Source organism: Lygodium microphyllum, chromosome 2 (assembly GCF_053477565.2).
Source record: "Lygodium microphyllum isolate KBCC chromosome 2, Lygodium_microphyllum_v1.1.10, whole genome shotgun sequence".
Lineage (NCBI taxonomy): Eukaryota > Viridiplantae > Streptophyta > Polypodiopsida > Schizaeales > Lygodiaceae > Lygodium > Lygodium microphyllum.
The window spans coordinates 49,678,632-49,750,720 of NC_141136.1; the positions used below are offsets into that span (position 1 = coordinate 49,678,632).

Sequence of the window (72,089 nt, forward strand, 5' to 3'; positions counted from 1 at the left end):
TTGCATTGCAAGTGTCAACAACTTGACCCAATCACCAACCTCACAAAGTTGCCTTGTTGGATCCCATGAGGTGTTAACTTTGGAGGAGAATTAAGATTGTGTATCACTATGTTGGAGTCAAAAGACATACAAGTATACAAGTATGTGGGAAATGGAAGGAGTCAAAACCTCTTATTTATTTAACAAAACATAAAAGGAATGGTCCTCATGGGAAGTAGAGCCAACAAAAAAGGGGTTAAGAATAGACAAAATGATAGGAAAATAATAATAAAGAGAATTGATATGCTCGTAGTTTAGAGGGGTAAAATACTGCATTAGTTCGGGTTTATTTCAAAAAGTATACGGTGGAAGATCAATAAGCATAAAATAATAGGGGTGGGACACACAAGGTATGAGAGGGGTTATGAGTAAAAGGATTGAGAAACATTGCCTGATTCTAGAGGTAAGGCTGGAAAATTACTGCTTGACAAACAGTAACATAAGAGTGAAAGAATATGAAGGTGTAGTTAACTAATTCAATAAAAAATGTTTTGAACAAACACTCAAACGTTCTGTGCAGAATGATCTTAGAATAATAAGACAGGAATAGCACACTGAACATTTGTAAAGTTTGTATAGTTTCAAGATTCATCCTAACGCATGAAAATTAAGTAGCTCAAAGAAAACTTGTCAAATTAGATCCTTGAGCATTATAATTTGGAGAATTTGTAATCTAATGTAAAACCCGAGATCCTCTACAATGTTATTGGAGGTCGCCTCCTAACTACCATAGTCACTTTGAAGTGTATAATATTAATTGGTACAAACAACCATACATCGATTTGTGTGTGCACGCTTAAAATGGGTGATAAGAAGCTATGTAGGCAAAAGAGAAGAGACCCTAAGTCCCCTGTGTAAGGAGCTTTGATGATAACCTAAAAACTTCCTAGACATGCTGTTTATGAAACAAAAAACAATACCAATTTGTTAGTGGCATTATAGATGTGATATTGACACCCCACACTGTTTATTTATCAAAAAATAATAATAATAATCCGAAGAAGATCTATATGCCTAACAATAATCTCAAGTATCCAAAACAGTGAGAAGATGCTTGTACTCTTCCAATCAATTCCCATTAATTCAGTAATATGAATTCTCTCCGATACTTGTAGAAGATACTTCCACAGTCCAACCAACCAATTTTCATTGATCCAACATACAATGTTAAACGGTCAATTTCTCAAGTTATCATAATCATAAAGTCCGGCTTGGTCCCACACATCTACTAGGAAGTCAACCATCTCCTGCAATATTGCAATAATTGAAATCAGTCATTTACTTAAACAGCTGTAAACTGCTTAATATTATTCCATCAAGAGACAAAAACAGACTGTAAGAGGAATAGGTCGCGGGAAAGGACGACTGGTTGCAAGAAGATCATCATAAGTAGTCGCCCAGCTGCATAAATTTGCACATTCAAAATCCATATTTAGCATCTAGCAAAAAACAAACAGTATTCATAGCATAAGAAACTTCATGTATGACAGCAAACTCGACCTAAGGACTGGATCATGAGCCTCTCGAACCCGTGGCTCTTGTCTATTCCCAACCCACTCCCTCCTTGTCTCTTGCCAAAGTAACAGAGCTGCAATGGGGGGGGAAAACGGCAATAGTTACTTGTTATGCAAATCATATGATCACACTTTGGAAACAGCATGTTGTTAGCAAAGAACACCCACAACCTGAAGTCACAACAGTGACACCCACACAAACACCCAAGCCCATCCTACTTCCCCATCCACAATGAAATTGTCTTTCGTTGTCTCCACCCTCGAAGTTCATTTCCAGTTTAACTTTCCTGGGCTCTAGCAACAATAACACTAACTAAACAAACTACACATTGTAGGACGATCAGAGAGGTTGGCTTAGGTATGAAATGTGAATAAGACAAGAAAGTAAACCATCCCCATGGTTGAACACTAATGAGCACAAAGGAACTTTTGTGATTGAATCAGATATTAAGAGATGCTGCATGGGCTGATTTCAATAGGCCACAAATGCATCAACCCACCAAAGGGTGAGGCACATGGCCCCAAGACATTTGCCAATACAAGTGGCACAGAATACACAGTGAAGTAAAGATGTACAAGATGTCAATAGTTACAGGATTAAATCCATCACTAAGCCCACTACCCCTCTCTGCCTTGAACTAAAGAGCACTACAGAAAAGGCGGCCTCCAAGTGAGCTCACGAGTGGAGAAACATTAACCTATTTCTTTTCCGCTTGATCATGTATTACCTTAGTCTTTAAAATCCCCTTTAAGCTCCACTATTGTGAAACACAAAATATCCAGAAGCCTCTTTCATTACTGCTTGTAGAAGCCATAGGCATATATCTGCAGTTGCAACCACTCTATTTTACATGGATCAACAAGCATTTATGATAACTGGCTGTCCCTGACAAGCACATGTTCAATTCAAATAGTCAAGTTGGGACTCTCCAGTCCCTAGTTCTTAAGCCCTCATATCTATTAGATATACCCAATATACCCCAACCTCATAAGGCGCCGCCAATGATCCATGATGCTCAAAATTGTAAGGCTCCCATTATGAGATGAAGCCATGTGTGAACCCAGTCACTAGTTGGGTCCTACTAGTATATCAAATGAGGTCTATGTGACCAGATGGCAAAAAGATGATCTTTGTGGGTCTAGCCTTTAGGTTAGAGTAGTTAAGCCGGTAGCAACTCAAGGCACACTACATCGAGTTACAGGCTGTGAGAGTTATCAAGGGCCCCTATTTTGGAATCGAAGGGGCACGGAAGTGACCCCCTAGCTAAGGGATCCCAAGGGACCCTAGCAACACCCCCGGCCCACAATAAAGGCAATATTCCCTTGCCAACTAGGGAAAGCTCATAATATGGTAGGCTGGATGTGTTAAATCAGACATGGCAGCTATCAGCTCAACACACAGAATGTAGACAGTAGAGAGAGTGAGTGTAGACACAGCATAACTTGATTAGATTCAAAGTGTGTAAGACAAAGTACAAAAGTACAACCCTTAGACATTAGGGTTGTGTAAGTGCCTTAAGGTGCGTTCACACACAAAAGTGTGCAATGTTTGATAAGTATCCAAGTTGTGTAGCATAAATACATAAATAAGGAGTAATATGATTGGGGGAAAAAAACTATCTTTCAGAGAGTAAAAAGTATACCGCTGCCCTACTGCAGATCACCGACACTCCTATGTGAGCATAGGCATGAGTAAAACCCCACAAACCCCCTGGAGTGAAAAGTGATCAACATAAAGAATCGTCCACCAAAGGAGATCAAATTTAAAGCATTGTGAAATGCTTCAAATTTGTCAAGAGGAAGAGCTTTGGTGAAGATGTCTACCACATTGTTGTTGGTAGGATAGTAGACAAGGCTAATATCCTATGCATGTAGCCTCTCTCAGACAAAGTAATAATGTATCTCTATGTGTTTCATGTATGCATGAAACACTGGGTTCCGTGCCACTACAATGATACTCTGACTGTCAGTAAACAAAGGAGTAGGCTCTGTGACAAATACTTCAAGATCAGCCAACAAACGTCTCAATCATACACATTCAATTGTAGTAGTGAAAGCTGACTTGTATTCAGCTTCACAAGACAATGTGGCAATACTAGATTGTTTCTTGCTAAGCCAAGAAATACAAGAGTAGCCAAGAAAGAAACAATTTCCGCTCGTACAATGACAAGAATCATAATCTCCAGCCCAATCGGAATCATTGTAAGCATGTAATTGCAACAGCCCCTCCTTGGCATAAAGCAATCCAAGAGTCCTAGTGCCTTGCAAGTAATGAAAAACACGATTCACAGCTTGCCAATGTGACATATGTGGGTTGTGCATATATCTGCTCAAGGCTGAAACTGCAAGATGAATATCTAGCCTTGTGTTGCATAATAAATGAGACATCCAACTGTTGGAGCATATGTATGAATGTCAAACATGTTACTATCATCATGCAAAGACAGCTTAAAACCAATCTCCATTGGTGTACTTACTAGCTTGCAAACCGGAAAGCAAAATCTCTCAAGGAGTTTACCAGTATATCTAGACTGTGACAATCCAATGCCTCTAGTATCATGAAAAAATTGAATGCCCAAATAGTAATGCAAAGGCCCCAAATCCAACATTTCAAAAGTTTATTGCAAATTTTCCTTACATGCTGAAATCTGATCAACATGTGTCCCTGTGAGCAAAAGATAATCCACATAAAGACAAATGACCAACAAGGATCCCTAGTCTTTGCATACGTAAACAGTAGACTCTGATGGGTTGTTAATGAACCCTTAGCTGAGTAAGAAGGCATCAATTTTGGCGTTTTGCTCCTTGGCTAGCATTCTCTATCAACGGACTTCATCAACAATGGCACTCCTCCTATTAGTATCAGATCCGTTCCATCTCTTTTTGTAATTTGCCAGATCTGGGTAGTGCCCATTGTAATTTATGTGATGCAAATACTTATTAAAGTGTCAAAGTGTGGTGTGTCTTAGAACTTTAAATATAGTGACGCTAGGCTCTAGAGTTAACTTAATTCAAATTGGTGTGGAAGGTTGGTTGTACCTTGTACTTTCATTGTGTCATTAATTGTTGACCTAATACATTCTCTTCAACTCACACTGTCTACTATCTACTACCTCTCATTTCTCTCTCTTCTCCATAGCCAACTAATTCTCACATTTGGTATCAAAGTCACATACGTGGAGGGACCATCTGGTCACCATCAATAGGTGCCACCTACTCGAGGTCCTTATTGCCACCAACTCGACTCAACCTACTCCGCCAACTCTCATGAATGAGGAGGAGAAGCTGCCCTATCCAACCCCGCCAGTGCAACTAGCTAGTGCAACACCATAGATGCGCCGCTACTAGCCAGGCAACCGTCAATTTTGCCAACCCTATCCACAGTGCCACCCAACACCTACCATTTTCCACTGCCTGCACTACTTCAATAGCAACTTCACCTCAACCGCCCACAACTGCCAAGTGCAACTCCAACTGCCGCCATCTCTACCCATTCTGGCTGCCTGCGCTACCCTTGCAACGCCTCCAACACCGCCTTCTGCCCACTCCAACACCGCCAACATCTTCCCCACAACCACCCAGTGCAATACATGCCATCGGTCTGTCGAGGGTCACCTACACCAATTGCGCCACTCTTAGCCATCTTGTTCAATCAGTCACCACCTTTGACAACTTTGCCTTGCATTCGATAGCTTGTCGCGTGCCTTAACCGCCCGACACCATCCTAAGGAGGAGAAAGGACCCAAAAATGTTGGGCATTTGCTCGATTTGAGGCTCCAATCCACATATCTACACCAAAATCACCAACATTGAGCAATTTCCTCCACATTTTCACAAGAAATTTGAGGCTTTTGTGATTTTTGGCTCAACAAGCATCAAAGGTGCATTAAAGTTGCTGGTTGTTGTGAACTTGCATCCCGAGGCAACATTTCATCGAATTATAAGGCTGTAAGTATAAAATCTATTGCATTTCTTGAAATTACTTAAAAATAAATTTGGGGCTTTTGCGTTTTACGCATCTGAGGCAGAAAACAGGTGTAGGTACAGCGTTCATTTGCTATTTGATACAAGATACAGATTGGAAACAAAATTTGGTGAAATTTTGGGGATTCACAACATTAAATTGCTGAAATTGACTTTTTTGGGGATCGCATTCCAAGATACAGCAGTGTATCGCTATTTTGTGCAAATTTGGCATGCTTTTCGATGCATTTAAGGCAGATTTTTCTTTGAGACAATTTTTTTTAGTTTTGTGATTGCATAATCTATCCCATGTTGGGATTTTGTTGCTCATGTGAGTACATTTTGCACTTCAGTATGAAAGTGTTTGGTTGCAGATTTTGTGTATTTTATTGCAGCAATGACTCAACAAGGTCATAGTGATCATGCCAACATTTAGGCTGTCCTTACGCAAGAGAACAAATTGGATGGCACCAATTACTCCTTCTGGAGTTTCATGGTGCACAATCTGCTGGTTGCTAAGGGTATTTGGGATTTTGTGACCCGTGATTCAGCTAGGCCAAGAGGGTTTGCTCCTCAAACACCTCAAAGAGGGGCTAGAGGACAGCAACATTTCCCTACTACTGCCCACATTACTCCTACAAGAGAACAAAGAAAATGAGACTCCAAAAATACACAGGCCTTGTCCTTGATTGCTCTATCAGTCAAGAGAGCAATAATACCTTCTCTCTCAAACAATCAAAGTGCTATTGCAGTAGCACAAAATCATGTGTTTCATGCTCACACGAAACACATTGAGATTCACTACCATTATGTTAGAGAGAGATCTTATGCAAGAGAGATCAATTTGATGTATGTTCCCACATAGGAAAATGTTATATATAGATATTTTCACCAAGGCTTTACCACATGAGAAGTTTGCGGCTTTCCACAAGTCCTTGAACTTATTACCCTTTGGTGATCGATGATCCTTGTACTTCATCACATCGACACTATAGGGGGGTGTTAGAATTTGCCAATTCTAAGCAGTGCCCAATATTTATGTGGGTGTGGACGCTTATTAAAGTGGCAGTGTGGTGTGTCTTAGGACTTTAAATGTGTTAACACTAAGCCTTCCAGTTAAGTTCATTGAACTCCGGTTAGGGTGTGGAAGGTTGACTAGGTCAACCTTAAACCTTAGTTGTACTTTATACATTCATTGTGTCGTTAACTCTTGACCTAATACACTCTCTTCAGCTCACACTATCGACCGTCTGTTGTCTCTCATTTCTCTCTCCTCCATAGCCAATTGATTCTTACACCTTTGGCCTTCCCCCACATCCAAGACCTAAGAGGGGATGTTAACAAACGTGTGACTTGTACGATCATCTCTTGCTTGTGAGCCTCAATCTGAGGCAAGAATGTTAGGAGCTCTCATATCATGATTGTCTATTATTTTGTGTGTTTTAGACACTTTAGATGGAGGGTACATCAATGCATTATGTTTTGGGCACTAGGACCACTTTGATCGATTGGGCAAGCTGACCTCAACATCCACATTTTGGGCCTGGCCATTTATGTACCAGCTATGGCCTCATTTTGCCTATTTATAGGTAGCCTACCTCCTCAATCATTCATCCATCTAATTAGCTAGTCCTCCACATTATTCTCTCATCCCCTACTAGCATTCGACATCAATACTGACGCTCTGTGCTGTGTCTTCAGACAGACTGTTGCAACCTTGTATCTTTCAGCCATCACTCAGCTTCTTCCTTTTTTCTCTTGTATTTTATTCAGTCTCCTTCTCTATTCACTCTACGTTTGCTTTCTTTTCGGTTGTGCACTCTCACAGGTGCAGCAAAACTCTTCCTAGAATATATATATCAGCACCGTGGATTACCTAATCTTACATGTGATTAAGACCCACAGTTTATGTTCAGCTTTTGTAAAAACCTTTTCAAACTCTTGGAAGTGCAAGTCAATCTCTCTTCCACCAATCACCCACAAAGTGATGGATAAACAAGAAGGGTAAATCAAGTACTAGAGAAGTATCTTCAATGCATAGTCAACTATTATTAGGATGATTGGATGGACCTATTATTTCTTCCCAAGTTTACCTATAATAATTCCTCCTACGTCTCCACTAGATACCTCTCATTCTTTGCCACCTATGGTCAACACCTAAGAATGGATGACCATCTAAATCACTAGGTGACGAATCCCGCTGGTACAGATGTAGATCAACAATTGTCTACCGTCCACAAGGAATTGCATACCCACATTAAAGACACTCCAAAAGAAATCTTATGTAACAATCTCAAAATGACAAATGGCCACCCAAGCACAAGAAACTCCCACTTAAGATTAGCAAATAGAATTACAGTTCAACATTGGTCTAGCAATGTGACAGTAAACATGTTGGCATTTTAAGAGTGGTAACTCACCATGATTTACAAACACTGTTCCATTTGCATTATTGGTAGCTACTCTACTTTCTTGATTATGGCCAGCGCCACTTAACGGCGAAGCACTTGGCTGAGATGACCTGGAGTTTGCCGCATTATTTTCCATCTCATCAGAGCTACTAGCCCACCAGTCCCTGTGTGAATTACTATGACCCTGTAACTCCCTTCTTGAGCTGTATTTTCTTGATGACCTTTCTATTACGACTTCAGTTGAACTTTTTGAACAGCCTCCAAGACAACCACTGTTCTGTTAAAAGCCCAATAAATGAGCATTGACTCAATTTAAGAAGGAAAAGAACTAACTTATTGCATGGACAATCATTAGGAAAGTAAAACCCAGTGTTTGAAGCAAAAGCATATAAGAACTAGTGACAGGTTCAGGGAAAAACCCACCCCATGCATGCAAGTCGATCAATGACCAAACTAAGAAACCCAAAAATGGCACATATGAAGCCACTTTCGGGCCCTGAATCTTCTTGACCTATTGACGCTATTTTGCAGCAGTTTCTTTGTCAAATAGCCTTCAGTTCACATGCCCACATCACAAGCATAGACTTTATCATTCCAGTATTTGCAGACACTCTGATAAACCAAATTCCAAAAGAAGCTCCGAAAAAGGCTGAAACATAAAAAATCATCAAGGATTAGTACTGTTGGTCATAATATACAAGTTATGCAGTCACAAATTATGTAACAAGAACCCAATTGAAGACAGAAATGCTTCAATAACAAAAAGAAAAATGGAATGCGAATACACCACATGTAAAACATGCTACTAATTGTTATTGTCAGCATATTTACCTACAATTCCAGAATTGATGAAGCAAGACACTGGTGTGTGATTCAAATGCTTCCATAACAAAATCAAGATGAAATCTGAGACTGATACCACATGTAAAGCATGCCACTAATTGTTATATTAAGAACCTGCAACTCCGGAATCAATGAAGCAAGATGCACATGGGCGAAATGCTTCCATGACAAAATATCAAGATGAAATATTGAGACTGAGACCTATATATCACATTTACCTGCAAATTCATAATTGATGTAGCAAGACACATGCACCACACACATGCACACACACAAATAGGGAAAAAGGAGTAACAAGAAACAGCCTTCACAACCTGATGTATTTAGCAGAACTACAATCACCAAAATAGAGGAACAGCCTTGACTGATGTATTTAGCAGAATTCCAATCACCAAAAGTCAAAACATTCTACACTCCCTAGCTCCCATGTTCACTACAGCATACTATTCTCCTTTCATCCTTTGCATTATTTAACCCTTTTCTCACACCCAATTCACAGTTATTGAAGCATGCTGCCTACCTTGTCACCCTTTCATTGGCATTTTCCATTAATGCAGACAAACTAATCGAAAACTTGCTGTAGCCTGATCCGCATGTGCATTCTGGACTGCAAATGATCACAGTAGCCACTGTGCCTTGATGCAAGATAGGTCAAGGAGGCAGCATTTATCACTGCAGCAGCAACAAAAAGGTTCAAGGCAGTGTCAAGCATTGTCAAGAGTAAGCAGACTGCTACAGACGCTGTGTCTGCAGTAGGATCAGCAGCATTGAAGCAGCAGGATGTTCACCGAGCGGCAAATGAGGTCACCTAAACAACAAACTTCAGTGCTTATCTCCTGGTCTGAATGGCAAATGCACTGACAACAGGGATGATGCTGAGCATGAAGGCAGGGGAACTGAAACCTAAGCCATACTAGCGACGAAAAATGACAATGATGGGATGAAAGTGGTCTGACCCTTGGTCCCTTTTAATGGACACCATGGGGCAATTGATCCGACTCATGTTGAATTTAATCTAAAGATATGCTGCCATGAGCTCCCAAATCACAAAAAACAATGTTGTCCAAAGGGGAATGCAAAATAGGGCATGTTGAACTAAAAATGCATTTGCTCGACTTAAACAGCCCCAAAACACGCTTAACTAATGAAGAAACCTTATTATTTTAAAAAGAAACGCAATCCTACAGAGTTATTGTGTCCCAAATTCCAAACCCTAAATCGGGTGCCCCAAACTTTAGTAGGCATGTAGCCCACCACTCTCCCTCAATCTCATTTTTGCATGTTTCAAGAGCCGTATCTCTACTACCCCGCTCACAGAGGACATCATGAATCATGTCAAAGCTTCCCATTTTTGTTTGCTACCATCTTGCGCCTGATTCCAACCTTCATCTCCACCTGTGCGCTATCGCTTGCAGCCTAGAGCTGTCGCTTGCATCCTAGAGTTGTCATTTGCATCTTGGAGCTATGGCATGCATCCTAAACTTGTTGCCTAGTGTCTGAAGCTTGTGTTTGTTGCTGACGTCATCATCTAAGCTATCACCATAAGCCAAACACTATCACCATCATCTTGTTCTCACGTTTGCTGATTTCTCTCTTCTCCAACAGTCGCCTACACTTTCTACACAGTCATCGTCTATTTCCTTCACCTATTGCCCATTTTTCTCCCTCCTCAAGTACCCGCGTTTTTTGTCTTTCTCTCTCCTCACTACTTGTCAGCATCAAATCCAACCTCTCTGGCTGCATTTGTTGGTGTTTGGCCCATGGACACTTCCTTGCTGCATTTTGGGATCCGTTTCAAAGTAGGACACACTCTACAGCTCATAACCTCTGTTGATCCCAGAGGTACAAGGGTTCAATATTCACTACATAGTATGTTTGCTGCATGAGCACTGTATATTCAGTAGTCATTCACTTCATTATTCATTATGTTCACTATCTCTAAGTTACCCTAACCCTAACTATATTCTATGTTATCAATTTATGCTTTGTTGTATAATTAGTTTTGTGATTTCTCCGTTTAAAGCATTTCATCACATGGTATCAAAGCTAGGTACTCTCTGAAACCTTGGCCTTTGATTGAAAAGCTCATCCACAAAAGTAAGAACGATAGAAGGGTCAAATGACTTCGAACGCATTCATATCACCACTCCAATCTACACAGCCAAACATAGACAGAAACGATCAAAATTCGGGCCTCCCAACTTGCTACTACTCGATCTAACATGGGTAGAGAACCATCCGACTACCATGGAGTCCATTGACCATATCAGATTTCCGTTGCTGTGTATGATCTCATCCTTATGCACAAGGCTCAACAAGAGGTTGAAGGTAAGCCTAGTTATCTCCTTTAGATTTGGTGCAAGTTCTTCGGAATCTCCACTACGGACTAGCCATCACCAAAGTGGAACCTGGCTTGGATTACACTCCACTTCCACAGTACTTTTCTCCAATACTAGGTACGAACCCTATTACATTAGATTCTATGCCAACCGATTCTGTATTTTCTGTTGGATCAAGAGATACTTGTCAAGAAGGGACCCTTCAAAATAACCTATGGTTTCTGAGTAATGAGAAAGACAGGTATTTCTTTATGAACTCCAAACTAAGTAAGAAGCTAAAAGAAGAACTCGTAAGTATTCCTTCCTTCCCTTTTCCTTCAAATGATTTTATTTCTCATGGTCAATTTTAAGATGCATCTTTATCTAATTTATTTAATAGACAAAAGGAACCAACCATGTTTCCCGCAACAACATCTATCACTAATCCATTTGGGCTCCCACCCATCCCTCCCTCATCTTCTATTGCACATCTCTTTCCGCTTCAATTAAAATTTAAGTGTACCACATTTACCACCACACACCACACCGAGGGGTTCTGCACACTTAGGCAAAACCTTTAGGATCCCTACATATCCGTTTCCGGGTGGTGTATCTATGACAAAGACTCCACCTTCCATACACACTTTTGGGTTACCCCTTTGGGAAAGCATCCTAAACATACTCGAATGTGGATCGTTTTGTACCACAGTTTGCCTCTATGGCATTACCTAGACGACCATCCAATCATTATGTTGTGCCCCAGCCAACATTTAGACAAGGCTATCGTGTCTCAGTATCTCCACCTCCACCTTCACCTACGATACCATATGAAACTATGACAATTTCGATACCTTCGCATCAATCGGCACTCATTGAACATCAGCAGCCTATTTCTACCTATCCACCATTACCCCCTCCTCCTCCTTATCCACCATCACTACTACCATCTTATCCTCCACACTAGGCCACCTATCCATCTTCACATACACCTCACAGTTCTAGCTCCTCATCCACCAAGCATACTTTTAATGACTATACTCGTTTCAACAAGTCAAACTATCAGAGTGAAGCAATGCGAAAGCGAATGACTGTGACAAAGAGTGAACGGAGAGAGAAGAGAAAGAGAGAGAAAGAGACAGTCAAAATCAAAAAATATGCGGTGAAGTGTTGTATAAGGATGCAGAATTATACACGAGTGCAAAGAGAATATCTACATATGTCTCTGCCTTGAGGACCTCGATCTTCGTCAGCCCCGAGTGTTGTCTCCGTCACCAACACACTGAAATCTGTCAAAATACAAGTGTGAAAATCTGCTGGAAACTCAGCCTTAAAAAGGTTGAAAAGAATGCTTGAGAAAATGCCCGAAATAGGCAGGTCGGCTGCATTTAATGCAGCTGAGTGCAGTCGGACAGTCCGACTGCTGCCACATGGCAAAACTGCCACGCGGCACTGCTAACGTAGCAGGGAAATGACTCTTAACACCCCCTCTCAAATCCTGGACAAGGCAACAAATGTAGGAATATGGAATGTTGATGAAGTAAAGCCTAGGGAAGTGCCTTCGTAAACAAATCTGCAAGATTGTCTTCAGTCTTACAGTACTCTACATCAATGGTCGCATCCAAAAGCTTCTCCTTGATGAAGTGATATTAGATCTCTATGTGCTTCTTTCGGGCATGGAATACGTGATTCCGTGCCAAGGCAATGCAACTCTCATTGTTGCACTACAAGCTAGTAGGACGAGTCAAAGGGTAGCCACGCTCCTCCAACAACCGCCAAAGCCACATAGCCTCACATGTAGTAGAAGACACAACCCGATACTCTACCTCAGTTGAAGATAGGGCTACTGTGGGCTGCTTCTTGCTACTCCAAGAGATAGCACCAACACCCAAGGTAAAACAATAACCTGTAGTAGACCACTGTTGATCCACATCGCCAACTCAATCTAAATCACTCCAACCTGCAAAGAACAAGATCAGAAGCACCTGTACTTGCTGGATAATGAATCCCTAAGTCAGAGGTCCCCCTCAGATACCGTAGTATCCTCTGAGCAGCCTGCCAATGTACCTGCTGAGGTGCACTCATGAACCCAGCCAAGAGACCTACAGCAAAACATAGATCAACTCGTGTGTTGAGAAGCCAAATCAATGAACCAATCAGCTGACGGTAGCGAGTAGCATCTACCAGAGGAGCATCTACGTGTGAAGTGGCCTTCCAGTTAGGATCCATAGGAGTAGAAATGGACCGACAATCCTCCATCTCAAAAGTCACCAAGAGCTCCAGTACATATCTCTACTAAGAGATGAAAATCCCCCTCTGAGACTGATAAATCTCATGGCCCAAAAAGAAATGGAGAAGTCCTAAATCCATCGCTCGAACTTCTACTGTAGGGCTGCCTTCGTCTCTTCAACCTTCTCGCTATGAGCACTTGCAATAATCACGTCATCAACATACAAAACAAACAACACAGGACCTCCCTCGGAAGTGTGCACATAAAGCTGTGGATTGGCCCTAGAATGCCGATATCCCAACTTGGCCTGGAGAAATGAGTCAATCTTCTCGTTCCAAGCACGCAGAGCCTATTTTAGGCCATACAAGGCCTTCTTTAACCTATGAACCTGCCCATCTGAGAAACAAAACCACGAGGCTGCTCTACATAGATCTCCTCCTTCAAATCACTATTCAAGAAGGCCAACTTGACATCCAATTGAAAAACAAGCCATCTCCTATGACCAGCCAAGGCAAGAAGAGCATGAATAGTCGCCATACAAGTTGTAGGGGCAAAAGTATCATGGAAGTCAACACCTGGGCGCTGGCCAAAACCTTTATCAACAAGGTGATGTTGGAAAATGGCAGCGAGCTATGGAGAGAGGAGAGACAATGAAAGTAAGACAGTGAGCTGAAGCAAAAAAAGTAGAGTGTACTTGCTAGAATGAAAGATAGAGTGAAAGTACAGCTTATGTTTAGGTCAAGGGTTGACCTAAATAGCCTTCCATCAACTTATGTTTAGGTCAATGGTTGACCTAACCAGCCTTCCACCAACTAACTAGAGTTAGGTTTATTTTACTCTAGAGCCTAGAGTCACTACTTTAAGTTTCTAAGACACTAGGTGTACACACCTTACATTGACACTTTAATAAGCGTCCACACCACACAAATTACATTGGGCGTTGCCCATAGAATCGGCAAATTCTAACACCCCCTTGCAGTGCCAATGTGATGAAGTACAAGGATGATCAATTCCTGCATAGCATCTCTCTTTGACATAATGGTAATGCACCTCTGTGTTTCGTGCGAGCATGAAACATAGGATTTCATGCTACTGCAATAGCACTCTGACTATCCAAAAGAATGGGTGCAACACCCTCCAATGGTAAATGTAGATCAGCCAACAATCTGCGCAACCATACACATTCCACTGTTGCTGTGAAGGCTGCCCTGTACTCAGCCTCACAAGATGAGGTAGCCATTGTAGGTTGTTTCTAGCTTAGCCATGAAATGCATGAATGGCCTAGAAAGAAACAGTGTAATGAATGTGACTGAGTACCTTGCAAATATCTGAAGATCCACTTAACAGCTTGCCAATGTATGGTCCGTGGGCTATGCATATACCTGCTCACCTGAGATACTGCATACTGAATGTTAGGGCATGTGTTGCAAAGATAAATAAGACAGCCAACAACCTGGCTGTAAATTGCAACATCAGACATCTCTTCACCATCATGCATAGACAGCTTTAAGCCTGGCTCCATAGGAGTGCACATAGGTTTGCAATCTTGCATACTAAACCTATGTAACAACTTATCCACATATAGTGACTGTGGCATGATGATACCATGCTGATTTTGGGTGAATTGAATCCCCAAATAATAGTGTAGGCAGCCCAAATCTGACATAGCAAATGCATGTTTGAATTCAGCCTTAAAATCTGCAATTTTTTCTTCTGTAGATCCAGTGAGCAGCATGTCATCTACATAAAGAATGATCATCAACAAGTCCCCCCCCCCCCCCTCATTCTTAGTGTATAGAGTGGGAGCAGTTGGACTATTTTTTAACCCTTTGCTAACCAAATAAGCATCAATTTTGGAGTACCATGCACGAGGAGCCTATTGAGACCATAAAGAGCTTTATGCAGCTTGCATACCATGTGCTCTTTCCCTTTAACCACAAACCCTGGAGGTTGTGGCACATAAACATCCTCATGCAAATCCCCATTCAAGAATGTTGTCTTAATGTCCAACTGATGTACTTTCCAGCCATAATTTGCAGCCATAGCAATCGCACATCTCACCGTACTCATACGAGATGTAGGAGCAAAAGTTTCTTCATAATCTATGCCCTTCTTTTATGCATAGCCCTTTGCTACCAACCGTGCTTTGTACCTGTCAATTGTACCATCAGCCTTGCCAGGTGGTAAATCCACAAGATCCCATGTAGAGTTAGTGGCAATAGAGTCTAACTCATCCTGCATGGCCTACATCCAATGTACATATTGCTCAAATTCGTCCAAGGAAGTAGGCTCATCATCGTCCAATAGTGAGCTCGTAAATACATGCTCATCACAATCATCTACTTCCGTAGAATCAATCAAATGTGCCCCCCCTGCATCATTTGCTACATTTCTGGCAGCCTTTCTAGTGCGTTGAGGTATAGGAGCATCCATTTCACTCTCCTGGAGAGTCTGTAGCAACCATCTTGGGACTGTTTTGGCTGCATTTACAGCAGCCCTTTCATGCTGTACTACTTCTTCCACTGCATGTGGCAAACCATCATTGATACCCTGCTATTCGGGAGCATATGGTGCCCAATGTCATGGGTTGCTGGCATTTGAAACTGATCATGTGAAAATGCAGCATTTTCAGCAAATAGGACATCCCTACTGACAAAGACTTTCTTCGTGCGTGGGTCATATCAGCGATAGCCCTTGCTCTCCGAATTGTAGCCAATAAATATGCATTTTACAACCTTGTCATCAAGCTTCCCACGAAGCTCTTTCGGAATATGTGCATAGGCTATGCAATCAAACACCCGAAAGTAGTCTACTTTGGGTTTCTTGCCATGCCAAGCTTCGAACAGTGTGATCGTCTTCAGTGCCTTAGTGGGTGCATGATTCAACACATGCTTTGCACACTGAACGCCTTCTAGCCAAAATTTATAAGGTAGCCCCTTGCTTTTTAGCATACAATGAGTCATAAGAGTCTCATTCTTCCTTTCAGCAACACCACTTTGCTGAGGAGTCATTTTAACATTGGTTCGATGCGTAATGCCATGATAAAGCAAATGTCTCAAAAGCACGGACATGTACTCCCCCCCTCTATTTGTGCAAAGTGTCTGCACTTTTAAGTCAGTTTCAGCTTCAAGCTTTGCAACAAGATGTTTGAAATGCATGAACACATCGGATTTTGCCTTCAGCCCATACACCCATGTATACCGAGAGTAGTCATCAATAAATGTAACAAAGTACTGATGACCTCCAAGTGCAGGTGTCCTCATGGGACCACAAACATCAAAGTGAATAAGCTACATTTTACGTACAACACGCACTGCACCATCCTTTTTGAAGGCAAACCTATGCATCTTGCCCAAAATACATCCCTCACATGCATGAGGAGGTGGAGTCTCCAGTGGAGGCAATGTATCTACCATATGACACCTCTGAAGGGTCATCAAACTCCCAAAGCTCACGTGTCCATAGCAGGCATGTCATAGCTCCACATTTTGCATAGCGGGCGAAAGAGTAGTGACTGCTAAAGCATCATGAGACTATCTGTCATATGTATCCAACAAAAATAGACCCTTATGCAAGGTGCCGGACAGCCTAAGTGCATAATCCATCTCTCTATCTCTAACAATGCATTTGTCATCTTCAAAGATGACCTGAAAGCCATGCTTATTAAAAGCAGAAATAGACAATAAGTTCTTTGTAATGCCAAGTACAAAGAAGACATCTAGAAGCATGAAATCACAACCATCTGCAGCAATAATAGTGACTGTCCCAATGCCACATACATCATAATTGTTGTTGTTCGCACATGTAACACGCTTCCCAGCAGGGGTTGAATGCAAAGAGACAAACAAACACTTCCTGAAAGTGATGTGCTTTGATGCCCCACTGTCAAAATACCATGTTTGCTGCCTTTCAGCAACATTAATTGTTGAATCAGCCATTGAAGAATCATAACTACATGTGAGAAATGTATAGTCCTCCTCTACAAAGTTGACTGAAGTATCATCTTCAATAGATTTGTTGGCTGATGTTTCTTGGACAAGCCAAACCAGAGTTCTTTTTCTTCTCTTTGGCCAATCTCTTTCTGCATTCATCGATATAGTGACCGGGCTTCTTGCAATAATGGCATTTTCCCTTCTTTTTAGTCTTTTCTGTGTCTTGGACAACCTTATTTGATGGCTGTCCAGCATCACCCTTTTGCTGATTTTTTACATTTTGCTTGACTTTTCCTTTGCCTTTGAACTTGGAAAGCATAGCCACATCACCTGAACGCAATGCCACATTCTTCCAAGTCTGTTCCTCTTGCAGCAAGAGACCTTCCAATTGACAACCAATTCGAAGAAATTTCTCAATTTCTTGGACATTCCCACCAAAAATTTGGGGCTTTTGCCCGATTGGAGGCCCTTTGTGCAAATTGTTTCCAAACTCATAGACATTGTGCAATTGCTTCCACATTGGCTCAAGAAAATTTGGGGCTGTTCAGTTTTTTGGATTCAGCACACATCAGAGGCAGATTGGCTCAAGAAAATTTGGGGCTGTTCAGTTTTTTGGATTCAACACGCATCACGAGGCAGATTTCAGTTGCTGTTCTTTGTTGACATGCTTCCTGAGGCGACATTTCTACAGAAATTTCAGCTTTCAGGTACAAAGTTCTTCAATTTCTTTGAAATTTTAGAAAGAAATTTAGGGCTTTTGCCCAACACACACTCCAAAGCAAGCAACAAGCAGTACATCAACATTTAATTGCTGTTACAATCAGATTGGACAGAGAAGTTTGAAAATTTTCCGTAAATTTTGGTAAGAATCAGCATTAAGTTGCTGTATTTTGTACTTTTGTGGACACACATTTCGAGGCGGGTGTGGTACAACAGCATAGTGTTGTAATTTAGTGGCTGAGTGCTGATTTGGGTGGCATTGTGCACACTTTGGTATTTGAGTGACAGTTTGGTACTTGTTTCTTAATCTTGTGGGGGATTTTGGTACTCTAAGGAGTATACTCTATACTTCAGCATTGAAGTATTTGGCTGCAGATTTTTTTCTATCATTGACAGCATGGCACGTCAAGGGAATAATGATTAGAGCAACATCCTTGGTGTCCTCACTCAGGAGGACAAACTTGATGGCTCAAACTATCCATTGTGGAGTTTTATGGTTCGTAACCTTCTTGTGGCGAAGGACATGTGGAACTATGTTACAAGTGATTTGTAGTGACCAGGAGGTCTTGCACCTTAGACACCTCAGCGTAACGCTCGAGGACAAGTTGTTGGTACTAGTGGTGCTGGTGCTGGTGGTATTGGTGCTGCTACTGCTGCTGCCCCTTCTCTCCCTTCTACTGAGGATCATAGGAAATGGGACTCAAAAGATGCACATGCACTTTCTTTGATTGCCTTGTCAGCGAAATGCCTTGTCAGTGAAAAGGGCAATTATTCCTCACATTCGGTCTTGTAAGATCTCAAAATCAGCATGGGATGTACTTGAGTGTATGTTTGCAGTACGCAATGAGGCTAGGATATCCTATCTCCGCAGAGAGTTGGCCAATGTGACCATGAATGAAGGTGATAGCATGACAGAGCGCCTTACTCACATACAGGATTTCCATGAGCAACTACTCAATGTTGATGAGGTCATTCAAGATGCTAAATTGGTAAACATCACATTGAACTCTCTTCTAAAGTCATCTTGGTTTCCATACCTCTTTGATGTTGTCTTTGAGGGGGGAGCGGCAACCCCTTACATTTCTAGAGCTCTGAAAGAAAAAATTAGCAAAAGCCCCAATTTTTTGGGTAGCATGAGCTGAGATTCGAGAAGAGATGGCTGAAATAGACTGGAAATTCCAAAAATTTCGAGAAAACCCCAAATCCAAAAATTAGGGTTTTTGCACTTTTCAGGGTTTGCAGAAATCGGCAAGCAGAGCTGAAAACAGAAGCAACTCTTCCAAAACAGCAGCTCCTCGGGCTGCGTGCATGCAGGGCTGCACACAGGCTGAAAACAGTGGATCTAGAGCAGATGATTGAGCTAGACAGATCTGAAGCAAATGGACAGATTTGGAGCTAATGGCTGAACTGGGCAGATCTGGAGTAGACAAGAGATGGCTCAGCTACAGCTCCTCCTCCACTTCAGTAGCACCTCACAGCAGCTGAAAAGTCTTCCTCGAGCTGAGAACCAAGCTGGCAGCAGTAGGACCTTGGGCGGGATGGCACCGGCTGACCGTGGCTGAACGGAATGCGCGCGTACGAGCTGCTCTGATACCAAATGTTGGAAAATGGCAGCCAGCTATGGAGAGAGAGGGGAGAGACAATGACAGCAAGAGAGTGCCCTGAAGCAAAAAGAGTAGAGTGTACTTGCTAGAATGAAAGATAGAGTGAAAGTACGACTTATGTTTCGGTCAAGGGTTGACCTAAACAGTCTTTCACCAACTAACTAGAGTTAGGTTTATTTTACTCTAGAGCCTAGTGTCACTACTTGAAGTTTCTAAGGCACTAGGTGTACACACCTTACATTGACACTTTAATAAGTGTCCACACCACACAAATTACATTGGGCGCTGCCCATAGAATCGGCAAATTCTAACCGACAAGCCTTGTGCTTGTTCAAAGAGCCATCACTATGGTATCTGGTCTTGAAGACCCATTTGACACCAATCACCTTCTTATGAGAGGGACGAGGCACAAGGAACCAAGTGTCATTCCACTCTAGCTTCCAACTCGACTTTCATCACCTTCCGCCAATGATCAGACTGTAAAGCCTCCTTCACGGGACATCAAACAGTAGTTAGAGCAAACAAGCTCCATAGTATGTGCCTGGTGCCGCCGTGACCTCCGCGGTCCATCCTGCGGTTCCCACTTCTCAGGGACCCCCTCAATCCCTGAATCTCGGAGTGTGTCACGAGCCCAATGAGAAGAAGGCCGGATCTCTCCTCGACGCTCTCCATCTACTAAAGACTTGGGTACATCCACCGGCGGGATCTCCACTGGGGTGGCCGGTGGAAGAAAGACTCGGAATCTGAAGAAGAATCTCCATCAAGCGGCTCTAGCTCCAAAGGAACTATCTCGGGAGCCCAACTCTCCCCTAACTTCCACGAACCGCACATCTCGGCTCGTATAGACATCCCACTTTACAAAATCATACAAGCGATAACCTTGGGACTGGGAGTTGTAGCCAACAAAGACCTATCGTCAGGAAGCCGCCTCAAACTTGTCACGCTATGTCTTCGGAATGTGCACATAGGCGTCACACCCAAAGATCCTGAAATAAGAGACATCAAGCTTAGTTCCAAAATAAGCCTCAAAAGGTGTCATCTTGTCAACGGCCGAAGTGGGAGATTGATTCAGGATGTGGACTACTGTAGCCACTGCCTTGGGCCACAAAAACTATGTCTATCGGTGCTCCATTATGGTGCGTGCCATCTCGATCACACTTCGGTTCTTCCGCTCCAAAATGCCATTCCCTTGAGAAGTGCTGGTATTAGCAAACTCTTAATGAATGCCCCTATCTACACAAAAACGAGCAAACTCATTAGAAACAAATTCACCACCCTTGTCTGATCCAAAGGCCTTCAATCTCCGGCCCAATCGGTTCTCCTCGAAGAGAAGCCAATCCTTGAAGTGGAAGAAAGCCTCCGACTTCAGCATCAAGAAGTAGACCCATGTCATCCTGTTGTAGTCATCTGCGATCAACATGAAGTACAAGCTCCCCTTCAAAGACTCATTCCTCATCAGGCCACAAAGATCCATAGATACAAGCATCATAGGTGAAGTAGACCGCCTCGAAGCTTTGTTGGGAATAGCATCCCTATGCTACTTCCCACGAATGCAGAAGACGCATGGCTGCTGACTCGCCACTATGTCCGACAAACCTCGAACAAGCGATCCTCGTAACGCCTTCCGAAGATACTCATAGTTCAGGTGACCAAACCGAGCATGCCATAGCTCAGATTGTGTTTGAGAGGTAAAATGAAGAGAGGTAAGAGCGAAAGAAAACTTCAATTTGTAGATGCCATTCTCCTCATACCCTGAAGAGAGAACCTTCCTTGATCGACAATCAAGAACTCGAACAGCATCACTGTCAAACTCCACCAAGAAACCAAAAGAATAAATCTTATGGAGCGAAAGCAAATGATACCCTAAACCGTGCACATGCAACACCTCGGAAGTGTGGGTACCACCACGTCCACCTGGAATCAACTGCATCTCCCCCCATGCAGCAATAGACACAAAAGAGCTTTCTCCTATGGGAATCTACCCACGTGATGGTCGCAAATGGGCAACACCTACTGTCGAAGGAGTCATGCGCCGTAGGGCACCACTGTCCACAAGCCACTCTCAAGCCTAGGGAACTGTCATCGCAGCATCAGAAGTCTTCGGTGTAGAGTCCTCAATGATCGCTAAGTGTAGAAAAGCAGTTGATGAGGTTACAGTCACAGCTCCACAATCCTTCGCGTTCTTCTTCTTAGTGTCCTTCTTGTCCTTGTCGGGGCAATCCTTCTTCCAATGGCCGGTCTTACCACAAATATGGCATATTGATTCTTTCTCTTTGTCCTTCTTGGATTTGTTGTCCTCCTTCATTTGGTCCTTCCCCTTCTTCTAAGAGGCTTGACCAATCAATGCCTCCGATTTGGAAGCATTCTGTCCCTTCAATTATTCCTCTTGGACCAAGACCATGGAAACCAACTCTTCCCAACGAAGAGTCGACTCCCGCCTTGAAGCAATAAGAGCGGAATAAAAATTACCGAATCGTGGCGGCAACTAAGACAATAAAGTGATCACCATGTCTTCGGAGAAAATGGGCTTCCTTGCATTTTGAACCTGCATCTGAAGCTGCCGAAGCTTGTTGATGCGTTCCCGAAGTGAAGAAGACTTGTTCACGAACAAGGTCTGCATCTGCACCTCCAAAGAAACCCTCTTCATAAGGGTCATCCAGTTGTACATCTGATCAAGTTCCAACCATATCTCCCGAGCCACCGTCAAGTGCTCTATATAGGCTATCACAGCTGTTGTACAAGACAAAAAAAGAAAAGAACGAATCTTGGTATTCAATTTGTCTCAAACTGGGCTTTGGTCAACTCCACACGAGCACTGGAAGAAAGTTTGGACTCATCTCTCACCAAGGGCCGGTTGATCTCCTCCATCACAAGCTTCGCCAAATCATAAGACTCCAATATGGCCAACATTATCATACGTCAAACGCAGTAATCAAGCTTTTGATTTGATGGAAGAGCCGGTAAAACAAGCACCTTCTTGTCCATGATTGCCTGGAACTCCACATCAGTCTCTGTAGACATCTCCACCTGCTATGCCTGCAAAAACGCAAAAGAAACCCCCTCTGACTATGAAAACACAGCAGGCTAGGACTCTTGTCTCCGCGTTCCAAACCTTCTTCAGCGTTGAAGGCAATGAAAAGGTAAAATCTGCACTTGAAGGCCAAAAACACAGCCTTCTCCCTTCTCTAATAGCAAAAAAACAGGAGCATCTTCAACAAATCTTCTCTTTTCTCGCACATCCATGCTCACCTCAGCCTTGTTCTAATGTGCAGCCCACCTGCTCGCACTTGAATGCTAAAAACGTAGCCTTGTGTCGCGGTGAAAACTCCTCTTCAGATAGGTCCACCCCAGGTCAGTCCTTCAATGCTCTGATACCATGTCAGAGTGAAGCAATGAGGAAGTGAATGACCGTGACAAAGAGTGAACGGAGAGAGAAGAGAGAGAGAGAGAGAGAGAGAGTGAAACGCAGAAAATCTGCAATGAAGAATGTTGTATAAGGATGCAGAATTATACACGGGTGCAGAGAAAATATCTACGTATGTCTCCACCTTGAGGACCTCGATCTCCATCCGTCCCGAGTGCTATCCCGGTCACCACAGGCTGAAATCTGTCAAAATTCAAGTGTGGAAATCTGCTGGAAACTCAACCTTGAAAAGGCTGAAAAGAATGCCTGAGAAAATGCCCGAAATAGGCAAGTCGGATGCATTTAATGCAGCCAACTGCAATCGGACTGCCACATGGCAAAACTGCCACGTCGCACTGCTGACATGGCAGAGAAATGACTCTTAACACAAACTACACCACTTTGTCAAATTTAATAAGACGTGTCTTAGACTCTCAAAACTATGGGATTTAGTGCAAGGGTTGGAACCCCAACTTGACCCCACACTTATTCCATGCGAGGTCGTCCGCTTGTGGAAGGCTCATAACACCCATGCTATTGTCAAACATATGCAGCGCTTATTACCTAAGTTTGACTCTCAACTTCAATATTTCGACTTAGCATTCGAGCGTTGGGCACACTTAACTAACCACTATACAACTCCAAATAGTACCCGCCGCATCAATTTGGATCATGAGGTCCAAAACTTTGAAATCACAAACAAGGATGACTTGAAAGTCAAGTTGGCTGAGTATCGACATCTCCTCGTTGAGTTCTCAACCACTAGGACTCCTAAGTCCTCAAACAATCAAATTACCTTGTTTCTTAACAAGCTACCAAGAAAATATTTCCATTTTGTGCAGCATGTGATTTCAGAATGTCGGATGCCCACATTTTATGAGTTTGCATCTTCTTACAAGGGCCACAAGGCAAGGGCAAACAAAATTCAAATCAAAATCAAAATCAAAACAAGGCTATTGAATCCCAAGGAACCACACAATCTACTCTTAAACTTGAATGGCAAAATGTACCTAAGAAAAATCAGTATTGTCAACATTGTCAAAAGACTAGCCATTATGATGATGTTGGGAATAAAGGGCCATCGTGCCTTTTATATGTGCACGGGTGTGAACACATTCTTAGCATATTGTACTTTCATACATATATCTATCTAAAACCTAAAGTGGTACACTCATCATTGTACCGAAAAACGTGTTCACTCTCTACTCTGCACACACACACACACTCTCTCTCTCTCTCTCTCTCTCTCTCTCTCTCTCTCTCTCTCTCTCTCTCTCTCTCTCTCTCTCTCTCTCTCTCAGAGCATAAGGTCTGTCTACCTCTATCTCTGTGCCAAATCGATTCCTTCAAACTAGTATCAGAGCGTAAGGTGCTGCAAACAATCGTCAGTCAAGCTGAGGCAGTCGTGAGCTGCAGAAAGCGGACAAGCTGTGGAGAGTGTGCGAGGGCCAGGCTCCAACTGTGCACCAAGGCCACTTGTCATCGGGCGAATGTGGCGGAACAGTAGACACGCTACCTTGAGGTAGCAGTGAGGTCACTCATCATCGGGCGAACGTGACGTGACGGGTAGTGGGCAGCAGTCGTCGCGTGACGAGGCTGCGTTTTGACTTGCGACAGGCGTGACGGGGCGCACGACGATGACGGGACCAGCGGGCGAGCGGGCGACGGGGAGGCCTGACGGGTCAACGGACCCGTCATTCGAAACATTTTTTTTCAAAAAAATCTTTATCTCAAACTCCTTCCTCTAACCGGGGTTCGCGCGTGCAAGCACAAAATATCAAATTTGTGCTATTTTGGCCCAGAAAGTTAGAGCTTTGCCAGATTGAGCACTATTCGTGAAAAATTGAGGCATCTGCGTCGGAATTGCAGACATTGTGCGCATTTGAATAGGAGATTCGCCAAAATTGTTGAAATTTCGCTCATCTGAGTGAAATTTCTCAACATTTAGCCCAGAAATTTGGGGCTTTTCCCAAATTTAGGAAATTTAATGTAGGACAAGCAAATTTGTCCCAGAAATTGCAGGAATTTGTGACATTTTGTCCCTGACATTTGGGGCTTTTCATGTACATGCACAAATTGGGCTGAAATTAACCCAATTTCTCGACATTGAGGCACATTGGACCCCATGCAATTTGGGGCTTTTGTAATTTGGGTAAAATTTGTACAGCGTTTGGTCATTTTATGTACATGCAGGTTGAATTCCGCGCAATTTGGACATCAACACTTGGTGAAATTTGGGGGTTTTGCTGAAATTGCTTTATTTTGGCAAAATTGGACAGTCCTATGCATGACAGAGGAAATGCAGATATGTGTTTGACGCTTTTGAGCACAAAATTTTGGGGCTTTTGGCCATTCGTGTCAAATTTTATGCCCGTGGATACACATACAACAGAAATTGCAGCTGAAATTTTGGGATTTCTCATGTAATGTGATGCACATGCCCTTTGGAACAGCTGTAATCAGTTGGATAATGCTGTAGCACTTGGTTTGGTACTTCTGAAAACTGAATTACAGATCTGAAATCTGTACTTCTGCGTGGTCATTTATTGTTGATTGGTACTTGTTTGTACCTTGGTCACTTGCGTGACAATTTGCGCCTGCATTTACTGGTTTTTTGGTCACTTTTGAGCTGAAAACCATGGCTGGCAGCAATGACAGCAGTAATTTGATGCATATAAAGAAGCTTGAAGGCGCACATAATTTTGCAGTGTGGCAAAAACAGTGCTACAATATCCTGTTACAAAAGAAGCAGGCAAAGCCGATCAAAACTAAAGGGGCAAAGCCAGTGGACATGGATCAGGACGATTGGGATGAGTTGAATGAGCTTGCACGCTCAACCATAGAGCTATCGATTTTTGATGCCTTGCTCTTCAACATTGAAGGTTTGGATTCTGTATATGCTATATGGACTAGTCTGGAAGCACTGTATGCACAGAAGAGCGCTGCAAGTAAAGTGTATTGGCTGAAAAAGCTTATGGATTTGTGTATGAAAGAAGGTACAGCAATGTCTACTCACTTAAGTGAGTTTAACTCCGTTTTCAGCCAGTTGGTTGCCTTGAAGTTCATGATTGATGAGGAATTTAAGGCTACTTTCTTGCTTTGCACTCTACCAGAGAGTTGGGATACATTCAGGATTGCTATGAACAATTCTAATGTGATCCTTTTATATGCTGATGTAGAGAGTGCTCTACTTATGGAAGAGATGAATGGGCAGAACAATGCATCCAGTACGTCTTCCAGTGCTTTGCATACTAGGGGCAGATCACAGCAAAAGGGCAAATATAATGGCAAGGGACGCAGTAAATCACGTGGCAAAGATGTCGAATGCCATCATTGTGGCAAGAAGGGTCACTTTAAACGTGACTGCTACAAATGAAAAAAAGAGAAAGGAAAAGGCAAGAAGACAAATGATTGCAAGGAAGAGAAGAAGGACAGTCAACCTAAGAAGAGCAAAGTAAAAATTGAAGAGGTGAATGTAGTCACTCATGACAGTGACAGTGGGAGTGATGTACTCTTTGTCTCTTCACAATTTGGTGCACATGCTCTACTTGCAGATATAGATGATGACATGCATACCTAGATTTTTGATTCAGGTATTTCCTTTCATGTCACCCCTCATCGTGAGTGGTTTTCCGCATATACAGGGGATCGACATGGTGTTGTCCATCTTGGGGACAACTATGCATGTGAGATTGCAGATATTGGCAGTGTGTAGTTACAGTTTCAGCATGGCTCTGTCTTTACACTTCAGCATGTACGGCATGTACCTCAACTCAAGAAAAGCTTGATCAGCACATGGCAGCTAGATGATGATGGTTTTCATACCACCTTTGGTGATGGAAAATGAAAGATCTGTAAGGATCTAGGGTTATTGCCAGAGATTGCAAGAGTGGTATGTTGTATCCACTTCATGTATCTAGTGTGAGTGACCATGTTGTTGCCGTGACCGAACAGCCAAGTATTTCTTTGTGGCATGGCCGGTTGGGACACATGAGTCAAACACGAATGAAAGTGCTTTCTCATTTAGGTTACTTGCCTTGTCTTCGTTATGCTGATTTTGAGCACTGTGATCATTGTATTTATGGCAAACATGCACAAACTTCTCACAAAAAGTCTCTTTCTTTGAAATCTTCTCCTCTAGAGTTAGTACATTCGGATGTATGTCAAATGCCAGGATTGTATTTAGGGAGAGAGAAATATTTTGTCACCTTTGTCGATGATGCTACACGGAAAGTATGGGTTTACCCTATTCGTAGCAAGGATGAAGTGCTTGGCAAGTTTAAAAAATTCTTGGCATTGGCTGAAAATCAAACAGATAAGACACTTAAGTGTCTTCGCTCTGACAATGGTGGGAAATATGTGTCCAAAGCCTTTCAAGCATTTTGTGACAGCAAAGGGATAAAGAGGGAGCTCACTGCCCCTCATAATCCACCCCAAAATGGAGTTGCAGAGCATATGAATCGGACCATACAGGATAAGGTCCGTACGATGCTGTCTCATGCTACATTACCCCATGGTTTTTAGGGAGAGGCTGTTATGACAACCGTTCATTTGATTAATCTGTCACCAAACAGGTCTTTGGGGGGGGAGGGGGGGGGGGGGAGTTCCCCAAGAAGCGTGGTCAGGTAAGCCACCTTCATATGCTCATCTGAAAGTATTTGGCTGCGAGGCTTTTGTGCACATTCGTAAAGAAAAACGCAGCAAACTTGAGCCAAAGTCTTGTAAATGCATTTTCCTAACATATGGTAACGAGGGTGAAATGGGGTATAAATTGTGGGATCCCGAGAAAAGGAAAATAGTACGCAGCAATGACGTTATCTTCTGGGAAGATCGCATGCACAAACAACCCGAAAAGATTGAGGAGGTCCGTGGGGTTGTATTCCGGGAAGAAATACCTTTTGAACAGCAAAATGTGCCCGTTGTACAATAGCAAATACCTGCTGTAAATGAACCTGTAAATGCAAGAAATGATGCTGGAAATGATCAGCCAGCTATTGCCCATGAAAATGAGCCATTACATGTGCAGGAACAGCCAGGATAGCAAGCTGTTAATGCTGATTTGCAGACTGAAATGCCAGGACAGCATGCTGAAAATGGAAATTTGCAAGAACAAGAGAGATGGAGGCCAAAACGTTTTCTTGTTGGTTTCTTCTTCTTCTTCTTCCACACACTATACAATGTACACAAAGTATAGATAAGATACAACATAAAGGAAAATGGCCTTCTAAGTCAAACAATGCATAATCGACTACACTAATCAACTCGCGTTATATCTTTGCCAGCTGTAGGTAGGTGTAACAAACTAAATATAATAAGTGATAAGTTAATGGCCATGTGAGTATCATAATGACCACCAACGTGCTAAGTGTAGATGTACGGACTCGTCTAGCCAGGCGGTCCATCATCAATGTCCGCACGTGTTGAGCTTGCCATCTCAACACTCCCCCTCAAGCTCAATTCTATCTCTGCAACTCCAAGTAAGCTTCGGAACTTTCGAAGCTTCTCTGCACCCAATGCCTTTGTGAAAATGTCAACTATCAGCAAACAATGACCATTGGGTTAGGAGATCGTCTAGGGATACTAGACAACCTGACAGATTTGTTCCTGGTACAATTAATGTGGCTGAGTATGTCATGTTGACAGACTGTGGTGAACCGTCTTGCTTCAAGGAAGCAATGGACAGACAGGACAGCAAGAAATGGTATAAAGCCATGCTGTCAGAAATGGAATCTCTTGACAAAAATGGCACTTGGGACTTGGTGCAGTTGCCTAAAGAGTAGAAAACCCTTCCATGAAAATGGCTTTACAAAATGAAGGTCACTTCTGGTTCGTCACCAAAGTACAAAGCAAGATTGGTTGCAAAGGGGTACAAACAGGAGCATGGAATTGACTTTGATGAGATTTTCTCTCCTGTAGTCAAGATGACTACATTGAGAACCATTTTGAGCTTGGTTGCAGTTGAGGATATAGAGCTCATACAGATGGATGTAAAGACTGCGTTTTTACATGGCGATCTGCATGAAGACATATATATGCAGCAACTTGAAGGGTTTGTTGAAGAAGGGAAAGAACAAATGGTATGTAAACTCAAAAGGAGTTTGTATGGGCTGAAACAAGCACCAAGAGAATGGTATCATAAGTTTGATACATTCATGCAGTCCCAAGGCTTTCATAGAAGTCAAGTGGATCACTGCTTGTATACCAAGAAGGCAGCAGATGGCAACCTGATTATCTTGGTTTTGTATGTTGATGACATACTGATTGCTGGCAGGGATACTCATGCCTTGGATTCATTGAAGCAAAGTCTTCATGGCAACTTTGACATGAAGGATCTGGGTGATGCAAATCACATTCTTGGCATGCGAATACTCAGAGATAGATCTAAAGGTTTACTCTATCTATCTCAGCAAGAGTATATCTCCAAAGTTTTGCAGCGTTTCAATATGGAGGGGGGGAAAACAATTGGGGTTCCATTGCCTCCATATGTGAAACTCAGTGCAGAGGATAGCCCTACATCTGATGATGAGAAGGCTGAAATGGCCAAGATACCATATGCTTCAGCTGTTGGCAGTCTGATGTATGCTATGGTTGCTACACGTCCTGACATTGCTTTTACAGTGGGAGTGGTTAGCAGATACATGGCAACCCTTGGCAAGAAGCATTCGGATGCAGTGAAAGGTATTATGAGATACCTGAAAGGCACAAAGGAGTTGTGCATCTGCTTTGGAAAGCAAAAAGCATCTGTTGTTGGCTTTACGGATGTAGACTATGCTGGTCATGCGGACTGCAGGAAGTCTAATTCTGGGTATGTGTTTACTTTCACAGGAGGAGCGGTCTCTTGGATCTCCAAGCTACAAAAGTGTGTTGCATTGTCTACTACAGAGGCAGAGTATGTAGCTGCCACTGAGGCATGCAAGGAGGCTTTATGGCTTTCACGTTTGGTGGGAGAGCTTGGCATCACAGAGTTACCTATTCTCCATTGTGATAGTCAGAGTGCTATCATGCTAGCACGGAATCCTGTCTTTCATGCAAAGACAAAGCACATACAGGTGAAGTATTACTTCATTAGAGATGTACTTGACAGCAAGAGCATTAAGCTTGTCAAAGTGCATACAGATGATAATCCTGTAGACCTTCTCACGAAGGGTCTTGCAGCAAAGCGGTTTGCTCATTGTTGACAGATGATGAGAGTTGGATAGATATATTTATTTCAGCTTTGTACATACTTAGACTTAGCTGATTCTTTTCTCCTCTTAAGACACATTGCCTTTAGGTGGGAGGTTGTTAGGAAGGAATAAAGGGCCATCGTGCCTTTTATATGTGCACGGGTGTGAACACACCCTTAGCACATTGTACTTTCATACATATATCTATCTAAAACCTAAAGTGGTACACTCGTCACTGTACCGAAAAACATGTTCACTCTCTACTCTGCACACTCGCACTCTATCTCTCTCTCAAAGCGTAAGGTCTGTCTACCTCTATCTCTGTGCCAAATCGATTCCTTCAAATGATGAGTATCGATCTAAGGTAAGAGTCACACAACCAAAATCCAAGAATTAGACCCCTGCACCCCAATCAGGTAAACCCCAACAAGGGGAGTAGGGTGGTGGCAACCCAACAACGGCAGTGGCAAGGCCAGAGCCACACAACCACCAGCGGTCAGCCATCACAATTAGCAAACTACTCAACTCCAAAGGGTTTGTCTAACTAGTTTATAGAGGCCCACATTGTCTCCTTAGAGATATTGGACGCAAGTCTCATTCATATCTGCAAGTTGCCTCTCGACGAGGTAACTATAGAGGCCCACTCGTCATAGCCGAGCACATCAACAACTGTTTGGCTTGTGGACAGTGGAACTCCTATAGAGTACATCAATCCCTACACTCACGAGGGTTTGTGTAGAAAATAACTCCTTGGTCAAGATTCAGGTCCAAGGTCGCGTCAATTTTCCTACTAACCAAGATCTAGATCTAGCTTCGCTGGATGATGTCTATCATGTCCCCCAACTTGGGGTGAACTTGTTATCCATTCAGCAGCTTTGCCAGTAGGGGCAAGCAATTTTCTTTACAGCAACCACAGTCAAGGTCCTCGGCTCTCAGACTGGTTTAATGATTGCTTGCAGCAAAGCATTGCCTAATGGTCTTTACCATATGACCCATTTTCTTATCAAGCCGACTGTCGATGATTCAAAGTTACATCGCTTCCAAGCCTTTGCCACTACATGGGAGCCCACCGACTCTAAGCGTCTTTCGCATTTTCGCTTAAGCTATTGTCATGAGGACATGTATTTTTGAAGACTCAGTTAACATGTGGATTAATTTTTAACCACATGGTTAAGTAAATGTTGCATATGTGAGGTGTAACTAGGGTTAGAGTAAATTTACAAGTCTGGGATCCGAGGAAATCACGGAATGTCAAAGGCAAAAGTTGTTGTAAGTTATACCGCACACATACTCAATGGTATCTGGTGCTAGTTGTTGGCCTAGGTCATTCATTTGGCCATAAGTGTCATTTGGTGACACTAGAGAAGTGGCGTTTAATGGTACCTAATATCAATCTGATGATCAAAGATGGCGCAAAGACACTCAGATATGGAAGTTGCCTAGACAATTTAATTATTAGCCAATCAGGTTATTTTTCAAGACACATAATTACTAGATTAATTTTCAATATTTAAAGACTAAAAATTAATATTTAATTATAGATAATGCTGGAAAAACCATTTGGAAAGGCTGCCACTAGTCAAAAATGCCCATGCAAGACTAAAAAACGTCTTTAGAGGCTAGAGAGAGGCATTTGACTAGATTCAGCCTACAAGAGACAAGGAGAAGATGCTGCTGGTCTGATTTGCAGCCATTGGAGGACCTTCTGAGGCAGACAAGGGTAGAAGAAGAAAATCAACAGCAAGTGACAACATCTACAAGCTATTGAGATAGGGCAACAGCAGTAAATGACTGATTTTGTTCAATTCTTTGCATCTACAAGCTGTTGAGACAATGTAGCAGCAATAAATGACATATTTTCTTCAATTCTTCGCGAAGAGAGTTTGAATTTTCTCTCTCCTCAGCATTCTCTCTCATCTTCTAGCCTTTCTACAGCCTTGCTCCAAACATTACAGCATTGAGATCACTAGAGATTAAGAAATTTCAGATTTCTCTATTGTAAACCCTAATCTGCAGCAGAAATTAGGGTTTAGCAACAACCTTGGGAAGCATGCCAAAAATTGTAAGCTCAAAGACAACTTGGATTCAACAGGGCTGAAACTGTTTTTAGTCAAATTCAAGTGGAGGGACCAGCAAATCAACGAATTTGGGGCATGTTCTATCTCCATCAAAGTGGGTGAAGGCCAATTGATTGCCAGAATCAAGGCGCAAATCAGATTGAAGACTTGCTGATCATTTCGAACAACAAGGAAAGTTAAATAAATACCGAAAGGGGCGCCAATTTTGGGGCCAAAATGGTGTCCAATGTTCGAGATTATATGGCAAAGTGTACATTTCAGTTTTGTGAATTGGTTAATTGCTGTAAATAGTGCTTAATCAAGTTATTTACTAGCCTATCCGAGGAGGAAGGCTAGTTTCAGCTATCTTGGTTACGACTCTCTTTATGAGCTATCATGTCAAGGGATGTTTAAGAACATTCCACACCTAAAACTATCTCAAGAGGTCTGTAAAGCATGTGAGCTAGATAAGCAACATCATGCATCCTTTCCTTAGAAATCTACCATCCATGTTGAGGAACCCCTTGGCTCATTCATGTAGATCTTTGTGGTCCCGCATCCATTGCCGACTTGAATGGCACACTACACTTCTTTCTGATAGTAGTAGATTTCTCTAGATACATGTGGGTATACTTCCTCAAGCAAAAGTCTAATGCCTTTACTTATTTCAGTGCTTAGGTATTGCTAGTTTATAACCAGACTAGTCGTGTCGTCATGTGGGTACTATGAGGAGTGATTCTGGTGGCGAGTTTACCTCCCACGAGTTCTTTGTGTTTCTATAGGAGCAGGGCATTGCACGCTAGCTTATATTTATAAACTCTCCTGTCCAAAATGGAATTATAGAACGTAGGAACCACACATTCATGAATATGGCATGCTCTCTATTGTTCACAGTAGAGCTCCTTGAGCACCTTTGGATTGAGGTTGTTAACAATTCAATGTATATCCTTAACCGATGTCCAATTGAATGGTCTCTAAAAAGACTCCGTAAGAGGCATTTTTTGGCTCTCTGTCTCTTGTTTCTCACTTTAGTCTTCAATAGTCGTGCTTATACGCACACTTTTGATGGCATGATGACAAGATGGGAAAGCTCACCCACTCCCACAGATCTCTTGATCTTTGTGGAGTATTCTTCCAAAGTAAAAGCCCTCCGTTTGTTCGATCATCGGACGAACAAGGTGATCATTAGGAGGAAACATTCTTTGATCAGAGGGTCAAGTGCAATTTTTTGCACCGAACTTTGCATCCTCACCTGCCCTCAATTCCTATGAGATCATGCCTTCTGAGCCAAGTTTACTGCCCGCTCCTGACCTTCCTGCAAATACTTCAACACCCAAGCCCACTCCATAAGACCCGTTACCTTGCTGAGGCCCGATACCAACAGACCATGCGGGATTTGGGGACCCATGCACAAAATTCCACTTTGGATGGCCTTAGAAGATCTACTCAGCTCACCCCTTGGATTTCATATACATTGCTGTTTACAGCTGATTACACTGCATATTTTAAGCCGGACAAGAAGCCTCTCTAGCACTCTCTGTGGTGTGAGGCCATAGAGAAGAAATTGGATAGTATTGAGCAAAATGGGACTTGGACATTGGTGGATCATCCTCATCTACTTCGTCATCGGGACAAAGTGGATTTTCAAGACCAAGATAAAGGCTAACAATACTTCAGACAAATACAAGGCTCGCCTTATAGTGCAAGGTTTCAACCAAAAGCACAACATTGACTATGAAGAAACTTTCGCACTTACTGCTCAATTGATATCATTTCTAATGTTGGTTGCACTCACCGCTCACCACGATTGGCCAATCTATTAGATGGACGTAAAAGTGCCTTTTTGAACAGTTATTTGAAAAAGGAAATCTATATTGAGCAGCCTCCCCGGCTTTTCTTCTGCTAACGAAAATGACAGGGTCTTTTGCTAATAGAAAGCACTTTATGGGCTCAAGCAAGCGCCGAGGTCTTGATACCATAGGATAGACGACTTCTTATAAACTCATGGATACCATTCTGCCCCCTATGACCCAAATCTATATGTGCGCACCATTGGCACGACAATTAGCTATATGTTGTTGTATGTTGATAATATACTCACTAGCTCAAATTCTATAGCTCAATCTCCATAAACCCCGAGGGCAATCTCCATAGTCTGCAGCCTGAAAACTAGGAGCACAACTGACCGAGACTACGAAAAGAAAGGCCAATAAATAGACCAGCAATAACAGGTCGATTGCATTAAATGCAGCCAACTGGTCAACAAAACTGGCTGACCAGCTTAGTCAAAGATAGGGCAACCGTGGGTTGCTTCTTCCTGCTCCATGAAACAGTACCAACACCCAAGATAAAGCAATAACCTGTCGTGGACCTCAGATGATCCACATCGCCAGCCCAATTTGAATCACTCTATCCTATAAGGACCAAGTCCATAGTATCGGAACCTACTGGATAATAGATCCCAAGATCAGGAGTCCCCCATAGGAACCACAAAATCCTCTGAGCAGCCTGCCAATGCACCATCTTGGGTTCACTCATGAACCTGGCTAGCACACCTACAACATAATATAAGTCAAAACAAGTATTAAGAAGCCAAATCAAGGAGCCAACTAACTGCCTATAACGGGTAGCATCCGTCAAAGAAGAATTGAAATGAGTTGTAGCCTTCCAATTCGGGTCCATAGGAGTCGTAAGAGACTTTCATCCCTCCACCTCACACGTAGTCAAGAGTGTTAGAGCTGAACATTCCCTGAACCGACAGGAGTAGTAGGAGCAACCGATTAGCACACGACAGGTGCAAGAGTGCCACGTGGCAACTGATGTGGCACAATCGGCCAGTTGTAGCAGTCGGCTGCTGACCTACATTATTTTTTGTGTTTTTCCTGGCCTATTTATAGGTCCTGATTTCAGCAATCTTTCTTAGTTTATTTTCACAGATTTCAGGCTGCAGACTATGGAGACTGCTCTCGGAGCTGACGAAGACTAAGATCTTCGAGGTGGAGACATACGTAGATATTCTCTCTGTACCCGTGTATATTTTTGCATCCTTATATTGCATTCCTCACTACAGATTTTCTGTGTTTCACTCTCTTTCTCTCTCTTTGTTCACTCTTTGAGTTTGGTCATTCGCTTCCGCATTGCTTCACTCTGACATGGTATCACAGCATTGAAGGACTAACCTAGGGTTGGACCCATCTGAAGAGGAGATTTCAGCACTACACAAGGCTGCAATTTCAGCATTCAAGTGCGAGCACGAGGGCTGCGCATCAAAACAAGGCTGAGGTAAGTGTGGAGTGCGAGAAAGAAAAAGGTTTGCTTAAGTTGATGTTGATTTTTGCTATTAGAGAAGGAAGAAGGCTGCGTTTTGGGCCTACAAGTGTAAATTTTACATTTTCATCGCCTCTGACACGTAAAGGAGCAAGATGAGCGAACAAGAGCCCTAGGAGGCTGTATTTTCACAATTAGAGGGGGCTGCTTTTTGTACTTTGTGCAAGCATTGTAGGTGAAGATGTCTTATGAGGCCGAGACAAAGTTTCAGGCGATCATAGACCAGAAGCTGCCTGTGTTACTAGCTCTTCCGTCAAATCAAAAGCTCCAGGGCGAGAATTACCGCATCTAGCGGGTCATGATGCTTGCCATTCTGGAGTCCTATGATTTGGCAAAGCTTGTTACAAAGGCTATTCATCGTCCTTCCCGAGATGAGTCCAAACTCTCTTCCAATGATAGAGTGGAGTTGCCAAAGGCTCATGCACATTGGGATAAACTCAATGCTCACATTCACTCGTTTTTATTTCTCTCATGTACTACAGTTGTTATCTCTCATATTGAGCATTTGATGGTGGCTCGAGAGATATGGTTGGAGCTTGATCAAATGTACAATCGGATGACTATCATGAAGCAAGTTTCTTTGGGAGTGCAGATGTGGACCATGAGTGTCAAAAAGCCATCTTCTATGTGGAAGCATATCAATAAGCTGAGGAAACTTCAGATGCAAGTTCAAAACATAGGGAAGGCGATCACTTCTGAAGACATAGCGATAACTCTTCTTCCACAGTTACCGCCCCGTTTCTATGGTTTTTATTCTGCCTTAATTGCTTCACGACTTACGGTATGAGACTCTTCGGTGGGAAGAGTTGGTTCCTATGGTCTTGGACCAAGAGGAGCAATTGAAAGGTACCAATGCTTCGAAATTTGGGACCTTGGTTGGTTAGTTCTCTCAAAAGAAGGGGAAGGACCAAAAAAAGGAGGAGAAGAAAAATCTCAAGAGGACAAAGAAAAGGAATCTACTTGTCATATTTGTGGCAAAACAAGTCACTAGAAGAAGGATTGTCTCGACAAGGAGAAGAAGGAAAAGGAGAACAAGGAGAAATTTTCAATGGATTCCAGAGCGATGGCTGCTTCCTCATCAACTACTTTCCTCCACTTGGAGGTGGCTGAGAATTTGACCTTGACAGCTTCTCTACAGATATTGCTCATTTACGGCCGTCGCATGGCCAAATTCTCATTGGTGACAGTTCGTCTATTTCTATCCAGGGACGGGGAAGCATGCATCTTATTCCAAATCAACGTGGCGGGGCCCATACATCCGAGGTACTTTATGTGCAAACCTTGGGGTACCATCTACTTTCAAAACACAAGATTTGTGCCCTCCACCTTTTGGTCAAATTTGATGAGGATTCTTTTTGGATTCTTAATCATGGATCGAGACACGTTCTTTCTTCAAGTTATGAGGAAAATGGAGTCTACAAGTTGCGGTCTTCTTCTGCCTTGACTTCTCTTCTTCTTACCTCCCGAACTCAATCTGAGCTTTGGCATGCTGGGTTTGGCCACCTAAATTATGATTACCTTTGAAAGACGTCAAAGGGACAGCTTGCTCAAGGTTTGCCTAAACATTGTGATGAGCCAGCAACCTTGTGTATCCTACATCCGTGGAAAGCAGACTCGTGATGTTATGCCCAGCAAGGCTTCGAGGCGGTCTTCAACACCCTTGGAGCTTATTTCTACCAATCTTTGTGGATCGATGAGGATGGAGTCCCTTTGAATGAGCTTGTATTTCATACTAATTGTGGATGATTACACCAAGATGATATGGTATCATCATTGTACATTATTCATTGATTTTCCAATCTATTAGATTTTGAGTTCATTCACTATTAGTGTTTCCAGAACAATCGAGTACTTCCATTGCAAACCCTATCGTTTCCCTACATAGACAAAAGGGATGCAAGATAGGCCAAGTGCAAAGAATATGGATGAGAGATCAAAAAAAAGGTAGACAAGACAAGGTGATCACTTGAGCAAGACCATAATGGGAACACAAGAGCACCAAGTGAAGCTTTGAAAAAAATTAACTGCACTCTCAAAAGAGAGCAAAACTACATCAAGGAGCTATAGGAGAGTATCAAAAGTGGGATCAATATAGCAATGTTCCAAGATTCTATAACTAAACCACGAGGAGTCACCACAAGGAGGGACTTTGGAGGAGCAATCGATCAACAAAGGGTACTATTGCATGAGCTGCCCATGGAGACCACTGACACAATGGCACTTTCCTAGAGTAAGGACTGAGGTGACAAATAAAGGTCCCATGTACATAAATATGGTATCACAATGTGGTCCTTTGCAAATAGATAGCAATGCCAATGATAGGAAAAAATGCAAAGAATGCAGGTTGCATATGATTCCAAAGTTCTTGCGATCCATTATAATTAGACTTGCAGCCTATTACAAAAAATGTAAGAGGAAAAAGCAAAAACCAAGCCTTTGATGGCTCAAAAGAGAGAAGGGAAGGACCACTACACCATGTCAATAAGATGAGTACCATGCTTTTTACAAATCCTTGCAAATCATCAAAATTTGCCCACATTAATATTTGCCACAACCGTTTTAAGGCTCCCATAAGGAGAGCTGAGATGCCACATTTCTAGCAAGGTTCCTACCCTATTTGGCCAAACCACAACCTTGCTGACCATGCACTCCATTTTAATACACATACCTCATGTCAATAAGGTAGACAAGTTACAAGTCTTGACTTGGTGGGAACCTCAATCTACAATGCAACAGTCAATGAGGCACCCAGGTTACAAGTCTTGACTCTATGGAAACCCTACTCTACAAGCAAAAAGAGTTCGGACAATATATATCAAACATAGCACATAAAGAACCACTCGTGTGCGAATATATGGACTAATTTGATCTTGGAGAGCAAGGTTGTTCTATACCCAGCACATCTTAGCTAAAGAATTAGACTATCGTTTATCATCTTTCAACTAATCTGAAATTTTTGCCCTTTGGAATCATTTCTCATCTTTCTACTAAAGCTTTGCCAGTGCCTTGTACTTTGTCATTAGGCTCTGCACATAAAGCCATAATCACCAATGGACACTTTATTTGTCCATGTAAACTTTAACCGTGGTGAAGCATGTCACGAATGGCATAATGACAAGATTCGTACCAAACACTGTTCTTTCAGACCCGTCAATTGCAAAACAAGCTTCTTTTTTGTTTCCAAAGAAGAAAGATAAGTCTATTAATAAGACTTCTAGGAATTCCAAGGCAAAATGCAAAGTAGAAAGCAGCCTCATAAGGGACTTCTCTATCAAGAAAAATGTAACAAGGGAAGCCTATTTCAAGGCTGGAATTGCAATAAGCTTCTGTCACACGAATCTCAGGAAAGCTACGAGCATTTGCCAGCATACCACCAATGGACTAGGAACTTTCTAATCTGAAACCATGGAGTGCTTCTGCGTTAGCAACTTAGTCTTCTCTAGAATGCATTCTAAATTTTATTCCTCGATGGTCACTGTATCCGTAAACCGAGACTGCCATGTATCAAAACGAGTCTGTATGTAACAACTGAGTCGAGTCATAAAGAACCAGGCTGGACTATGCAAGGGTGAACCTTTGATAGGACGAAACTGAGAACGTCCTCGGTACAAAACGCAAGGTATCTAGTATTAATGCGTCGGATCTAAGACGTAAGATTGTGACTCTGCTTACAGAGCTGCATAAGGGCGATGTATTAAGGGAAGAAATCGGCGCTGAAAATTGGAGATTTGATGAGAGAGAGAGAGAGAGGGAGCGCTTACCGAGCTTTCGCAAGGACAGAGGCGGTGGCCGATTGTTTTGCTGTGTGCAGCCCCAAATAAGCAGACAAGAAAACAGAGGATGTGAGTGAGAGAGAGAGAGAGAGAGAGAGGCGGACGCTCAAAATCGAAGGTTTTGCCCCGGTGATGAAGAGGGAAACAGCTGGTTAACTTCAAAAGGGGGCTCGGGATTGCAGATCCGTGCTTGGCCGCGAGAGAGAGGAGGAGGGGGCAAGCGGGGGTGGGAGGGGCAGAGGAGATCCGGGCGGTGGGGGGGGTCGGGGGCGCGCGCGGGGAGGAGGAGGAAGGGGAAGAGGAAGGGGAAGGGGAAGGGGAAGAGAAACGGGGAAAAGAGAGGATAAAAAATGCAAAAGCGTCCCTACTTTCGGTACGAAACAAAAATTCTAAAAGTAACAGAGGAGAGTGTCGCCTAGTCTCGCTCGAAGTCTCCGGGGCACGTGCTCCCCTTTGCACGTGGCTCTCCCTCATTGGACATACATGGTCGTCTCAGATTCCTCCTCCCCTCCTTTTTGGAAAATTTCCACATCAGTATTTGGCCTGGTAAAGCCACCTGCCCCTGCACTTTGATCGTGTTCTTATGCCCAACACACACGATCCCCACTAGGTTCTCTGAATGGGCAACACATGATCCACACTAGGTTGTGCGAACTAGACGTTGTTCGCAGCCCACACACATGAGTGGCATGTGAGGTATCCCATGAGGCCCTGCTGGCATGGCGTATGCTTTGTCGGTGCCATGTTCACAACCTGATGACATATGGGAAATTGCCCACCATTGAAACCAGCTTACGTAGCAGAACAGAATGTTCAACATGTATGACCTAATCTCATTCCCACATCCATCTTCTATATTTTCTAGAAACTACCTTCAAAAAAAAAAAAGGTGTTGTGTGCTATGGTGTAATCTGATGACACCAAATCTCCTCGTCTCCCTACCAGCATGTCATCGCCCAATGCCTCTTATTGCTCTCCCTTTCCCTCCTCCCTCCCTCCCTCCCTCTTGCTCTTGCAGCTTGCCCCTCGTGCTCCTACACTTCATCCCACCAAGGTCAAACCTATTGTACCTAGAACGCTTTTGAAAGTGAGTTTGAGTTTATTAACATTTATTTTATTAACATTAAGCTTAATTGTAATGTTGTTTATTATGCTTTGTTTTTTAAGCTCGATTCTACTTTGTTTCAAAAATCAAATTGTAAAGCTTGAAAACAAACTTCTTTAACATTGATTTTGCTTATTTATAAACTTTAGTTATAAAGCTTAATCACTGTCTGTTCACTTAACACAATAAATCGTAGTTGTGGTTTAGATTATTAGCCATTGCTTTATTATTGGTGAGTGTAATTGAACCCCATTATTAGTTTAGATTACAAGTCGTCTCTTTATCAAAGGAACTTCACCAATTGCTCTATGGAGCACATTGATTCCATGTTGCAAAAACTCTCTGTGTGTGCACCATCTCACATTTACTCTTCATGTGTAAACATGTTCAAAACCTTCACTAATGTTTCATTAACACCTTGTATAACAAAGTAGACAAGCTTGATGTACTCCCTTTTGTGCAAAGAAAAGAGTGTAAACAAAGTATAATTGCTAATGCTGTGAGAAGAATCGTGTGACTATTGTGCTTACAGTTAAGCTTCTCTTAATAATAATCTTAAACTTGAAGACAAATGAAGAGGACAATGAGGTTAGAAGGGCCTCCACTCCAGACTCCAAACAACTTTGATGAAAGTAGGACCAAAGAAAGTAATGTTGGCTTGTTTATTGGGGGAGAAATTCTAGGTAATTGCAACAAAAAGTGAAAAAGCATCTCCTTGAACAATGTTGGTGAGGCATGAGTACATGGGCACATGCATTTGAGGAAGTGGAGCTTAGGTGCAAGCGTATGGCAATTTAATTGCAAATTGCCCACCTCCTTACCAGTTCAAGGAATATGCTCTCCCCCCACCCCCCCACCCCCACAAAATAAAGAAAAAATTAAAAATTTTACATTTGTATGATGACCCTTGGATGGAAATAAAAGAGAGATTATTTCCTTTTCTCTTATAAAGTTTTTGTGTTATTTTCTTTGTAGTTTAAAAAGTGGCACCCAGTGCTCTTAACCTTATTTGGTGAACTTTGAAGTTATCCTCTCTTGGTTCTTCATCACAACTATCCATAAGAAAGTTGTGCAATACACAACATGCCACGATGTACATAGGGGACATGATAAAAATCAACATTGAGATCATGTAAAACATGCCATCTTTTCTTCAACATGCTAAACACATGCTTAATATGCACTCTTCCCTTTGGTAGATATAAGTTAATAAGCTTCCAATCTCCATTGGTAGGGGCACATGTCTCCTTGAAGGGATTAATGAGATGGACACAAGCTCAATACCATATGTAAGCAAAGAGATAATGAAAGATGTGCAAGTTATCTAGCTATGTGGCAAGTGATTGCAATACTTTCTTGTCCCTCATCTATATGTAAAGGGAAGAGGACATTTGATGTGCAACATCATTTATGCCTATGGCATCCACCATACAAATGTTCCATAGATACTCCCTTGATCATAACTAAATGGAAGTGATGCCTACACCAGTATCATGCATAGATGTCTGATATGTATGCCTTCTGGTACAACTTGATACAAGTGACATCAGTAGCTCCACAAATGTTGGAAAATGGAGTGAGAGCTTTGAACTCTACAACTATATAAGAAATGACTATGATTGGGAGTCATCCTTTGTCCTCAAATTCAAAAGGAAAAAAGTTGTGAGAGGGTTCGTAACCTAAGCTATTGAGATTGCAAAGGTACTCTTCTACAATAACTGCTTTGGTGGAAAGAGAAATGGGAGGAGTTTTAGTAGAGAGGAGGAAGAAGAGGCAACCTCTTGTTTTGGTGGGAGGAGGAGGATGGAGAATACAAGGGTGCTAGGGGGAGGAGGAAGCCACCACTTAGTTTGATGGTACAAGGAGGAGGAAAACAATGCTATTTTTGTCTCTACATTTGAGTGTTTTGAGTGGGAGGAGACAAACAATAGGGGAAAGTCAAGTATAAACCAAGACGAGGAAAAAAAAAAAGGTTTTTCAAAACTAGGTTTTGGTCTCACACCCACAATCTATTGCTAAGAGTCATCTGCACCTAACCTCACCCACCTTTTCTTCTTAACAAAGAAAAAACTAATTTATCCTCTATGTACATGACAAGTACATCATACGTGTGGTCTATCACAATAAATTGAGGTTCGCTATCAAGCAAGCTATTAAATTTGGTTGGGGGTAGGCCTTAAAACCTTTTGAGAGAGTGTTTTTTAATTTCACAAACTAGGGTTGCTTTAGATTTAATGACCAAAAAACTTGTAAATTTTAGGATAAAACTTGCAAGGTTTTTGTCTTGGCTTTGAAAATTTTCTATAAACACTATGCAAAAAATACTAGGTTATTTTTGTTATTTTGAAATAGTCCCTCCTAAATTTAAAGTGTATTTTCCAAGACTTCCACTTCACTTGACACAAATCTATGTGGATGTGGACCAATTTCCATTTTTCGTAGTAAGACTCTCAAGGACAAACATTATTTACGGAGCATTTTCAAGCTAGTTTGGAAAATCACCACTTACCAATCACCCACCACTTTATACTCTAATGTAGCCTTCCAAGCACCTTTCAAGGCTCGAAATCCTACACACAATTTCCCTACCAAGTGGGTTGCCACTCACACGATCAAATTGATATTATGTCAATCACCTTAGATTTTTTAAACTTACTTTTTGTCTTGTTCTTTACCAAAAAGCTTTATAAGCAATGCCTAGAAATGTGTGCATTTGAGTTCGATGATGATTATGATTAAATTTTATAAGTCCTAATTTTATTTTTGGCAAAATAGTGTTTGGCATGTTTTGCAACTAGGTAGTATAATATGTTTAGCTTGCTCATGTAGAGAATTTGAGAAAGATGCTCCAGTTAGTTTTCATTAGAAAACATTCTACAAGTTGTAGCTTGTTGTCATAATGGATAGGAATTGGGTGGGACTCAAAACTTTAAATTTTTTTAACATGCATTGTTATTATTGCAGACTTACAACCAAATTTATCCATATTGGCATGTATTATTTTAGCTCACAGTAAGATTAGACCCATGGGTGTCATTTTCATTTGAGAAATTGGAAAAAGTAGTTTCCTAATGGAAACAACCATGTAGTGCTCACTAACTTACTTGAAGAACACGTATAGATACAATGAATACGAATTAACCCAAAAAGGTTTTTAAATTTAGATACATTGAATACCAATTAATGTAGATATAATGAATAGGAGTTAGTTAAGGAAATATTGTTTAAGAGGCTTTTAACAATAGTTGTTTGAAAGGTTTTTAGCAAAAATAAGTACTTAAAATATATTGTACTTAATATAAAACTTCTTTTGTTGTGATTGTGTATTTGATCCAACACTCACCTCAACTTCACTTTCAACCAAGTTATTGGGGAATCAAAGAACTATTATTCTTAGTAAAGAGGGTCAAGTGAAAGTATTTTAATGCCATGGCATAAATAGAATGAAAAGGTTTAAGTGGCCTATCACAGGCTGGCTCACTTGACCATCTTAGAAAAGAGGGTCAAGTGAAAAGGTTTGAATAGATATGGTAGTGATATAGCTATGTCGGTGGGGCAAGGTGAAAATGATAGCATAAAGTGCTAGCAATGTAAGGGTTCCTTAAGGTATGTGTAATCTTCACTGAATTAATTTCAAGGTCTAATGGATAAGGTGCAAGTTGTACCTTTGCATACTAATGGCCAGCTTGTCAAGCCGGCTTTTATTGTTAGCACACAAAAGTGATTTTATAATGAAGTAGATTCAAAGGGCATTTTAAAGTCCCACCATGTCATATGTTAATGCAAACATTTGTTGGGTCAATAGCACCTTTGTGGTGGAAAGTTAATCACATGTTTGGAATTTCATTTTCTTAGAGGTTAAACATCTCCACAAACTTGCTATGTCAAGAGCACCAAATGAGGGCCACCCAATGATCCACCAATTTGACTATATTTATAGTTCACATCAATCCTTTCAATATTGTAGGTTTGGAACTCCATTTTCTTATATGTTAAACATCTCCACAAACTTGTTGTTTCAATTGCACCAAATAAAGGCCACCCAATGATCCACCAACTTAATCTAGTTCACATCAATACTTTAAATATTGTAGGTCATACTTTTGTTTATGCTAACACTTACATCACACAATATTAAAGAAAATATCATGTTCCTGAACCTTCACTATTAATCCCTCAATATTATGCCAACCTTGATTAAGACCTCAAATGACATACCCTTCAAAGGACAACTTACATAGCTCACTAAACTTTTAAAGAATGTTAATAAATAATTAGCATTTTCAAATGACATGATTTTAGTATGGCCAAAGTAAGTTTTGTTCCTTTTAGTTTCATTGGAATCATCACATATTGCAAGGAAAGAGCCTAGTGTTATTGAAAGAAGCTTCAATATCTCCAATAAAACATCATAAGGTCTAGTCATAAATTACAAGGAAAGGGCATGATCTTGTTGAAAGCATATTCAATATTGTCATTAAAATGTCATAAGGTCTAGTCATTTTCATTTAGATTCGTTTAAAAAATTCTTGGTGATTTCATTTATTGAAACAACAAGAGATTCACTACTAGACCATAAAAAGTGCACATGTGCACATCTATTTGTACATTTGCAAGTGTGTTTTATTGTAACATTATCTTAGTTATTGTATATAATTGTGTAGCTTAGCAAACTTCTAAAAACCATTAGTTCTAAATTTACTTAAATGCACATTGTCCATTCAAATGGCTTTTTTTCTAAAATCCAAAGGGAGACTTGTACTATGAGTACAATATTTATGACATCATCACAATGTTACTTGATAAGAACAAGACCCTTCAAGCTTTAGATAAAATTTTAAAGGCTATCTTAAATAGTGGACTTTTCTTCCTGTGAAGATTTAGACAAGCTAGAATCTCCTACATGCATAGACCTCTTTAGGGCCTTTCTTATCTTTTTGCATCAAAACCCCATTTTTCTAAGACTCTAAATGTTATTTATGGCTACAGCTCTAATCAAGCTCCAAAGCTTTAAACATTCCTCTTTAAAACACCTTCGTCTTCAAATAAATAACTCATCATCTCTATCCCTATGTTTAGACTTGCTTGATGTATACATTTCTAGACTTTGTTTCAAAGCATTCTAGCCACATTGCAATGTCACAACAAATGAGAAAGTTATCCTTTCAACTGTAACATAGTAGGTATAAATAATACACATTTCTAAACTTGGTTATTTTATCCTTGTTGGATAGCTTATTTTGCTACAACCTTCCAAAGAAGAGGTTCAATCTAGGGGACAATGTACTTCTTCACACTCCCATTATTCTAGTCCTCTAGTTATGCCACAATCTCAACCATAGTGCCCATGGGTAAAGTGCTTTTCCAATCTTCTTTGACTGTCAGAAGAAAGACTCTTGACTTTAGGTCAAAATCCTCTCTCTTTTTAGCTTAAAGTTGTTAGGTTAGGACTTAGCAACATGCGCATACACTCACACACACCCACATTCAACAAGTGAACAATAAGAGAGAAGAGAGCACTAGAAGGCTACATCCACTCTAACAATGACAATGTAAATACAGTCCCTAAGGTACTGAGTACCATACCCACTGGCAGCTACTTACAGGAAAAAACCCTTCTCCAATTAGATGACTAAAAGTACATGTGGATGAGGGAACATCTACACCGAAACCATGGAGGAACATGATAAGTGTAGCAAATCCCCCTCGAGTGAACGATGTGAAGATATACAAGGAATTGGCAGTTCAATCCCCAAATGGTAGTAAGCCTGAAGCCTTGCGAATGGCTTGAAACTTCTCTCTAGAGAGAGCTTTTGTAAACACATATGCCAAGTTGTCCGGTGTAGGGACATAAACCAAGTTAATTTCCCCTACATGGAGCCTCTCTCTGACATAATGATAATGCACCTCAATGTGCTTAGTGCAAGCATGAAATACTAGAATCCTTGTAACTATCATGGCACTTTGACTATCAATATATATAGGAGTGGATGACTATTGTCTCACACTAAGATCGACCAAAAGGCATCTGAGCCATACACATTCTAATATAGCTATAAATGTTTCCCTATACTCAACCTCATAGCTAGATGTGTCCACTATAGATGCCTTCTTGCTCAACGAAGAAACACATGCATGAATCACCAAGCATGAAACAATTACCACTAGTGGATAGTTGCATGTCAAAACAACCAGCTTAATCACTGTTTGTGAATGCATGCAAGTAAACAGAAGTGCCTTTAGGATAGAAAAGGCCTAATGTCTAAGTGCCTTTACGATAATGAAAAACATGTTTAGCTGCTTGCCAATGTGTAGTACCAGGGTTGTGCATAAAGCATGACAATTGAGAGACCCCAAATTGAATATCTAGCAATCTACTACACAAATACAATAGATAGCCAATATCCTGTTGGTAAATAGAAGCAACAAATGGATCTCTTGCATCCTCACGTGTAGGCTTATGGCTTGTCTCAACTGGAGTAGAGATAAGCTTGCATTCTTGCATTTGAAAATGCTCAAGGAGCTGTCCAACGTACTTAGATTGTCACAAAATAAAACCCCACTCAATTGTAGTAAACTATACGCCAAGATAGTAGTGCAAGTGGCCAAGATCTGTGACATCAAAAGCATGCTACAATTTAACCCTTAAGCCTGTAATCTATGTCTCATGAGTTCCAATCATCAAAATATCATCCATTTAAAGAATGAGAATCAAGACGATATCGCCATTTCCACATACATAAAGCATGCTTTTAGTGTGTGAATTACTGAAGCCAAGAGCAATCAAATATACATTTATCTTTTTGTACCATGCCCTCAATGCTTACTTCAAACCATAGAGGGCCTTATACAATTGGCACACTTTGCTATCTAAGCATTTTTTAACAAAGCCATGAGGTTATGTGGCATGCATCTCCTCATGAAGATCACCATTCAGAAAATCAATTTTAACATCCAATCGATGCACATGCCAATCAAAATGGGCAGCCAAAGTAATGACACTATGAATGATGGTCATACATGAAGTGGGTGCAAACATTTCATCATAGTCAATTCCTTGTTGTTGAGCATACCCTTTGGCAACAAGACACAGCCATACATGAAGTGGGTGCAAACATTTCATTAGTCAATCCCATGTTATTGAGCATACCCTTTTGCAACAAGACGTGGTCATACATGAAGTGGGCTCAAACATTTCCTCATAGTCAATCCCATGTTGTTGAGCATACCCTTTGGCAATGAGACATACCATATATCAATCAATGCTATTGTCAAAACTACATTTCAGCTTGTTAACCACCTTGTGCCTATAGCAACATGCTTACCATCAGGCAAGTCACATAACTTCCATGTGCCATTTTTATGAATAGAGTCCATTTTTTTTTACATAGCTACCATCCAATGCTCATCCTCTAAAGCATCATGTAAAAATATAGGTTCCTTATTGCATGCAATAGCTACAAGTGCTTGCAAAACCAAGTTACTTGTGCATAGTGAGTGGCTACTCTAGTTCTACCAAGAAGTGGAACAATGGACTGTTTGCTATCCTATAGTGCATCCAACATCCATCTAGGGACCATTTTAGCTTCCTGAATAGTACACTTCTCTTTGATCACTTCATCATTAGCAATGCCTTAATTGGTGATCTGTAAATCAAGTTGTTGTTAAGCATTTGTTTGCTCTACTGTAAATCCTCAATAGGTTGCTGAAGTTGACTAAAATTGAGTGCACTTTACTAAAATAATAGTAACAATTTGTCAAACATATCCATAGGTACCTCACATTGGGCTAATTTTTGCAATACATGAAGGATTGACTAGCACATACATTGCACACATAATAGCATCAAGTCAAAAATTTGGGGGTATCTTATTGTGTGAATGTTGGGGATTAAAGGGGCACATGTACCTAGCCACCTATATTTACAATGTACGTAGTGCCCGCACACCTATACACAGCAAGTGGTGGTTGCCCATTCCTATCACTCTATTCATTTTTCTTTGTATGACAATAGAGTAAGGAAAAGTACATCGCACATTGTGACTATTGGAGTTCCACATATTGCCTTGCTCTCTCTCTCTCTCTCTCTCTCTCTCTCTCTCTCTCTCTCTCTCTCTCTCTCTCTCTCGTTTGAACCTCCATAACTCTTGGCTTTGTTGAGATATTTACAATCACACCTACTATGGCCTCTTTATAGTAGGCAATTCTAGGCTTAGGACATGCAGACAACAATAATCCCATATGCACAAAGAGGAAAATTGCTGCCCATCCAACAACTATAAAGCATTGTACTTGACTTACACTTTTTCATATATGATGAGTACAATATCATGATGCTTTTCCATTTCAATTTTAGTGTCTTGGTCATTGTCAGTCTCATACTCAAGATTGTGTTTATGAGTCCAAGCTTTCATCTTGGAACCTCATTCACTTGAGTAATAGTCTTCAGTCTATGTCATCATGAACTTAAGCTTCATCTTCCATCCACCATAGCAATGCTCTACATCCGCGTCTTTTCACAGGCTTTGCTTGTGCTCTCACTCTTGCTCCACCTTTTAATTGGTATTAGAGTAGTGGGCATTTGAGGAGCATCATGTGCATTGAATTTGACCTGGGAAGAGAGCATCACACATAGCCTCCATGGAAGCCCATTCTTCACTTGTTTGATGTAAGTATCAGCTCCTCTTGAAACTTGGCTTATTTCTACCTTGGACCAAATGCACCTCTCATGAACTGAGGTATGTTGGGGTGCCTACATAGCAAGACCATGTGAACTCCCATGATGATGGGATTGAGTTCATGAAGGTAAAGACGTAAGGGTTGATAATGGCATGTGAACTAGCCTTAGAGGCTAAGGTAAAAAAGCCTAAGGTAGCTTTTGTTAATAAAATCTATATGCTTTTATTGATTGTTTTTTTTGTGGAGGTGGATTTTGGCACCACCTCATCCATGAGGGCATTGTGTCAATCTTGATAAGATGCCATGTTGATCATGATGATGACATTAGCATTGCGCACATGCTTTTTTCCTAGACCAACAGGTTGGTGTAACATGAAGGTGATGAAAACAAAGGGTTGAGTTCCATTGTGGGTGGAAAATCATACATAGCCATGTTTTTGCATTGGTACATTGATGTTTTTGACAAACCTAATGAAAAGAAGAAGAACATTCATAAGGATCATTGGAGCCTTGTCAAGTAGCACTCTTTGAAGATATGAAGGTCAGCCATTGACCTTTTGCTCTAGATAGACTTACTATATACTCTTTAGATAACATGTATTTGAATGCCTATTTGGTTGATGTCTGGTTGATGCTTTAATGCTTGGAAAAGGCATTTGGATCCGTTAGATCTTGAATAGCTCTGTCTGGTAAACCTTCCTTGTAAGCACACTTACGAGTCTTTGGATGTGAGGATTTCTACCATATTCCCAAAGACAAACATAATAAGCTAGATTTGAAGTTCATCAAATGCATCTTTCTTGGATATAGTGATGTAGGTGAGATGGGCTATTGCCTTTAGGATTTGTAGACTTAGAGGGTTATCCATAGCCATGGTATCATCTTTCATGAGTAAAAGATGCATATGTGACCAAAGTAGGTGGTTGAGATACATAGGGTGATCTTTCAAGAGGAGCCTTCCATTATAGTACATTCAACCCCAATTAGATAACTTGTTGCAGCTATCGATGATGATGTAGTAGCCCAAGATTCACATGTTGTGTTGAATCATGATGTTAGATAGAGAGGACATGTAGTATAGACCCCATAGTCAATTTTGAGATGCTCTGCTAAAGCCTCACATCCTCATGATTGCTTTAACCCCTCTATGCATTATGTAATAGTGACCAATTTGGTGAGCCCCTCACTTATGAGGAGGCTATCCCCACTTGAACGAGGGCCATATATATAGAGTTTGACTCACTGCAAACAAATTGTATATGGAATTTGGTTTCCTTTGTCAATGGTAAACATGCATTATTGCGATGTAAGTGGATGCATATGTTGAAGAGTACCCCTTGTCTTCCTAGGCTAGCATATAAGGCTTGTTTGGTTGCTTAGGATTTTGAACACGAAAAGAAAGTTGACTTCTTCCATGTGGTCAAGGTGACTACCCTTTTCTTGGTATCGGCCTTAGTTGCGTAGATGGATCTGACTTGTAGTAGATGGATATTAAGATGACTTTCTTACATAGAGACTTGCATGGGAATATCTTTGCCATAGCTTAAGGGCTTTGAGAAAAAGGACAAGGAATACCTAGTGTACAAATCAAGGGAGAGTCTTCATAGACTTAAGTAAGCACATAGGGAGTGATGTCTATGAAATAAGATCGTGATGTAGCCTTATCATTTTGGTGTATATATTGATGACATGATTTTTGGGAGTGCTCGTGATGAGCTAGATGCCAAACAATGGGAAGCCATGCCATAAATGAAGGTAACAAAGTACAAGTATCTTTTGATGGCTTTGACAGGCATGGGCCCACAAACACCACCATGCACAAGCTGGGATTTTTTATTAGTACACATAAATCCACCTTTGGGAAATGAAGCATGATGCATTTTGCACAGTACACAACTCTCACATACATTATGAGTAGACGCTTTCAAAAGAGGGAGATCCAGTACCATATTTTTGCTTCTCAAGAAAAGAAAATAGCTATAATAAAGATGACCAAATGGGAATGCCATAATTCAATGTCATCCATAATAGTGGCACCAACCTATAGTGCATCCTTTCATGCTCTCCTCTCATATAAATCAAGTTGATAGAGGCTACTCTAAAAAGTGCCAGTGACAACAAGAGCATACCCATCACTACAATCATAAACACTGCATCGATCCATGTGCAATTGAACCACAAAACTAGCACATGCAATGGTGGTTGAAACTAAAAGCAAGTTTTTCTTTATGTCATGCATATACAAAACCCTTTCAAGCATCATAGTTTTCCCATCTATACCGCAATAATAGGAATTCGTCCAATGCATTGGATTGCATACAAAGCACTATTTACACATATAAATGATTCCCCCTTTTGCACATTTGCATATGATACAAACAAGTCATGAAAGAATACTATTTGCTTGGAAGCATAATTGTTGAGATATGATGTATTGTTGTTTTTAGCTCATTTGTAAGGCATGTGCACATGAAGAAGGATCATATGAACAATGCATAACAAAGGCATAAGACTAACCAATGTCCAAACTTGCTAAATATGCTATTGCATCCTTTGCACTTGCTAAATTTTAGCAAAAGCCATGCTTGATTGCTTCCTCTTTTCACTTGCAATCCTTTTTCTACATTCTTCAATAAGATGCTCCTTTTTCTATAATAATTGCATCTCTTTTACTTAGCATCCTCATCCTTGGTGCTCGAAAAGTCCGTGGATATAAGTTGATTTTCATTTACCCTTTGAGTTTGATGGCTACCATGACTTCCCTTTTTTCTTATGCATGTGCACCATAGGTGATAACTATTTCATGTATGCACATGAGTAGAGCATGATCATTTATAGAAGGGGTATATCACCACTCGTATATTTTCATGGATTCCACTACAAGTCTCTAAGAAAACTTGCCACACAATCAAATGCATGGATTACATTGTTTGAGAAGCAAGGATGTGAAGCTTAATTGAAGTAGCAAGTAAATTCTCTATCCAATTGAGATCCCTTTAATGCCCCCCTACAATCACCCCATTACCAATTCTATACTTGGAAATCACAACCCATGTTTGGGGGAACTCTAGCCTCTTTAGCATGCCATCCTTTGGGCCCTAGAATGGAGGTGCTTTAGGTTTGGTACCTTGTAGTAGAGTTACTACTCCAAGATATTGAAAAACTAGAATGAGATCTAGAGTTCCACAAGAAATCCCTCATCACCTTCTCCAAACAACTCCACTCAGTTTTAAGGGACATTGGGGCTCAATTGCATGGTGTTTAAATTTTTGAACTTTATTTGAGCTTGGAAGCTAGCCAATTAAATTTTAGTTTTGGGGATTCCCTTGACCTTAATAGGGAGCCAAGGTACTATGCCCATCTTAATATCCTTAAATCTATACTATTAAAGTCAAGCAGGAGATTCATCATATTTGAATAAGTAAACCATCTCAAAATTGGCCTTATTAATAAACTAATCATGAAGCTGTAGCAAATTGGTGTTAAATGCTATGAAGAATATCCACATTAGACTTCTTTACATTTAGCACATTTGATTGATCTTCCAAAAACATGTGTGTTTAGATGTGAGTGCTTATGGGGAGGGGATATCCTTGTAGACTATCTCATGGGCTACATGATGACCTTTGATCCATGATTTGAACTCCCTAGGCATTTAAATTGTCATAAATACAATTGTTGCCCTTATTTTTGTTAACCCCAGTGCGAGACAGAGAAAAAGGAAGTGAAGAGAATTTGAGAAAAGTAAAAAATGCAGAGCAAAGTGACTCGACAGAAGGATAAGAGGAGAAAAGGCCAAAAGAGCAAGAGCAACCTTAAAAGTTGAGGCAAAGGCAAAGGTGCATTTTAAAATGTAAAGGCGCCCCCAAATTTTTGTAAAAGAGCGCTAGGCTTCCTCTTGTGCAAGTTATAAAGAGTTTAGTATGCCCAATTTCCGACTCAACCATGAAGGATGAGGTTGAACCACCTATAACCACTATGTAGCAACCACAATGCAAGTTAGCATATTATCCAAAAAAAAAGTTGATAGTTTCCCTTGCTTAGGTATTCTATTTCAAATCAAATAAGAGTGACCCACTACCATGGATTTGCAAACATGTATAATAAGCAAGAGAACAAATCTAAAACAAACCATGCTTCCATGGGTTGTAATAGCCACCAACCAATGATAGAAATATAGGTATACTTGAGTGAAACACTAACATAATACCCATAGAGTAGTCTCTTAGTTGAGAATTCTGACTTAGGCATCTTATCTTGGTCTTCATCGGATGCCTTCACTATGTTCAAGAGATGCACATATGCCTACATGACAAATATGGAAATCCATAAAAGTAGAAAATGTAGCCTTTGTTTTCATTAGATTGAAGCAAGTGCAACATTTAGACACATCAAATAATCTTACCTCTTGGGGAAGTTCAGAGCTTGACATGCAATATAACTTGTCATACAAGTAATCTTCACCATGCTTGGTTCATCCCATTAAATCCCATATAATACCTTGAAGCTATCTTCTCTAGCGGCACGATTGGCAATGGAGAGATACTTGTAGCCACAGTCTTTCAATTGTTCTTCCTCATTTCTTATGGCAACTTCAACCTTTTTTTGTGTTTCATGTTCTAGCAATCCTTGACCCTTGATTTTTATAGTTTCTTTGGAAATGAATGCATTAAACTCTTCATGAATTCAACTAGTACATGATTATGAAAACATAAACATGAAAAAAATAACGAAGATCTTGAAAGCATAGAATTGTATAAATTTGGATGCAGACTCAATCTATCAGGTGGATGTCTGTCTCTAGCAGACCGTCTCACGGCAAGCTCTGCTGCCTGCCCAGTTGCCTATCCAACACCTTGACCATGAGCATCTACTGCAGCTGTAGGCTGTCCAACTGGCTGTGTGGGAGCTCTCAACTCCTCCTGAAATATGACCCTGCGGATCTCAACAACTCTCTTAGGTTGCCGATGCATCTTGTCTTCATGGAAGACTACATCATGACTGCGGATGACTTTCCGCGCCTGTGGATCCTAGAGATGGTAACCCATCTCGCCTACATCCCCATAACCAAGGAAAATGCATTTGACACTTTTAGGATCCAGCTTACTTCTCTTGTCCTTGGGCACATGGCAAAATTCCTCACATCCAATGACACGGAGATGCGCATAAGAGGGAGGTTTTCCAGTCCATACCTCCTCTGCAAAACTTGGAAATCCAAACCACTAGAAGGTGACCTGTTTATGACATGCCCAACTGTACTAACTGCCTTAGCCCAAAAGCTCTATGGTAGGCCTGCATGGCTAAGCATAATGTGTACATACTCCTGGATTGTTCTATTCATCCGCTCAGCCAAACCATTCTGGGGGGGGGTGTAGGGGGCGGCGGTTAATACCCCTCTCATCACATAACTGCTTAAAAGCACGTGAGACATACTCACCCCCATTATCTGTCCTTAGGCATTTTAGCCTATACCCAGATTGGTTCTCAACTAATGCAAGCCATCTCTGAAACATAGCCAAGACATCGGATTTCATCTTAATGGGATAAGACCAAACTTTTCGTGAAAAATCATCTATGAAAGTAACAAAATACTTGGCACCACCCATAGACTGACAAGGCATGGGCCCACAAACATCCGAATGTACCAATGCCAAGGGCTCACTCATGCGTCGCCTACCAGACTTCTTATGTGTAGACCTAGTCTGCCTGCCATAAAGACAATGCTCACATAAATCAAAACATGCATAATCAAGGGGCGGTAAGTACTGCAAACCAGAAAGCATTTTCATTCCCTTCAAAGACATATGGCCCAAATGGGCATGCCAAAGAGATACATATGGGATAGAACCCACAGACAAAACATGATCAAGGGAAGAAGCAGATACAATTAAGGGATAGAGGCTGCCAGCCTTGGCACCTCTCGCAATCACAAGTCTGCCCCGAGTGATCTTTCATGCAGAGTCTCTAAAAGACACATGATAACTTGCGTCATCAAGCTGTCCAGCTGACATGAGACTGCGGGTCAAAGCAGGTACATGACGTACATTCTGCATAACAAAACTGTTGCCAGAAGGAAACTACAGCCTAATATCACCAATGCCCACAATATCAAGAGAGTTGTCATCACCCAAGTGCACAGAACCTGAAATAGTACGGTATGAATGAAACCACTCTCGGCAAGGTGTCACATGAAAGGACGCACCTGAGTCTAAGAGCCAACACTGTGCATACATAGAGTGTATCTTTGTCATCTACGAAGCACTAGAAGAAGCTGCAAGGATATAATCATCATCATCGACATCCTCAGGCTGCATAACATTGATTTCTTCAATTTTAACACTGGACTTTGCAGGCACTATGTTGCGATCAGAAGACTTATCCTGCACTTTGTCTTTCCCCTTATCTCTGCGCCTTTCATTGCGCAATTCATGGCATTGTGGGCTAATATGGCCTTTTTTCCCACAATGGTGAGAAGTAACATCTGCATTCTTGCCACGGGATTTGCTACGTGACTTCCCACGAGACTTGGACAGAGATTTTTGAGAATCCCGTCCACGGCCACTGCCACTACCATGCTTTCCATATCCATCATTCCTACCTCTAACTGTCATAGCATGCGACACACGAGACACATCCAAATTCTTACGGTTAACCTCTTCCTGCAGAAGAGCACTCTCAACATTAGATAATTTCAAGGTAGCAGTAGAGGCACATAATGCAGTGCGAAATACATCCCATGACTCATTAGGAGTACCAAGCAAGAAAAGAGGAGTGACATCCTCTGCAAAAGTGATGTCTTGTGAAGTCAAGTTCTTGAGTATAGCATGGAACTGGCTCAAGTGAGCAGACATGGTCACAGTCTCCTTCATGCGCAGATCCATAAGCTGCTTCAGCCAATACATCTGACTCGCTGGACTTTTCTTGTCATAGAGATTCTTGATTTTATCCCACAACTGCCATGCACTCTGTTCTTCCTCAAATACATTGTAATGAACCTGTTATGTGAGGGATAATACAATAGTGGACTTGCATAACTCATAAAGCTCAAACCATTCCTCATCTGGCATAATTGCAGGCAGTTGCCCACTGAACCTCAATGGTTTGATCTGCGATTTCTGCATAATACCTGCCAAATCTGGCTCTTTCAATAAGAGTAATTCGTACCATCAAGCTTAGTGATGTTGAAAATAGCATGATCAGTGGACGAACTCCCCATAATGTAGGCTGGAATACTGTAGACAGTTCAAAACTGCTTGTTGTTTACTGCAAAAAATGACAAAAAAATCACCAAAATCAAGAGAAAATGGCTAGAAAAGTGTAACCAAAGCTGTTGCCCACCAAGTACTAGTGAAAGTACATCATTTCAGAATATTTCAGCATGAAAAATCCACGTCAATCTGGAGTTATATGCTTGATGTAATAAATGATAGCAGGGTACTGTGAGAGTCAATTGCTGACCAAATCACTGCACCAAGTCAATAAAACACAGCTAAGACATGACCAGCCATAAACGGGCATAAATCAGCACCAAACTGTCATCAAGACCCTGACCAAACACCCAAACATGTCACCAAAGCATCCGTCAGTGAGTAGGCATACTCCTTGGACAGTAGGGCAAAGTATACATAACATTGGCAAGACCTGACACCAGTAAGTGTATGCTCACTAGAGTGCAAAGCCCAAGCTCAAGTCAAAAGCAATTCCAAGATATCAATGCATGAACCATGCAACATGTAAGTGTCAGAGATCCCAAAGTCTCAAGTATCTGCAAAATGCTCAAATAGCATAAATCTCCTGCTCAATGTCGGTCAAGCATACAAGATGCTCCCACTGGCTCAAAAGGCGGATAAACGAGCTCAACAACTCAAGCAAACCAAGTCAAAGTACCAAAGACAGGTAACCAAGACAATGCCTCAATAGCATCCAAGGTCGTAATGGAAAGAGCCAAGTTGTAACGGAAAAATCCAAGTCAATGTCCAAACGCTCAAGGGAATACTCAAATGAATGTCGAGACGAGCTCAAACAACTGCCATCCACAGCCAAAGCATAAAGCATTCACCAAGACATCATAACCCGTATTGGGTAGCCTAGGCATAAACCATGTCATAGATGAAATGCCAGCTGCAAAGAAGTGACAGTCAAACCCAAATCGAGCTCTAATCTCAGCTCAAAAGCATTTCGGAGCATAAACAAGACATGTGGCATAGTCCAAATATACATCATGACATCATACTAAGTAGTCGGGAGCACCACATGACCAATAGGCATAACCCAATTGTAGCATAAATAGCTTCAGTCCTGAATTTTCTAGTAGCATATAACCTCTGTAAACTGAGAAAATTAGTGCTCAATCCAAGCTCAAATCCATAGGCAAACCATAGGCATACATTCGTGTATGTATAGGCACCAACCGGGCATAATCGGGCATCAAATGCCAAGACCTGTAAGCATAAAATTGAAGTAACAGGTGGTTGCCTTGTTTTGGACAGATCTGGGATTTTTCAAAATAGTCAATGGCTGAGCTAAATCAGCTCCAAATGCATCTCACATATGAGGCATAACATCCACAAGTGATCCGGTATCAATAGACATCAGTAGAAGCATCACATAAGCCATAGGCATACAAATACATGCTGTCTCAGACTTGAAATCTATTGCAAAATATTTTGTCATCAAAATTTGGCAAATTTGACATCACCATCGCATACCAAAACCCCAACTTAGACTCTTACCTTGCCTGAATCGGGTTCCGAATGCCCGAGATATGACAAAAAGAGTGATTTTTGGGCCAGATTTTGAAACATGCACAAAAAAAAAGTGAGTTGGCTGGGGGGGTCTGCTATCCCACGTGTCAACAATGGGGCCCAAAGGGGATACAAATGGGGACCAAAGAAGGCCTACGCTAAGCCTCAGCAGCCTTGATAGGCTGGAAGCAAGATCCAGGTGAAGGAAGCTCCAAGAGGTGTGAGCTATGGCTGCCCACAACCTGTGAAAACCCTGTTTACTTAGACCTGTGGACTGAGATAAATCTCTGAAATAATGAAGCAATACCTCAATGTCAATGCCCTGATGGTGCCTCAATAGGCCGAGAAGAAGCTCGGGAAGTTGGGGAGTGACGGGAGCTCAAGAGAATGAGCTATGGCTACCGGGAAGGAGACCCAATGCGAGTGGGGAGTGGATGGGAAGCTGAGAATGCCACGAGCCAAGCTCAAGAGTCGAGAAGCCGTGCTCTGATACCAGTTGAAAGGTGAGAAGGATCGAAGCTTGCACTTGAGAGCTATGGTGGGAGAGCAAGAGCAAGAAAGAGAGAGACAAGAAATGGGAACTCCAATAATCACAATGTGTGACCGGGCCTTCCTTTATTCAAATTGTCACTAAAAGAATAAAGAATAAAGTGACGGTGATGGCCACCTGCCACCTGCAGTGTGCAGTGGTGGTGACTGTCAGTGTAGTAATACACGGGTGGCTAGGCAGAGGCGCCTTTACCCCCAACATGGATAAGTGTTAGAGCCAACAATAATCAATGAGTAAGAGTTAACATGATGCATTAAAAAGCAAATGGAGAGCAAGTAGGTTACTGATTCCATGTGGGCAACATACATGTAATGAAGGACTCTACTAATGAGGCAATGTGCATCCTTAATCTCTCCAACAAAGGGACAAAGTTCAGCAAGTGGATTAAAATGAGAGATTAAGATCAAATTGACATACCTCTTTAAAGTTTAAAGTAGATGGACGAAGCATGATCCCACAATGATTCCAAGTCCTTCATTAAGTCAAACTCGAGGAAGCAAAGCACTCCAATGGGTATAATCTTTATGTTTTGGTTCTTCCTTTGATGGTGGGGCTCCCATGCTTGATCTAGATCTTGGTCTTCAAGAATTGAAAGCTTCAAGTAGAGATTTCATGGCTTCCCATAAGAAATCCCTGCATGCTGAGCTCCATGTCTTCAATCCATGTAAGTGTGGCGAAAAATGATTGAAGGGCTCTTGAGGACTGAGATTTCTGAAGTTGGGGAGCTGTCAAGCCAACTCCTGGGAGTTGTTGCACTGAATAGGTGGTATTGATAACTAATTTCTATGATTTATCCTAGCCTTCCTCAATAGTTACGACACTCATTCGTAGTAGTCCAATTAATCTAATATTGATAACTCAATAAACTGGCATATTCTCACACTTCGTCTCTATCACTGTAGTATTGGACACTAAAATACTAAACCTATGATTTTTATCCCTTCGAAAATTAACTTCAGAGCATAAATTCAATAGTTCTATCTAATTCCTTTCATGATCAAATCAACTAACATTCCTCAAACCCATAAACTCTAATTTTCTTTTAAAAAAATTTCCCTTGTTCCATATTAGTATAACTTAATACCTCGTCAACACTTTTAATTTGCATAAAGTTAGACACACCATCTTTTATATTAATAATGTTCAAAGTAATAACATAAAATTAATTTTATTTTTCTCTAACCCCAAGAATATTTTATAAAACATCCAAAACCATATTCTCTTGTTTTCTATAAAAGATCCTATTTTTTGTTGAATTAAAATCATGATTTTTATAAAAAAATACTGTAATTTTTATCTAAAATAACTATTTTTTATTTTTAAGACATGGTATTTAGTAGTAAATACTTTATCAAAAAAATAATACATCTCATAATTGTTCAACCAAATGTTTTATAAAAATTTATCTATACCATTTTAAAACCATTTAAAGGTTTTTTTAAATTACTATTTTTGATTTTTAAAATATAAAATCAGACCTACATAAATTCTAAAAACTATCCAAATTTAAAATTGAGTTTCAAAGGTATTTTATAAAAATTACAAACCAAAGAAATATTTATATGGAATCACTTTTTTCTATTAAATGAGGTAAGGCATTTAGATAAAGTATGAGAATCGTAATTGCGTCTTTGGAAGCCATGTCCTTTGCAGTCCAGCTAAGGGGAGTCTATCCAATCATTTCTAACAATGAGCTCATCATTTTCCACTTCCTTGAGTTTTCATTTTTGAATTGCCTTGTTCCCATAGGAATAGCCACTTGTAACTCTTTTAAGACTTAATCTTGATTAATTTCAAGCTTAAGAGCTTAGCCTTCATAGTTTCATGTTGATGACTAAGAGGGGGGAGGAGAGTAATGCAATATATCCATCATCTGTCCACGTAATCACGAGCAAACTAGAGCGATTCGAAGGCATCAGAGAATTCTCCTAACCTATCACTTCAGAAGAAGGGGGTACATTGAAGCTCCAAAACTTGAGATGGGAGGAGAAGACACGGCGATGGCTTCCAATAAGCCATTGGCTTCAATGCTTCTCTCTTGCTCTTCTCCTACTACAATTTCCTTGCAATCTTCTAGCTTTGATGTCTTGGAAAGCCTCTTATTGTTAAACAATGCAGATCTAGAGCATGACACAAGCTATGGTGGATGAAAGATGAAAACCAAACTCATAATGACATGGACGAGTAGAGACAAACTGTTACACAAGTGAATTAAGTTCCAAGATGGAAGCTTGGACTCATAAACACAATCTTGTGTAAGATCGACAACGACAAGACACTTAACTGAAGGTACAAAGCATCATGTCATTGTATTCATTCCATATGAAAGTGATTGTTGTCAAGTACAATGCTTTATAGAATATGGGTTGTTCCACTCTCCTCATTGTGCATATGGGATTTAGGACATCTCTTCTTGGAGCATACATCACTTGTCTATTTTTCAACACTCCCCCTCAAATGACGAGTCCCTATACTTGCTGGCTTTTGCCTCCCCCTATAGATAACATAGCCCGGGAGACTAGCTCTTAGGCAGCCTAGTCAAGTTAAAGCTTGAGACTTTACATCTTTGGCAAGGCTTTTTACAAAGCAAATCCACTATGGGAACACATTCCTTAAAACAATTTGTCAAAGTTGTTGATGGTAGTGAAAGTATCTTCTTCTTCTTCTTCATTCATGAATTGACCTTGGTGGTGGTCATTCTGCATTTGCTGTGCTCTTTTCTTGTGAAAACATTCATTGGCAATATGACCAGTCTTACCACAATAATGACATTGCATCCGACTTCTGTTGTCGGTGTTGAATCTACGACCTCTTCCTTTGGGTCTAGTAGCTCCTTTGGTGTATAGGATATTTTCCCTTGAGCCGTTCTCTTTTACATATTTGCTTTTAAATTTGCTTTCTCCATCAAGCAGTGAGTGCTCAATATCCTTGAGTGAGAGACTGGGAACATTACTTAGAGTGGACACAAGGTTCTCATATGGATCCTTGTTTACACTTGTAAGCAGTATGACTATTGCTTCATCTTCATCAATATTCTTCTTAAGAGTTGCAAGATAGGTTTTCAGGCTCTTGAACTTGTTAATGTGTGTTGTCATAGAAGCTTTGTCTTTGATATCTAGTTTATAAAACTGCATGAGTAATTTTACCTTTGAGTTCTTTGCTTGGATACCAAACATTCTGTCAAGTTCCTCCCAAGCGATTCTAGCATTTCTAATGCCAGAGATATGATGTAGCACACCATCACTTAGTCCCCATGCAATGATGCCTAGTGCCTTCTTATTCATCTTCTTCCATTCTTTGGTTTTGAGCCAGTCTTCTTCAACGAACCCATCTTCATCATCTTTCTTCTTGCTATCTGCATCATCTTCAAATAGGTCCCACAAGTCCTTTCGCATCAGGTGATACATGATCTTCTCCTTCCAGGAATGAAATCCTTCACCATTGAATTTAGCTATTTGCTCAAGCTCTGCCATGTTGCTAAACTTCAGTTAACAGTAAAAGATTGTATTTTAATGTGTCAAGAGACAAGAGAATCAGTGTTAATTTGACACTAGTTGAGTATTAATGGATACTAGTCGGTACTTGATCTGCTTTTCTCTCACAAACTTCGTGGATGACTTCTAAGCTTCCTTGGGGACCTCCAGAATTGTAATGAACTTCAAAGAGTATTTCTCAGTGATTAAAATCACTGTTGATGACTTCAGTGAGAAGAAACTGTGAAAAATATAAAATTTTGAAGCTTTGGCTATGGCTTCCTCGATTAGGGCTTAGACCTAGGTTTGTTTTTTTTAAATTTAATGAGCTATAATGGATCATTCTCAAAAGTTTTTTTAATGGAAATGTAGCTTTTTTCAAGCTCTATAAAAGCCCTATGATCTTGAGGATGATTGCATGGTGTGCTGGTCCCTGAACGACGTCGATTCCTTGCTTGTGATTTCTGCGCCTAGTTCACGTTTTTTGACAATGCTTGGTCCTGTACAGCTTAATGTTGGTTTCTAATGTGATGGGAGGAAGAGCCTTCAGTCAAGGAACAACTCTCTAGAAGAGTGCAAGTGAACTTATGCTCTGTAGGTGGAGATCAAGAAGCTCAATCAGAGGTGGCTATGGCAAACATAGAATATAGATTGAGAAAATTGATAATGTTGAGCTTGTGGAAGGGCAATGCTGATGTTTCAAGTGATACAGAGAAGCTTCAGTAGTGGGGGAACACTTCTCTAGAAGGAAGCTCAGTAAAATTTGGCCGGTAGAGAGAGATATGAGAGCTTCAAACAGGTATGGTATTGTTAGCTATGGCTGCCACAAGGTTAAGTGGAGAAGAAGGAGTGGGAGATGAGGTCCTGGACTTGTCCTGAGTTGAACTGAACTCAAGCTGAGCTAGATGAGAGAAAAATGGAGCTGTGCCATGCTAAGCTCTGCTCTAATACCATGTTAAACAATGTGGATCTAGAGCATGACACAAGCTATGGTGGATGAAAGATGAAGACCAAACTCATAATAACATGGACGAGTAGAGACAAACTATTACACAAGTGAATTAGGTTCCAAGATGGAAGCTTGGACTCATAAACACAATCTTGTGTAAGATCGACAATGACAAGACACTTAACTGAAGATACAAAGAATCATGACATTGTATTCATTCCATATGAAAGTGATAGTCAAATACAATGCTTTATAGAATTTGGGTTGTTCCACTCTCCTCATTGTGCATATGGGATTCAGGACAGCTCTTCCTGGAGCATATATCATTTGTATATTTTTCAACACTTACCCCTCTCCCTTTCTCCAATTGATGGCGTTCAATATGGCGCCTTCTTCCTCATTTAGTTTGCTCACTCTCTCTCTCTCTCTCACCCTTCATCATAGCAAAAATGGCACCTTGTTGCTCATCACATGACTCCCTCTTTTTTTAAAGCAAACTCCCCTCTTATCTCCCCCTTCTCCAATTGATGGCATCTTGATGAGATCCAAAAAATGACCTCTCTTCATGAAGAAACAGAGATCAACATGTCTACGATTTGGAGTGGGAAAGAGAGACGACGTTTTTATGAGGGGAATCGATGAGGAGGATGGCAATAGGTGGCGTAGGCAATGGTGATGAGATCATTTGCAATCAGAATTCTCCATCTTGTTGTGGTTTTTTTAAAGGAAGAATCAATGCCTCCCTCCTTCTTGGCATTTCACACCTCTTCCTCTCTCACCTCCAATCGCCCCCTATTTGCTTCCTTTCCCTTTCCTAATCCTCCTCCAATAGCAAGCGTAGCCTTTTCCCCTTCTCCATCTCTTCATCTTCCACTATGATGGCGCCCTCCTCATCTTCACAACCTCTCCTTCTTCCAACGGCCTCCAATGGCCTTTCCTTTCTCTAATTTTCAAATTTCCATTTAATTCATTTCCTTCCCTTCCCTTGTCTACCTTACAATTCTAACATCAATGAGCAATGGCTTAGGTTGAGATGGCTTGGGGTCCAATCAATTTTTCTCAATGATGTAGCCATCAATGTCATAATCCATTGGTTCCGAATTGGAATTCTCTTTCTAATGATCATCCTCTAAGTCATTAAGCTCGCTTTTATATTTTTCTTGTGCATTAGCAAGTTGAAAAGATTATTGTGGAAGTTGAATAAAACTTGATGCATATTTTCCTTTGCCAAGTGGGGCTAGGTAGTAATTCCTCAAAGATGATCAAATTTGCATTTGGGTGATCATGGAAACATGGTCTCCATGACTTAGTATTTTTTATTAGTACAAATCTCTCTTTGGAAATTGGATAGCCTTCGATACACAATCAAGGGCCATCATAAAAAGAGGCAATGAAGGGGTTTCCAAGGATGGCTTGAGGGTTTGTGGAATCTTCTTTTAATAAAATTAGGATGAGATCAAGGTTAAAAAGGGTTTTTTTTCAAGACTCCATCTCAATATGGCTTGTCTCTTTTCGATTTCCTAAGAAAACTAGACTATTGCCCCAATCTCCAATGAGTCGAGTGTTATGCACCCATGGGTAACTAAGAAATAAATCGTATTCTACTCCCTTCATGGCAACATTACTCAAGGCTTGGAGGACATTGTCATTATCTATACTTACACTTGGCCCAATATCTATATTTTATGACATGTGGTGTCTCTACAGGTCTTGCCATGAGAAGTAATGCATGCCATTTAGCAACCTTTGCAAAATGTGTTGAATCCTCAAGCACTCAAGGTTGGGTGTTAGTTAAAGGTGGTATTCAAAGCATGGCTAGATTGGCTAGGATTAAGGCCTTCTACCCAAATCTTCAATCCTTTCTCTCATACAAGAACTTCCTTGTATCGACATCTCCTGGCTAGACTGTAGAGACACGGCCTCCAAAAACAACAATGACGAGCATCGCATTTGCATTACATTAATGTAAAAAGTTGGTAACAATGTGACAATTGTGTACAAGTTTGCTAAAAATTTTGCAATAGTAGGCATTGTTTCTAGGTGTTGTCATTTCTCCCCCACTTAATTGCGAAGTGTCCTCATGAGCACAGCTACATCACGAACATTCAGCATCGCGAGCACAGCTACCAGGAGCACTGCGACGCAACCTCAAAATAAAAATATACTCCCCCTCACTTAATTGCGAAGTGTCCTCTCACGAGCATATCTACAGGAACTGCAAAACCACACATAGAAAACTAGTAGACATTGAAAATATAGGAAAATATTTACCAGTGTCATTTTATAAATCCAGGAAAGCAAATATTCAATTAAGTTGTGTAAAAACTTGTGCATACTAACATTCCCTTACTCACTCTCTCCAATTAAATGCATAACATAGCTTCATCTAGTGTATGGAATATACCAACTAGGAAGCTTTCTAGAGCTACTAAACAACAATAATCCCTCTAGGCAAGAAAATGCCACACTACTATCCTACTAGGAATATTACTTCTGAAATAGCCTCATGGATAAGGTCCATACCTAACAAAGAGGCCCAACAAATCAAGCTAACATTATGACACCAAATAGGACTCTTGTGGTTTTGTTGCTAACCCTCCATGTTCTACTAGAACAACTAGTCAATGCTCCCTAACTTCCAACTATCCAGAGTTTTGTTTATTTATTTTAAAAAAAGTAGTGGATTTCTTCAATGCCAAAAGAGTATATACATTGATTCTCCTTCCCAAAAGTCCCACCCCAAAGAGTTTCAAGGCATTGGACATAGGGCACCTGTCAAGGAAATCCCTACAGCCTACCAAGACCTCAGAGGCGATGGCTATCTTCTTTTGGTGTTTAAAAAAAAAAACTCTATAGTATCAGAGCACTTTTTTTTCTTTTTTTTTTCTTTCTTTCCATTCGAAGAATAAATATATAGACTCTTCCAAATTTTTATTATTTGGATTGGAATTTAAGTGGTTTTTTTGAATTAAAAGGATAAACTAGAAGGTTAAGAATGCTTCACAATTGAACGGTCAAACATTTTAGCTCAACAACTTCACTCGAGGAATCTAATCTAGCACATAATACTAGTCACTCTAGCTGTGGCAAATGATAAGAAAATATACTCATCAGCTCAACATCTCTCATCCACGCTACTCCTAGTCAAAATTTCATGGAGAGAACCTTGTTATTCAGCTACCCCCACATATCGCTAGAAAAGCGACAAAAGGACAGGGAAAAACTCTATTGGATTCCCAATCAAACATCCATACAATGAAATTCACTATGTCATGCACACACATCACCCCCTTTCAATCACTCCATGATCGTGCTAAAGCCCCATCCCATGTGGTGGACTCTCTGATAGACTAAATTGGTTATATATATCTTTCGGTGTATTTGTGTTTTAAAAATTGAGGTTTGTGTTTCTTTTGTAGGTAGTTAGGTTTGGAAAACTCTAAATGATTGCAATAAATTTTTAAATTTCCCTTATTTCAAATGAATATAAAGAGATAAATTAGATATGGAACAACCTGTTATGTATATGGATATAGCAACTCCAAGATAATTACAAAGATAATCACGTAGTGGTTCACAAATTGCAACAATCATCAAATCTGCACAGAACTCAACCACTAACCACTAACCCATTAATATGTTAGATCAATAAAGAGTGAAACTCCTTTGAAAATCAGCCATCTAGTCAAACTGCCTTATAATGAGCTCCTAGCACTGAAGGAGTATCCCAACCGTGCATGCAACTAACTACCTAACCATGTGAAGACAAACTAAACTAAAGTGTGCTAAAACCTAAAATGTTAATGTATCAATTATTGAAGTTCAGAGAGAAAGAGAAGGAGACAAAGGCATAGGCCAGGGCAGCAGACATGCTCCCTGTTAGTTTATTCTCCATTATCCACATACAGTCACACACTAGTCTACTGTATGTACCACACACAAAAAGATCAACTGACCTAGATCTAATCATGGTTAAGTCAGTGTGACTTAACCTTATTCACTAAGGTAAACAAAATGAGCTTGAGTCTCAACACTCCCCCTCAAGCTCAAGTAGGATACTTGACTCCAAGTAACTCTCTGAAATACACAAACTTATCTTTACCCAATGACTTGGTAAAGATATCTGCAACTTGGTCTTCTGTCCTCACATGGACCAAATCAATGTCACCTGCAATCACTTTTTCCCTGATGAAGTGATAGTGTACCTCAATGTGCTTAGTCCTAGCATGATAGACAGGATTACTGGCTAGGAGTACACTACTCATGTTGTCACAATAGAGTGTGACAGGCCTGACTTCCTGCATGCCCAAATCATCAAGAAGCTTCATGAGCCATGCTGCCTCACATGCAGCTAGTGCAACACCTCTATACTCTGCCTCAGTACTAGAGAGTGCAACTGTAGGTTGCTTCTTACTGCTCCAGCTGACCATACTACTACCAAGGGAAAATGCATACCCACTAGTAGATCTCCTGTCATAGATACTTCCTGCCCAGTCAGCATCTGTATATCCTGTAAGCTCCAAAGGCTTATCATGCTCATAGAATAGACCATAATCTGATGTAGCCTTTACATATCTCAAGATCCTCCTCACTGCATCCAAGTGTGGCTTCATAGGCTTCTGCATGAATTGACTAATCAGTCCAACTGAATAGCTAAGATCCGGTCTAGTAATGGTAAGGTAAATCAGGCTACCCACCCTTTGTCTATACATAGTGACATTCTCAATCTCATGTCCAACATTTGCAAGTAGCTTAACATTTTGTTCCAATGGAGTGCTCAATGCTTTGCAATCCAACATACCATACTTGGTTAACATATCCTGTGCATATTGCTTCTGCAACAACCAAGTACCATGAGATGTAGAGATAACCTCAATCCCAAGGAAATACTTTAGATCTCCCAAATCTTTGACCTGAAATTCAGCATGTAACATTTCCTTGATCTCTCCAATTTCTGTGACATCATCACCTGTAATGATTAAGTCATCCACATAGATGACTAATACTACATAACCAGCTCTTGTCTTCTTTGTGAATAAGCTATGATCAGTCTTGCCCATAGTAAAGCCAAGTTTTTGTAAGCATGCACTTATCTTAGCATTCCAAGCTCTAGGTGCTTGCTTCAGCCCATATAATGCTTTCTTCAATCTACACACATATGTAGGAAAATCTGGATGTGTATAGCCCTCGGGCTGATCCATGTATACTTCCTCAACCAAATCACCATTGAGAAAAGCATTCTTCACATCCATTTGATACATACTCCATCCTTTAGATGCTGCCAAAGCAATCACTGTCCTCACGGTTGCCATTTTAGCAACAGGACTGAATGTTTCCTCATAATCAAGACCATATTGTTGTGCATACCCTTTTGCCACAAGTCTTGCCTTGTACCTTTCCAATGTGCCATCTGATTTGCATTTCACTTTGTATACCCATTTGCAACCAATAGCCATTTTTCCTTCAGGCAATTCAACCAAATCCCAAGTGTCATTTTCAGCCAATGCTGAATATTCCTCATCCATTGCCTTACACCAATGATCATCCAAAATAGCTTCAGAAAACTTTGTGGGTTCCTTGAAGCTAGTGACTTTTGCCATATATGCATAGTGTCTCACTGTGTAACCACTGTATGTAAGCCTATCCATAGGCTTCCTGACTCTTTCTGATCTCCTCAACTGAGGTGCAGTATGAGACTCTCCTCTCTCATGAGGTGGTATATATCTATGTCTCACACCAGGAGTCACAACTGATGGAATACCAAACTCACTATCCAAGCTGTCAGTACCAGGTGAATCATAACCACAGGTAAGTGGCCTAGTAACATCATCAAGTTTTCCTTTGCCTTTATCCACATCTCTCCCCCTCACTGACATACCCGTGTCAGTGGACAAAGATGCTGAAGTCCTCAATCTACCTGTCCAAGGACTAACTGACGTAGTAGCATCTTTAGAAGGCCCAGAAATTGCTGCACTTTCATTTGTACCTGCATGTACATAAGGCTCGTGATAGCCATACTCATCATTCATCACAGTGATCTTCTTCTCATGCCATGATTTTAGCTCATCAAATACCACATCTCTTGAGATCAATGTCTCATGAGTAGAAGGATTGTAGCATTTGTACGCTTTCCTATCTTGTGCATACCCAATAAAAATGGCCTTTTCTGCCTTTGGATCGAGCTTGCTCCTCTTTTCATCTGGAATATGTACATATGCCAAGCATCCAAAAACCTTAAGATGGCTGATGTCTGGCTTTATCCCATAAAGCCTCTCATAAGGAGTCACCTCATGTATACCTGCTGTTGGTGTACGATTCATGACATACACTGCAGTCATTACAGCCTCTGCCCAATATGCATTTGGTAGGCTTTTCTCATTCAACATGGCTCTAGCCGATTCCATGATCACCCTGTTTTTCCTTTCTGCCACACCATTTTGTTGTGGTGTGTACCTGCATGTCAATTGCCTTTTAATTCCATGAGCTGCCAAGAAGTAATCAAAGTCCTTAGAAACATATTCTCCACCACTATCAGATCTCAAGCATGAGATATAGCAAGCCAATTCTTTCTCCACATGTCTCTTAAAATCCTGAAAAACATCCATGACATCACTCTTGTGCTTTAGCACATACAACCATGTGTACCTACTATAGTCATCTATGAATGACACATAGTAACGTGATCCCCCAAGAGATGCATTCTGTGAGGGTCCCCATACATCAGAATGTACAAGCTGTAATGGTCTAGTAGTAGTGCTTACATGCCTCATAAATGGAAGCCTTGATTGCTTTCCAAATTGACAAGACTGACATACATGTCCCAATTCCGCATGCTTGAACTTAGGAAGTCCAAGTACAACTTGTTTATGCTGCATATTCTTCAACTTTTGAACATTTACATGTCCAATCCTTTTATGCCATATCTCAATGTCCTTTATTGCAGCATTTTCATGTGAGTATATAGCAGCATTCAATGCTGGAATTTTCGTATCCAATGTAAACATCCTGCCATTTCTTTTGCCTTTAGCAATGAGTTTGCATCCTTGACCATACTCTTCAATGTAACATCCATCTCTATTGAATCTAACTTGTAGATTTTGTTCAGCCATTTGTCCCACAGAAAGCAAGTTTTTGGTTATGGAGGGTACATGTAATACATCATAAAGACTCTTTTTCCTGTCACCATGCATCATCAAGGGAACAGTACCTGTATGCATAATGTCATGTTGCGTATCATCCCCTGTGCAAACATATCCATGAGCACCTTCTACCAATGTGTCAAACCACTCTCCATGAGGAGTCATGTGGTTAGATGCCCCTGAGTCTATATACCATACATCATCTGCTTTGTCGTGTACAGGCAACCCTTTCTTCACATGTTGCATTGCAAACAACCTGTCATCCTCCTGCATACCACTAGAAGAAGCATAATTACCATGTTGCTTCCCTCTTGCTCTCTGATCATTTTGCTTTTTGTAGCAATCTTTAGCTACATGCCCGTATTTGCCACAATAATGGCAATCCTTATTTGCATTTGATTGCTGTCCATAACTCATTTGAGGCTGCTGCCAAGTGTCTCTTCCTCTAGGTGAATAACCTCCTCTTCCACGAGCATTTGAGGCACCTCTATTTGCTTGAGGCTGCCTATTTTGCCATCCAGTAGCTTGCTGTCCACGGGCTGCATATGCATTTCCAGCACCTCTTCCTCGAAAATTTGATCTTCCTCTTCCACCTCTGCCCCTTTGATTTGAGTAGAAGACATTGTCCCTACTGTTTTTAGATCCACTGGAACTTGTATTAAATCCAAGTTTCACTTCTTCATGCAAAAGAAGTGCTACAAGTTCATCAAAGTTAGGCTGCTCCTGACGCACTGAAATGGAAGTATCAAACTGCTTATATTCCTGTCCAAGTCCATGAAGGGTAGTAGCTACCAAATCATCATCCTCAACTTCAGCTCCAATTGATCCTAGTTGTTCTGCAATGGATCTGATCTCACTGACATAGTCCTCAATAGACCTTCCATTTCTGGATATGTGGCTGAACTTTTGCTTCAGTTCTGTCTTTCTTGCATGAGTGACATGCCCATAATTCTTCATCAATAAGTCCCAAGCAGCTTTTGGGGAAGTACAATTTGCAATTTGCATAGCCTTTGTGTCTGACACACATAGAGACAACCAATGCAAGACCTTGCTGGCCTTTTCCAACCAAGTCCTGTGTGCCTTCAACTGATCCTGTGTTGGAGGCCTATCTTCCGGTAGCCTAGGTTCATCTTCAAGACCTGTGACTAGGTCCCAATAGCCTCTTCCAATTAAAAAATTAGACATCCTGAATTTCCATAGAACGAAATTGTTATAGTCCAGCTTCTCACCAACTATCTGAGTGATAGTATCCTTCTCTCCTGTGTTTGCCATTTTAAAGTCTTAAGCTTTGTAAAACCAGTCAATTTTCCAAAATGCCACAGGCAATATACTTCAATAACTTGTAGTGCAACCAGTTTTTAATGTAAAAATGCATGTGCTTCTGTTTCCATTCAATTGCAGTTACAATGCATCAACAACTTTGCATAAGAGAACATCAAGTACAGATATTAAAATTTCACTTGATACATTCACTGTTGCTGCAGAATTTGTCTCCAACAAGGCTCTTACATGCATCAACAATGGGTCTGTAGCCACTGCACCTGCAGATATTACCCACTGTGGCAGATTTGCAAGTATCCGTATTTAAAGTGCCAGACTGAGCACTGTTCAGCCAAGCATACATGACATGTATATTTCAAGTGTGCACTGAGAACCATGAGAAAAACTGCAATTCTTTCTTGCTCTGCATTCTTCTCTGAGTTCCTCTGCTCTTTCTTCCCTTCTCCCCAGAATGCAGAACGCGGAAGCTCTAGCTTCACAGATCTTTAACGGCCTTCCGTGAGAACGGTGCCCTTTGGGCTTACCAGTTTACTCTTTAGAGTTGCTTACAGTTTTCCATCGGTTCAAGCTGTCCTGGTCCAAGGGAGGTGATCGAGCATGCTGTGTTATTAAATATGCCATTTCTGCAGGGTGACCAAGAAGCATGCACCCTGCAATCTCTGAGAAGCCCTGCTCTGTCAATGGAAAGAGGAGCCCAAGTAGTAAAATTTGCATTTATTTGAGCAATAAGTTGAGAGTTCTGATCAAGTAGCTGTCCCGCTGTCCCTTCAATAGCTCCATTGGGAATGCCATCATCATTTTCCACTGGCAAGATTGGTGCAGTGTAAGTAGGTGTAGATCGTACTTGATTAGGAGGTTTATAATCTGATGGT

General features: G+C 41.0%; 1 protein-coding gene across 2 annotated transcripts; it reads right to left on the reverse strand.

Moving 5' to 3' along the window:
- Positions 1-1,005: 1,005 nt before the first annotated feature.
- On the reverse strand, positions 1,006-39,569 carry LOC148039710 (uncharacterized). Of its 2 annotated transcripts, none has more exons than XM_087693234.1 (6): positions 39,286-39,569; positions 8,351-8,576; positions 7,937-8,199; positions 1,540-1,627; positions 1,374-1,440; positions 1,006-1,286 (listed from the first exon to the last, which is right to left on the reverse strand). In XM_087693234.1, the coding sequence occupies exons 2-6, from the start codon at positions 8,353-8,355 to the stop codon at positions 1,215-1,217; spliced, it is 495 nt and encodes a 164-aa protein (XP_087549360.1). In that variant the 5' UTR covers positions 8,356-8,576; positions 39,286-39,569; the 3' UTR covers positions 1,006-1,214. The 2 variants fall into 2 exon arrangements, with proteins under 2 accessions (XP_087549360.1, XP_087549353.1); XM_087693227.1 differs by having other exon boundaries at positions 7,937-8,204.
- Between the last annotated feature and the right edge of the window lie 32,520 nt (positions 39,570-72,089).

Coding starts and splice junctions, on each gene's coding strand:
- LOC148039710 (XM_087693227.1), bottom strand. Junction 1,628..7,936: donor AACAGTGTTTGTAAATCATG/GTGAGTTACCAC, acceptor CCCCCATTGCAG/CTCTGTTACTTTGGCAAGAG. Junction 1,441..1,539: donor GCTCATGATCCAGTCCTTAG/GTCGAGTTTGCT, acceptor AAATTTATGCAG/CTGGGCGACTACTTATGATG.